At 46.4% G+C, this 72,089-nt stretch overlaps 1 protein-coding gene across 1 annotated transcript; it reads left to right on the top strand.

Annotated features, from left to right (window-relative positions):
* Positions 1-18,146: 18,146 nt before the first annotated feature.
* Positions 18,147-51,314, top strand: LOC133279434 (ubiquitin-associated protein 1-like; the record flags this gene model as incomplete). Its single annotated transcript, XM_061473141.1, has 6 exons — positions 18,147-18,271; positions 42,663-43,589; positions 47,706-47,741; positions 48,178-48,375; positions 49,063-49,164; positions 51,177-51,314. Coding segments are annotated over 6 exons (1,526 nt in total), but the record flags the coding sequence as incomplete, so codon positions are not given.
* Between the last annotated feature and the right edge of the window lie 20,775 nt (positions 51,315-72,089).

Here is a 72,089-nt window from a genome sequence, read left to right as displayed (position 1 = left end):
GGAACGGAAGCCACAAGCAAAAGGGAACAACCAGAGAGTCAGTACATCTGTTAAACAACGTTATTTCTATGTGTGCAGCTGCCACAGCTGAGGTGACTAACAGTGAAGATACACAAACACGCAAAGAATCCTCACCTTCTGAGAGGGAAACCAGAGTAGATTACTGGATGAGATGGCCCCACAACCATCCAACAATCATACCTACAGCTTTTCCCTCTTCAAACATCTATCAGACTGGCAACAACATGGGACTGCTAACAGTACAGATATCTATCTTAGTGGACCATCATTAATATGACGAAGCAGCAATTTTATTTTTTTTTTTTTTTAAAGATGTGGAAAGACTACGAGTTGACCATTCCTCAACTGAGGTATCAGATTTCCTCCTGTAACCTGAGAATCGGTCCCAGCCTGCCTCTTTTATAACCCATTTGTCCAATTCAATTCAGCTTACTTTAGTAAATAAATCCAGTGCTGCTTAACAACAGAAGAGGAGCATCACGTTTACATTCCTGCAGTAACATAAAGTTACAGGAGAACTATGCCTTGAAGAAGGATTGTAGTAAAATAGATACACAACTTCTCTCTTTCCCTTCAAGCTGGGAAAGACCACCTTTACATTACTCAGTAGAATCAATTTATCCAGAGTATAGCTAGATCCCTGCACTAAATACTGGTGTATTTCAAATGTTCATCTCCTTGGGAGAGGGGAGAGAAGGCAGTGAGGGAAAAGATAGAACTTCTTCATTAGTCCAGTATCATAACACATACAGAACATCCCAAGAGACAGGCAGACCTTCAGAACTGTATACTACTTGCGTACGCAATATGGAAGCTCAGGTATGAAAAGGATGACGTTATCATGTCACACAAACAGATGCAGCACAGCCATTCTGTCAACTAAATATGTCCATCCCCAGCTCCAAAAGCAGCTTAGACCACCTAGCCATTCATGCCACATCCAACTTCACCTTGGTCTACTCTCATTTATCTTGCATCTTACATGCTTGTGCATTCCTTAACCTGTGTTTCTTAAGGCTTTTCCAGTTGAAGACCTTCACATAGAAGAGATTACAGAACATAACAGCAACCTGATCTAGTCGAAGATCATAGAATGGTTTGGGTTGGAAAGGACCTCAAGATCATCTAGTTCCAAACCCTGCCATGGGCAGGGACACCTCACACTGGACCATGTTGCCCAAGGCTCTGTCCAACCTGGCCTTGAACACTGCCAGGGATGGAGCATTCACAACTTCCTTGGGCAACCCATTCCAGTGCCTCACCACCCTCACAGTAAAGAGCTTCCTCCTTATATCTAACCTAAACTTCCCCTGTTTAAGGCTGAACCCATTCCCCCTTGTCCTGTCGCTATAACCCCTGATGAAGAGTCCCTCTTCAGCATCCTTGTAGGCCTCCTTCAGATACTGGAAGGCTGCTATAAGGACTCCACACAGCCTTCTCTTCTCCAGGCTGAACAGCCCCAACTTTCTTAGCCTCTCTTCATACAGGAGGTGCTCCAGCCCCCTGATCATCCTCATGGCCCTCTTCTGGACTTGCTCCAACAGCTCCATGTCCTTCTTATGTTGAGGACACCAGAACTGTACACAGTACTCCAAGTGGGGTCTAATCTAATAATTTAAAAGACAGAAAACCCCCAGTGCTCAGTTCCTCTTAGGAGACCTCAACGCAAGACTACACTGACTGCAGAAGTTCACTAGGGACACAGAATATGAGCTTATTCAAACCAAGTCAGAGGGGCAAAGCATTAAGCAATGCACTTGCAGACCAGAGAGGATTACCTACCTAAGTAGGTAGGTAAAGTATAACCTGTGAGTTCAGGCTTGTATTGATCAACTGCAAGCCTAGTGATCAACTGTAGTGGTACATGCTGTGAGATCAACAGCGCTGCCTTCCTAGTTATCAGAGCAAGCAGACGCAATACAGGTAAGAGAAACTAACCTTCAATACACCCTAGAAGACCTACTTTTTCAAACAAACAAGGTTTTTATAATTTGTCAAGAACCTTTTTTTGTCTTTTCTTCAAACAGTAGTTTTCAAAAACATCTCCCGGAGCTTTTCAATTACAAACTCCACTAGACTTCCTTCACGCTGACATGGATCTGAACTACACTGATCAATTTAAATAGATAGTAATACCTTTAGGTAGAGATCCCTGTAAAATGACAGCTGAAGCTCTGGAATTTATCATTGAAAAGACTGGGAGTGTATGTTAGAAATAAAATGCCAGAGAATGCTGGATAGAAGTTCTGTCTAATAAGCAAAACTAAATTTCTTGCAGATCAATTTATCAAAATATTCAACCCAGCACCAACTGTAAAATACAGGAACAGACTGATGGCAAAGACTTATGAAATAGAGACTGGACAATGACAACAATATTGAATGTCCCAACTTATCAACACCTAAAGTTTGTGGAAGCAGCACAAAACCATAAGCTTATACAATTAAAAAGGAGGAGGACAAGAAAGGTGATGCCTTCTATGGCATTACAGCACTTTTGCCATCAGGATCAGCCAAAACAGCTCTAGCTGACAGTGTGACAAAATTAGATGAGGTGGTCTGCTAGATTGGTCCAGAAACCTGACTCCTATTCCGTTAGATATTTTTGTCTCTAGGATAAGCACTAGACACTACAGAACACCATGGGAACAATATAGATGCAGCTCTTCCATGTGGTTTTGATGATTTTTAATCATTAAGATTTTTCTGTCTACCAACATCAACCATAAAATAAGTCTCCCAGTTGATCAGTATATTCTCGATACTGACATCCTGGTTTACAGACTGGGGTTAAACCATGACAGCTGAGCGGTATACTCTTAAAATATTCTGAAAATTTAAGTTCAACTCATTAGAGAGAAACTAACATTTATTCATTCACCTATCTTATAACCTGGCATTTCCTTGATTTTCCCTTTGACGTTTCAGGTTATTGTGCTTTAAGCCCAGCCGGTAACTCAAAACCGTGCAGCCGCTCGCTTACTCCCCCCCTTATTCCCTACACTCTCCTGGTGGAGTGGGAAGGAGAATCTAAAAAACTGTTCTCAGACTAAAGCCAAAACACAGCACTGCACCAGCTACTAAGAAGGAAAAAAATAACTGTTACAGCTGAAACCAGGACACAGACACTTTAGTTTCAGCTTAACTTATGCAGAGGGATGTATCAACAAGAGACCAGTTCTTCCTGACAAATCATTATTGGTTTTAACACCATTCCCACAGATGCCCTTCCGCATAACTGTTCTGGAGTCTGGAAATCGTGCATGACATGCTGTGGCATGGAATACCCCTTTGGCTATTTTGAGTCAGGTGTCCTGTCTCTGATTCCCCCCCGGGCTTCTTGTGCCCCTCCTCACTGGCAGAGCATGAGACTGAAAAGCCCTTGATCAGGGTAAGTGCTACTAAGCAACAGCTAAAACAGCGGTGTGTTATCAGCGTTGTTCTCAGACTAAAGCCAAAAGCACAGCACTGCACCAGTTTCTAAGAGGAAGAAAAATAACTGTTACATCTGAACCCAGGACGGCATCCACCCCTTACTCCATACCATTCATGTCATGCTCAGGTCCCATATTTCTCAATACGCTATAGCTTTTTGTCTCTTTATATTTTTATATATACACCCATGTATGCACACACAGACAGGTGTCATTCCTTAGTCCATGGATGGACCATCCCTATAAAGTTTGCTGAGTTCATTCAGTCCATGATGTCAGGCTCCATCTGTTGTAGCAGTCTTTCAGGGCTGTGTGTAGTGCTCGATTGTTGCCTGCTTATGACAACACTGAATTGGTCTCATTTTATCAAGGTTCCTTCTTTGTTTGGGTGTTTACTGGAGCAAAGTCAGGTTCCGTCGATGGCGAGTTGACGACAGCTCTCGGAGACTCCCGCTGCTGCTGCCGGCTTTTCCCATGACTTAATTTTCTGCTGATATTCATGACAGCCCACATCTTCTTTTTCAAGTCCAGAATGGCTGAGATGGGCGTTTAGCTGATGAGCTGTAGAAATTTTCTATAGCAGGAGACAGTATATATTTGACTTCATTGGGTGTTTTCACCCAAAATTAAATCACCTTGAGGTACGCACTAGACTTCCCCAGTTTCCCGCATTACCCACCAGGTACACCCAGGTCCCTGAGCAAAAGTAATCTCACCATTGGGTTTGCCCTTACGTGAAGCAGGAATAACCCAGACTGTTTTCCCCAGCAAATTATTTATGTACACCACAGGAACTTTATCCCCTTCTACCGTATGTAAAAATTCTGGTTGGGCTGTGCCAGCCCTTTTGACGGATTCCCTAGTGTTGACCAACTAGGTGGCGTTTGCCTGAATGTGTATCCCAGTGGTTGAAAGTCGCACCACCCATTACTCTCAGTGTAGTTTTTAACAGCCCACTGTACTGTTTGATTTTCCCAGAGGCTTATGCATGATAGGGGATGTGGCATACCCACTCGATGCCGTGCTCTTTTGTCCAGGTGTCTATAAGGTTATTCTGGAAATTAGTCCCATTTTCTGATTCAAATCTGTCTGGGCTGCCGTGTTGCCACAAGACTTGTTTCGCAAGGCCCAGGACAGTGTTCCGGGCAGCGGCATGGGGCACAGCGTATGTTTCCAGTCAACCAGTGGCTGCTTCCAGCATTGTAAGACCATGGTGCTTGCCTTGGCAAGTTGGTGGGAGTGTGATATAGTCCATCTGCCAGGCCTCCCCATATTTGTACTTCAGCCATCGTCCTCCATACCAGTGAGGCTTTAACTGCTTGGCTTGCTTAACTGCAGCACGTTTAACACTCGTGAATAACCTGGGCAATAATGTCCACTGTTAAGTCCACTCCTCGATCACGAGCCCATCTATATGTTGCATCTCTGCCTTGATGGCCTGAAATGTTATGGGCCCGCCAAACTAAAAATAATTCACCCTTATGTTGCCAATCCGAATCCATTAGAGCCATTTCATTCTTATCAGCTTGATCTGTAGGCTTAATTATATGTTTAAAGTTACAATAGCGTGTGTGGCTTTAAACTAACATAGTAGAATAAAGTAAACTGTTCTAATTCGCTAACACAGAGAGAGAATGGAATGTCCGGCTGATGGGGGAAGGAACATCACGGGATTGATAAAAAATATGGAGACAGTAAAAAGGACCAAGGGTGCCTGTCTTCAAGATAACACAGTGGCGCCCATTGTGGAGAGAGAGATGGGACAGAAGCAAGGACATGCTAGTGCTGACTTAGCAATAGGACTTTGCAAGCATGCACAATCACTGAGGTAATTCAGTAAACACAGTGAGGAAGACTATTGAGGACCACCAGAGACTCCTGCTCAGCATGAAAGCGTATGCGTAATTAGAATGTAAATATTGTCATTGGTTCCTGCAAGTCTCATGATTATGTAAAATGTTTCCTGGAAAAGCTGTAAATGTGCAAGAGTATGCTAAATATATAGCTGCTGCTGGCAAGTAACAGGTGCACTCACTTTTGAGAAACAACTCGCGTGTGTGCCCAGCACTGCATTAAGGAATGCCTCCTTTCTAAAATTCCTACTTAAGTCTTAGGGAGCTTTTTATGCAGAGCGTCCAGTCTTAGAAGCAACTTCTTCCCCAGTTCATTTGTTCTGTAGTGCACGCAAAGGGGATAAATAAGTAGTATCAAACTTGCAGGCCAGATCCAGCTGGTGAGATCAGAAAGGTGGAAGCAAACCTCAAAGTGATTGCAATACTAAACCCACGAGCTTGCAAAAACTAGCTTTAAAGATTACGTGTTTTGTTTCCTCCCATCCACAGAATTAAAGTTTTGCCTAAAATTTTTAAGTCACGCAATTGCAGTGATTACCTACAGCATGACTGACACTTACAAATCACAGCTTTGAGCGTACAGAAAACTGAAGCCATTAAGTAGCAGTACTCGGGTTGTACTGCAACCTAATACCATCCTGCACATGGCCTTGAATAAATTGGTCCAACTTTGCTATGCTGCTACCACATACACCATCTCAGCCCCATTCTCTTCTGCATAGCTAGTAAAGTGGCTGTTATCAACTTTATCCTTTTAGGAATTAAAAGCATGTTGTAGAATTTCTCAGAATAGTCCTGGCAAAGATACCTGTCAGTCTCATCTCTGACACCATGTACTGTATGATATTCCTGGCCCAAGGATCTATGATGAGATTTCTCTGCACTTCAGCATAATGCAGAAATCACTGGCAAACTCCTAGAAAGTGTCCTCCAGTTTGGTAGCAAAATGGAAACATTTCAGATAACCCCAGTTACCAGTTATGTATGGGGAACAGTTTTGAAACAAAGTAGAACTTATTTGTTGACACGCAAGCCACACATAATTTTCAGAAATTGTAGTTAAGTTGTATATCTTTCAAGTTGTATAGTGACTGACAACACAAAAGCAATATTAATGTACTGTGCTTAGTATAATCTGCACTTTTTGTGCAGCAGATGAGAGCTGCATTTCTAGATGCCACTAATTACTACAGTTTCAGCTTGAACTGCCAATTATTCAAATGACAAGAGGGCATTTGAAGTTACATGTTTAGGCATAGTTATACGCATATGCTAAGAATACTTTTCAAGACAGGAAAGGAGTTCCTTCCTCTCCATCCATGCTTTATGTTCCCATTTTCATTGCCATCTGGACATGGTTCTGAGCAACCTGCTCTAGGTGGCTCTGCTTGAGCAGGGGGTTTGAACATGACTATCTCCAGAGGTCCCTTCCAAGCTTAAACATTCTGTGATTTCTGTCCTCTAACCTCCAACAAGCAGCTCAACAGGAAGTACAAGAGATGCATCAACTTTGTAGACTGATTTCATCAGCCCACAGGAGACACTGAGATGAAGGTAGCTCTTGGGCTAGATGCTTTACAGTAAGCCAAAATTTACTTGGTGGGATTAATTCCTAAAAGTCCTGGAGAAAGTGGAAAAAACTGCCCTGCTGATTTCTTAAAACATAAGCCAAGGAAGTTGCTCCACTCCTCAGAACCAGTACTGTGACAGTATGTCCTGGGTTCAGCTGCAGCAGTCGTTTTTCTCCTTCTTAGTAGCTGGTACAGTGCTGTGTTTTTGACTGTAGCCTGAGAACAACGCTGATAACACATTGATGTTTTTAGTGGTTGCTAAGTTATGTTTAATCTGATCAAGGACTTTTTCAGTCTCATGCTCTGCCAGTGAGGAGGGGCATGGGAAGCCGGGAGGAAACAGAGGCAGGACACCTGACCCAAACTAGCCAAAGGGGTATTCCATACCACAGAACGTCATGCCCAGTATAGAAACTGGGGGCAGTTACCTGGAAGGGTTAGATCTCTGCTCGGGTCGGGCTGGGTATCGGTCAGCGTGTGGTGAGCAGTTTTATTCTCTTCCCTTGTTATTTCCCTTATCACCATTATTATTGGTGGCAGCAATAGTGGTTTTGTGTTATACCTTAGTTACTGGACTGTTCTTATCTCAACCCATGGAAATTACATTCTTTCAGGTCTCCTCCCCATTCTTCCAGGTGAGGGGGAAGGAAAGGGGGGGGGGGGGTGTGAGTGAACAAGTGACTGCGTGGTTCTGAGTTACCATTTGGGCTTAAACCATGACAGTTCTTTGTGGCACCCAACATGGGGCACAAAGGGTTGAGATAACAACAGATCTGACCGGAGTGTGTCTAATCATATTTGTGATAAGCATTCATCGTTTTGGATTAATAGTCACTTGTCACAATGCTGATTTGTTGGATCTCAAAGTTGTTGCTCTTGATCTCGGAGCTTCAGCATGTCGTACCTTACTTACAGACGGTATTTGCTGTGTTAGTGTTTATCGGCTGGGGGGCTTGGACTAAGGTTCTTGTTTCCTTGTACTTTATAGGAATGACTTGTAATACAATAGACTCATTGAACATGAAACTGATGTGGCTTGCGTTCCTGGTGTGGTCATTACCTCTACATTTTGGGAGGTATATAACAGAAGTGTTTAGCAATTACACATCTTTTGTTTCCTCCTTGGGTGGTCAACCTTTGAAGGAGACACTCCCTTATGTTCACAGCTCCCTCACCAGACTATTTACAGCATCATTTGAGAGTTCTGAAAGTTGTGCATGGCCTTTGGATACCCTTGAGACCTGCCTGCTGATTGTTATGAGGATCACCATGTTGGCACACATACAGAGTGTGTTCTACCCACGACTGTTCTCAAAAGTTAAGCAGAGTCGGGTTTGGGTCTTGTCTAGGGTTAGATGACGATACAGAAGGACCAAGAGATTTTCCCCGAGGCTGGACAGTCATGAGTGGCAGGGTGTGTGGGATAGTATGGGCAAGTATCTAGGCCAATGAGCCCCTCCAGTGCTTTGGAACTTCAGCACTGAACAAGCGCAAAATCCAGAAAAATTAGTAAAACACTTAAACTAGGTGTGTTGCCATCCTGGTCATACCAGAGAGGGACAAATCATGGCAATGTGCTGGGGCTTAGCCTATGCTTACAGAGCCCTTTTCTACACTATCCAGCACCTGCAAGGGGAAAGAAATGTCTCTGGATCTGATGGCAAAGCAACAGGTAATGCAGCTAATCCAATTCCACTCACAGCAACTACACCAAGCCTAGCGACAAGTACAGCAGCTACTCAAACCCCGACTAATAAAAGACAGCACAGCTGCTGGTGCTAGTCAAACTGCAAGCACAGGAAATGCCTCGCTTAATTACATTGTTACAGTTTAATTAAAATACCTTACCAAAACTTAATTTTTAGATGGTCGTTTTTGCTGTGGCCCAGTGATCCTGCTGCTGGACTCATTTCTTTGTTAGATACCTGCTAGCACTTCAGCAGTTTTTATTGTATATCTATCACTGCATTAAGGAATGCCTCCTTTCTAAAATTCCTACTTAAGTCTTAGGGAGCTTCTTCAACCAACTTTTGTGGTAAGAGATCCACCTGTTGATGGCTCTCATGTTCCTCAGTTATCCGACTCTTGGATAATTTGTCTTTCATTTGGCATACCTTCACCACCAGGTTCTGCACCCGGGCAGCGATATCTTGCCACAGTGCAACAGCCCAGATGGGTTTACCTCTGCATTGCCAGTTTACCTCTGCATTGCCAGTTACTCTGCTTCCATTGCTACAACTGCCCCCACAGGGCATTTGCCACCATTCATGAGTCACTATAAAGTACTGGCTGTTTTTCTTGTCCATCAATATCCAAGGCCATCTGGATGGCTTTCACCTTGCAAACTGTCTTGATTCACCCTTTCCTTCAGCAGTTCCTGCAAGTTGTCGTAGGGCACTCCATGCATCTGTCTTTCCCACAATACGGAAGGACCCATCAGTAAGTGAGACATATTGCTTACTTTCGGACAGTTTATTGTACAGTGGGGTTTCCTCAGCATGTATCCTCTGATGATATTCCAAAATCTTTGCCCTCTGGCCAGTCCATAATGACTTTTACGTTTCCCAAACAACTGGGATTTCTTATTCGAGTTCATTGTCTGGCCCTCTTAGTCCATATAGCATTGGTTGCAAGATGCGTAGAGGAGACCCTGCCTTTGAACATCCAGCCCAGGACGGGCAATTGGGCTGCCAAGAGGACCAGTGTCAGTCAATTCTGAAGCAGTTTGAACTCCTTCATAGGCTGCCAGTATCTTTTTTTCAGTGGGAGCATAGTGGGCCTTGGATTCTCTGTATCCTCGACTCCAAAAGCCTGTGCAGGTCCCTTGACTTTAGTCTGTTTTATGGCATAATGGTTCTTCAAATGGATTTTGATTGTTTTTTTCCCTTTCTCAAAAACTTTTTCTACTGTATTTCCCCGCATAATGATGCCATCAATGTATTGCAGGTGTTCTATAGCTTGCCCCTGTTCCAGTGCAGTCTGCATGAGTCCACGGCAGATGGTAGGGCTGTGTTTCCACCCCTGGGGAGGTTGATTCCAAGTGTACTGGATGCCCCTCCAAGGAAAAGCGAACTGTGGCCTGCACTCTGTTGCCAAAGGAACTGAGAAAAATGCATTGGAAATATCAATTGTGGCATCCAATTTGGCTGCCTTTGACCCCAGTTCATATTGAAGTTCTAGCATGTCTGGTAGGGCAGCACTCAAGGGTGGTGTGACTTCATTAAGGCCACAAGAGTCTACTGTTAGTCTCCACTCTCCCTTACTTTTGCACCGGCCAAATGGGGCTATTAAAGGATGAGCGGGTCCTCCTGATCACTCTTTGGCTCTCCAGTCAATGGATCAGCTTATGGATGGGAATAAGGGAGTCTCAGTTGGTGTGATATTGCTGTTGGTGCACTGTTGTGGCCATGATTGGTGCTTGTTCTTTGACTTTGTCATGGTTTAAACACAGCCAGACAGCTAGTTCACTCACTCCCCCCCCCCCTTCCTCCCTCTTTCTCTTCTCCCCCCCCCCCCCCCTTCTCCCTCTTTCTCTTCTCCCCCCCCCCCCCTTCCCCACTCCTGGAGGGATGCGGAGGAGGATCGAAAGAATGTAACTCCCACGGGTTGAGATAAGAACAGTCCAGTAACTAATGTATAACACAAATCATTACTGCTACCACCAAGATAATAATGATAAGAGAGAATAACAAGGGAAGGGAATACGATACCACCCGCCGAAACGAGCCTGACCCAGAAGACCCCGTGCCCTTCCGGGTAACTCCCAGTAACCTCCCCGGGCATGACATCCTGTGGTATGGAATACCTCTTTGGCTAGCCTGGGTCAGGTGTCCTGTCTCTGCTTCCTCCCAGCTTCCCCTCCTCCCTGGCAGAGCATGAGACTCAGAAAGTCATTGGTCAGAGCAAACATTACCGAGCAGCAACTAAAAACATCGGTGTTATCAGCACTGTTCCCAGGCTGAAAGTCAAAACACAACGCTGCACCACCTACCAAGAAGGAGAAAAACTGACTGCTACTGCTAAACCCAGGACAACTACCCAACAACTGAAGGATCCTCTGAGAGGCCAGGCAAGGTGGACAGCTGCTTAATTTCCTCTGTCTCCATGGCATCTATCGCAAAAGCCCATCAGTTCCATTTTGTGTCTTTGAAGTACCCTCTTCTGAGTCCATAATCTATGATAGGGATTCATGAAGCCTCTGGACCAGTCACAATGGGGTGCTTTTGCCATTTCCTCCCAGTCAGGTTGATTTCAGCCTCCAGTATAGTCAACCCTTGGGGTCCTCTTGTCACTCCAGAAATGCAAAACCATTCTACCCCTTGACAGCTTAATGGCATCAGGGTACACTGTGCAGCAGTATCTACTAGAGTCTTATACTCCTGTGGAACTGATGTGCCAGGCCATCTGTTCTACACAGTCCAGTAAACCCGACTGTCCCTCTCCTCCACCTGGCTGGAGGCAGGGCCACTCTAACAGCAATAAGGTTCTCCACTTACTACTTGTGTAAAGGGATTAGAATTCCCTATCATAGGAGTTGGAGTAAAATCAGCTCTTCCACTCCATCTGGGAATCTGCTCACCAGAGACTGAAGCAGAAACTTTCTTTGGAGTATCATCGTTGACTGTTGTTTTCCTTTTCAATTCACCCACCTGTTCTTCCAGAAGTGAGGTTGGTTTTCAATTGCACTTTCTCATGTATTTTCTGTGTTCCCGCAGGTAAAACCATAGGGTGGCCCATGGTGCGTACCTCGTATATCTTCCTTCTCAGCAATAGGGCATTTTCTGTTAATAGCCGAGATGCAGGTCTGTACACGTGGGGAGCTGGATACTTTGTCTCTCAATTGCTTTACCTCCTGAGATATTCTTTCCACAGCTGAAATGATGGGTGGGGTGATATTTTCTTCCAACTCCTGGAGCTGATGGCTCACTTCATCCACTGACCATGCCACTGCTTCCCTCCAGCTCATCAATGCCAATGAGTTGGCATATGATGATGGCATACTCCATGTAAACTTCTACTACATGGGTTCACTGGGTCTACCTTATAAAAATGGTCTCAGGATTTTAGTCAGTAGCTGCAGAACCCCCACTGACTCCGCACAAGGCCGTTGAAATCAACGGGACATGTCTCCCTGTCCTTTGGTGGCGGAGGTCCCCTCAATAATGACTTGATCCTGGACAAATTGTGAGAAATGGTCTCTAGATAAAAACTTAAGCTTAGGGTAGACACAACAGTGAAGCAGCTATTTATTAGTGCTTTTGCAAAAACGGGTGTCCTAGCAAGTAGGCACAAACAGTAAAAGCAGAACTGTGATTAATATTTCCTACTCCTGTCCGTGAGTTCCCTCCCTTGTTTCCCCATTGGTTGGGTACTCCAAGGTTTACAGCCTATCGGACACGTATAATCTACATATGTCCTGGGTTCAGCAGTAGCACTCATGTTTTTCCTTTGTGTTAGCTGGTGCAGTGCTGTGTTTTGACTTCCAGCCTGGGAACAGTGTTGGTGAAGCCGATGTTTTTGGTTGTTGCTAAGTGATGTTTACCCTGACCAAGGACTTTGTGAGGTTCATGCTCTGCCAGGGAGGAGGGGAAGCTGTGAGGAAGCAGAGATGGGGCGCCTGACCCGGGCTAGCCAGGGAGGTATTCCATACCACAGCACGTCATGGCTGGGGTGGGGGGTAACTGGGAGTTACCCGGAAGGACACGGGCTTCCGGGTGGGACTCGTTTCTTGGCCGGTGGTATCGTATTCTCTTCCCTTGTTATTTTCCCTTATCATTGTTGTCGTTGGTAGTAGCGGTGGTGATTTGTGTTGTACATTGGTTGCTGGACTGTTCTTGTCTCAACCCATAGGAGTTGCACTCTTTCGATCCTCCTCCCCCTTCCTCCGGGAGCGGGGAAGGGGAGAGCCCCGGTGGGGGGGGGCGGCCCTCGATTGTTGTCAGCTCGGCACCACTCACTCGGAGTGAGTGAACAAGTTGCCTGACTGGGTTTAAACCACGACAACATACTAACTGTCCTGCCTCTGAATGCATCTCCCCTTACTCAGTTTTGTATGCCCATTCCTCTTATTTATTTATCTTCTTTTATGGATTGATTTCATAACTCTTTGGCAGACTAGTGGTACCCCAACTTGCTGTTTAACCAGCCTGCACCTGCTTAGTTTCGCAGGTTATACAAAGATAGTATTCTTTTTAACCAGAGAGTGTCTTTCATCTAAAAGATGATATTGTCTTTAACCACAGAGTGTGCCTTTTTGAGTTATATCTCAAACCCTGTTTTGTTTTCTTAGTAACTTAGCCACAGCCCCAGTATTGAAAAATCTTAATATCGCAAAGCCTTAATTTTGATCTTAAAGACCTAATATTGTAAAACCCTAGTATTACAGAGTCCAATCCCCAATTATGTGAAAACAACACTGTTTCTCTCACAAGGGATACACATTTAGGCAAACGCCACCTGGTTGGTCAACACTAGGGGATCTGCCAACAGGGCTGGCCCAACCAAATCAGAACTTTTACATACTGTGGAGAGGGATAAAGTTCCTGTGGTGTACATAAAGAATTTACTGGAGAAGACAGTCTGAGTTATTCCTGCTTCAGGTAAAGGCAAACCCAGTAGTGAGATTACTTTTGCTCAGGGACCTGGGTGTACTTGGTGGGTAAAGTGGGAAGATGGGGAAGTCCAGTGTGTACCTCAAGGGGATTTATTTTTGGGTGAAAACAGCCAGTGATCTCGATTATATGCTGTTGCCTGCTATATAACACTTCTATAGCCCATCAACTAAATGCCCATCTCTGCCACTCTGGGCTTTGAAAAGAAAATTTGTGCTGTCATGATCATAGCAGAGAATAAACTCATGGGAAAATCAGTTTCCCAGTACTGTCCTCGGGACACCATCTACTGAACCTGACTTCGATCATCACCCAAACAAAGAATGAACTTTGAAACCAGACGAGCTCAGCTGTGTCGTAAGCAGGCAACAGTCCAACACGACACACCATTTCTCCTGCCCTGAAAGATTGTTACAGCAGATGAAGCCCGGCATCATGGACTGAATGAACTCAGCGAACTTTATAGGGATGGTCCATGGACTAAGCAATGACCTGTGTGTGCGTGGAGAGAGGGAGAGAGAGAGAGAGAAAGCGAAAATGTCGTGGTTTAAACCCTGTCAGGTAACTCGTTAACTCACCCCCCCCCCCTTTCTTTCCCTCCCCCTACTCCCGGAGGGACGGAGAGGAGAATCGAAAAGAATGCAACTCCCATGGGTTGAGATAAGAACAGTTTAGTAACTAAGGTATAACAGAGATCACTACTGCTACCACCAATGATAATAATGCTAAAGGAAATAACAAGGGAAGAGAATACAACACCTCAGCACCAGCTGACCGATAACTCGCCCCCCTCAGCCCGACCAAGCACCGACCCATACCTCCTCCAACCCTGCAGTCTCCCAGCCCTTCCGGCTAACTCCCAGTTACATCCTGGGCATGACATGCTGTGGTATGGAATACCTCTTCGGTCAGTTTGGGTCAGGTGTCCTGTCTCTGCTTCCTCCTGGCTTCCCCTCCCCCCCTGGCAGAGCATGAGGCTCATAAAGTCCTTGGCCAAACCAAAACATCACTATCAGCTCTGTTCCCAGGCCTAAAGTCAAAACACAGCACTGCATCAGCTACCAAGAAGGGGAAAAATGACTGCTACTGCTGAACCTAGGACATTATCCACCCCTTATTCCATACCATTCACGTCATGCTCAGATCCCACATTTTCAATATACCATCACTCTTATCTAAGTGCATAGACCAGTAGCTATAAAGCTGCTGCGTCCATCTGGTCCATGATGTCAGGCTCCATCTCTTGTAACAGTCTTCCAGAGCAGGAGAGACTGTGTGCAGTGTTCACACTCGTGAATAACCTGGGCAATAGTGTCCATTGCTAAGTCCACCCCTTGATCATAAGTCCATCTCTATGTTGCATCTCTGCTCTGATGGCCTGAAGTGCCATGGGCCCACCAGGCTTAAAATAATTCACTGTCCCCTTTAGCAGTTTCTGCAGCTTGCTGCTGGGGACTTCATACAGCTGCCTTCCATCTCTGATGCTTCCAAAGCACTGGAGGGGCCCAATGGACTAGATACTTGCCCATGCTGTCCCACACACCCTGCCACTCATGACTGTCCAGCCTTGGGGAAAATCTCTTGGTCTCCCTATATTGTTGTCTAACCCCAGACAAGACCCAAACCTGACTCTGCTTAACTTTTGAGATCAGACAAAATGGTTGTGGGTAGAACACAGCCTGTGTGTGTGCCAACATGCTGATCCCCATCACAATCAGCAGGCAGGTCCCAAGGGTACCCAAAGGCCATTCAAAACCTTCAGAACTCTCAAACGATGCTCCTGTACTTGTCACTGGGGCTGGTGTAGCTGCTGTGCTTGCCAGCTCTCCCACCACCAGCTTCTCTTTTCCTGAGTCCAGCTCTTCCTCCTCTGCCTTGCTGGGAAATGCTGCGTGGTCTCCTGCGTCCTCCTGGGTCTCGGCAGGCGGCTTCCGGGGAATGCTCTCGGCCGTCGCGGGGCTCGGCTCGGCCGCGGGGCTCGGCTCCTCCGCGGGGCTCGGCTCCTCCGCCGCCTTCTCCCGCTGCTCGGCAGCCGCCCCCTTCCTCTCCTCGACCGCCCCGACCTCCTCCACCGGCAGCCGTCCCTTCGCGGCCTCCGGCCCCGCTCCCGCCGCCGCTTGGTCCCCGGGGCCGCTCTCCCGGGCCGCTTCAGCAGCCGCCGGCTCCCGGGACCGCTCCCCCTCAGTTCCCCGCAGCCTCACGAAGATGGAGAGTAGGGTGAGGGCCAGGACGGTGAAGAGCAGCCGGACGGCCAGGTACAAGTCCACGGCCACGTCCGTCCCGCCCTGCTGCTGGAGCCCCCCCGTATTACAAGTCATTGCCATAAAGCACAGTGAGAGAAGAACCTTAGCCCAAGCCCCACACTTGATAAACACTACCACAGCAAATACCGGCTCTACGTAAGTTACAACGGTCTGAAGCTGTGAGATCAAGAAGAACAACTCTGATACCCAATAAATCAGCATTGTGACGAATGACTATTAATCCAGTCAAATCTGTCGTTATCTCAACCCTTCGTGCCCCACGTTGGGCGCCAAAAAGAACTGTCGTGGTTTAAACCCAGTCAGGTAACTCGTTAACTCACACCCCCCCCCCTTTCTTTCCCTCCCCCTACTCCCGGAGGGACAGAGAGGAGAATCGAAAAGAATGCAACTCCCATGGGTTGAGATAAGAACAGTTTAGTAACTAAGGTATAACACAGATCACTACTGCTACCACCAATGATAATAATGCTAAAGGAAATAACAAGGGAAGAGAATACAACACCTCAGCACCAGCTGACCGATAACTCGCCCCCCTCAGCCCGACCAAGCACCGACCCATACCTCCTCCAACCCTGCAGTCTCCCAGCCCTTCCAGCTAACTCCCAGTTACATCCTGGGCATGACGTGCTGTGGTATGGAATACCTCTTTGGTCAGTTTGGGTCAGGTGTCCTGTCTCTGCTTCCTCCTGGCTTCCCCCTCCCCCCTGGCAGAGCATGAGGCTCACAAAGTCCTTGGCCAAACCAAAACATCACTATCAGCTCTGTTCCCAGGCCGAAAGTCAAAACACAGCACTGCATCAGCTACCAAGAAGGGGAAAAATGACTGCTACTGCTGAACCCAGGACAGAAAAGCAGTGGTATATTGAAATGACCAATTTGAGCATGTCATGAGTGGTTTGGAATAGGGGGTGGATGCTGTCCTGGTTTCAGCTGTAACAGTTATTTTTCTCCTTCCTAGTAGCTGGTACAGTGCTCTGTTTCAGCTTTAGTCTGAGAAGAATGCTGACACCACACCGGCATTTCAGTTGTTGCTAAGTAATGCTTACCCCAATCAAGGACTTCCTGGGCTCTCATGCTCTGCAGTGATAAGGGGCACGGGAAGCTGGGAGGGAGCAGAGACAAGACACCTGACCCAAACTAGCCAGAGGGGTATTCCATACCACAGCATGTCATGCCCAGAATATAAACTGACTGATTGATAATAGGGGATGGATCTGATGGCAAAGCAACAGTACTTAAACTTTCATCTGGGTGTGGAAATGAGTCAGATAAAAATGGCAGGTCAGATCGCACTGAGGAAGAGGTTAGTCTCTGAACACCGTCTTAATGTTGATACTACTGCGGGATTTTTTGATCCGTAACACTCAAAGTTACAAAGGAGTGCTAGAGGAATGCGAAACCTTGCCTGTTAATTCCAAAAGCTTAGACCAGTGATCCAAGAATCCCCTTTTAGTTAACTGAGAAATTGAGTGCAATTTATATTGTGTGTTTTCTAATGCTTCTTCATAGCAGCTCAAGGAAAACAAACCTATAGTCTGGCTTCTTGGAGGTGGTTGAGCTCTAAGTGATTCTGCCTCATGAGTTTGCAGGATGCTTGAAGAAAGACTTTTGTCCTAAAATACTTTTTAAATGCCGCGTGTAATTGTTAAATATAAAGGACAGATGGAGGGCCATGAAGCGGGTCTGTGATTTGTGACATAGAATCATAGAATAGTTAGGGTTGGAAAGGACCTTAAGATCATGACAGCTGATTTCCTGTGCTAAATAGTCTTGAGCTGTTTCACTATGTTTTGGTCAATGTGGAGCTTGGGACCACTCGTAAAGTGGTCTTTGGGTCACTTTGCCCTTGTGACCACTTTTGTCCAAATGTTACTTCCTTCTTGTGTGTCAAAACCTGGATTTTAGTTTGTCTTAGCTGCTCTAAAGCTGGGTTATTTTAAAGCCTGTTTTGTACATGACAAAAACAATGGATCTTTTTATAGAGTCATAACAGAATACAGTGTTAAGGAGAGCTTCAGCTTCCAGTTGTGTAGGCATAAAGACTATGCCTACACAAGGGAAGCTAAAACATTGTGTACATTGACTTCAAAATCTGTTCAGTTGTTTCACTGGAGTGTTGTGTGGTTTTAGTGTGTTGGGTTATTTTAAAATAGTTTTGAGCTAGAACATTAAGGGGAAAAAAGTGCCACCCACAAAATAACTGCAAAACTGGGGCAATGAAGTCCAAACAGATTCAATGTGTTTCTGATCAAGCAACTTTCTTTGTATTGAGTCATCTGGTGGTGTTGGGACAGTGGAGATAGAATAGCTCTCAAATAGAGAGATGTGAGTCTTTACTTGAACGCATTAAACTCATGAGAGTTTTTGATACAATTTCTGCTTTTGATCTTAGGGCCTTTCAGTTATCTCGATGATGTCCCATTTAAGATAGGAGACAAATTCAAAGCCCCAGCAAAGGTTGGATTACCCATTGGTTTCTGCCTGCCCGATTTGTCTCAGCTTGTCAGAGAAGCCCGGGTAAGTGATATATTGCCTTTCTGCTCCTTTCCCCCTCAACCCTGGCACCCAACATATGCTGCTGTAAATTGCAAGAGGAATCATAGAATAGTTAGGGTTGGAAAGGACTTTAAGATCATCTAGTTCCAACCCCGCTGCCATGGGCAGGGATACCTCACGCTAAACCATGTCACCCAAGGTTCCATCCAATCTGGCCTTGAACACCACCAGGGATGGAGCATTTACCACTTCTTTGGGTAACCTGTTCCAATGCCTCACCACCCTCACAGTAAAGAACATCTTCCTTATGTCTAATCTAAACTTCCCTGGTTTAAGTTTGAACCTATTACCCCTTGTCCTATCACTACAGTCCTTAACGAAGAGTCTCTCTCCAGCATCCTTGTGGGCCCTGTTCAGATATTGGAAGGCTGCTATGAGGTCTCCACACAGCCTTCTCTTCTCCAGGCTGAACAGCCCCAACTTTCTCAACCTATCTTCATACGGGAGATACTCCAGTCCCCTGATCATCCTCGTGGCCCTCCTCTGGACATGCTCCAACAGCTCCATGTCCTTTTTATGTTGAGGACACCAGATGTGCAGACAAGTACTCCAAGTGAGGTCTCACAAGAGCAGAGAAGAGGGGCAGGATCACATCCTTTGACCTGGTGGTCACCCTCCTTTTGATGCAGCCCAGGATACAGTTGGCTTTCTGGGCTGCAAGCGTGCACTGCTGGCTCATGTTCATTTTCTCATCAACCAACACCCACAAGTCCTTCTCTGCAGGACTGCTCTGAATCACATCTCTGCCCAACCTGTAGCTGTGCCTGGGATTGCCCCCACCCAGGTGTAGGACCTTGCACTTGGCTTGGTTAAACTTCATGAAGTTGGCATCTGCCCACCTCACAAGCGTGTCATGGTCCCTCTGGATGGCATCCCTTCTCTCCAGCGTGTCAGCCGAACCACACAGCTTGGTTTCTTTGGCAAACTTGCTAAGGGTGCATTCTATCCCACTGTCCATGTAGCCAACAATGCTGTTGAACAAGATTGGTCCCAGCACTGACCTTGAGAGACACCACTTGTTACTGGTCTCCAGCAGGACATTAAACCATTGACCACAGCTCTTTGCGTGAGGCCATCCAGCCAATTCTTTATCCACCAAGTGGTCCAACCATCAAATTTATGTCTCTTCAATTTAGAGGCAATGATACTGTGCGGGACAGTGTCGAACACATTGCACAAGTCCAGGAAGATGATGTGAATTGCTTTGCCCCTATCCATCAGTTCTGTAGCCCCATCATAGAAGGCCACCAAATTGGTCAGACAGGACCTTCCCCTTCATGAAGCCATGTTGGCTGTCCAAAGCACCTTGTTGTTTTTCATGTGCCTTAGCATGCTTTCCAGTAGAATCTGCTCCAAGATTTTGCCAGTCACAAAGGTGAGACTGACTAGTCTCTAGTTCCCTGGGTCTTCCATTTTAACCTTCTTGAAAATGAGTGTTATATTTTCCTCTTTACAGTTGTTGGGAACTTCACCTGACTGCCATGATTTTTCAAATATGATGGACAGTGGCTTAGCAACTTCATTCACCAGCTCCTTCAAGAGCTGTGGATGGATTTCATCAGGTCCCATGGACTTGTGCACATTCAGATTTTTAAGATGGTCTCAAACCAGTTCCTCTCCTACAGTGGGCCTAAGGTCTTCATTCCCACAGTCCCTGCATCTGCCTTCCAAGTCTTGAGTGGTGTGGTCAGAGCATTTGCCAGTGAGGACTGAGGCAAAGAAGCCATTAAGAACCTCAGTCTTCTCCAAATCCCGGGTAGCCAATTCTCCTGATAGCTTCTGGAGATGGCCCACATTGTCCCTAGTCTGTCTTTTGTTTGCAGTGTACCTACAGAATCCCTTCCAGTTATCTTTCACATCTCTAGCCAAGTTTAATTCTAACTGGGCCTTAGCTTTCCTAACCTGGTCCCTAGCTTCCTGGACAACATCACTGTATTCTTCCCAGGACACCTGTCCTCACTTCCACCATTTAAAAGCTTTTTTTTTCCCCTCTAAAGTTTCCTCAGGAGCTCCTTATCCATCCAAGGAGGTCTCCTGGCCCTCTTGCCGCGTTTCCTTCTAGTCGGGATGCAACACTCCTGAGCTTGTAGCAGGTGATCCTTGAATATCAGACAGCAGTCTTGAGCCTCCCTGCCCTCTAAGGCTTTATCCCATGGAACCTTGCTAAGAAGGTTCCCGAAGAGGCCAAAGACTGCTCTCTTGAAGTCCATGGCAGTGAGCTTGCTGCATGCCCTTCTCATTGTTCTGATGATCTTGAACTCGACCATCTCATGATTGCTACAGCCAAGGTTTCCCTGGAGCATCACATTCCCAAACAGCCCCTCCCTGTTGGCTAGCACAGGGTCAAGCATGGCACCTCTCCTTGTTGGCTTCTCTGTTACTTGCAGGAGGAAGTTGTCTTCCACACAATCAAGGAAACTCCTGGATTCCTTGTACTGGGTCATACTGTCCCTCCAACAGATATCAGGATGGTTGAAGTCCCCCCTGAGGGCAAGGGCCTGTGAGTGTGAGGCTGCTCTTATCTGTCTATAGAGCGCTTTATCCACAGAGTCCTCCTGATCCGGAGGTCTGTAACAGATCCCTACAGTTATTTCCCCTATCGCTGTTCTCCCTTTCACACTGACTCACAAACTCTCTGTTGACTGAACTCTTGTCCCCAGAGTTCCATACTCTCTAGCCTATCACTGACATAGATAGCTACTCCCCCTCCCCATCTGCCTTTCCTGTCTTTTCTAAAGAGACTATAACCTTCCACTCCAACACTCCAATCATCGGAGCCATCCCACCATGTTTCTGTGATGCCAATGATATCATATCCCTGTAGCCATGCATATATCTCTAATTCCTCTGTTTTCTTCCCTATACTACGGGCATTTGTATAGAGCCATCTTAGCCAAGTTCCAAATAAAGCTGACTCATGGGCTGGAGCAGCTGAAATGTCTCTTCATTGCTCCAAGCATTTATAGGTTCTGGCAAGTGACTGGGAGTGTTGGGATGAATCAATGCTCCCCTTCCCCAGCACATCTAGTTTAAAGCTGTCTTGACCAGCCTGGAAAGTCTCCTACCAAAGCAGTTCTTCCCCTTCTTTGCTGACCAGCTCCACTAGCCTCCAGTGGACCTCGCCTCCCAAATTGAGTCCCAGTAGTAGTAGTCACAGTAGTCGCAATTTGCACAAGTGTTCAAATGTTAGTCTTATTGGTCCTATTGTGTCATTTCATATGCAAGGCAGTAGTTGCAGAAGGTCTATTAGAACGTATAGAAAGATAATAAATGATAAGCTGTGCAAAAAAGTTTCTACTTGATAACACTTTTAAAAAGCCTAATAGCACTTATTTTAGTGGATCTTCAAAAAATGGTGGGTTTTTTTTGTGTAATAGGTCTAAATGTTACCCTGACTGAATTTAAGTAGCATTTTATGTCAAAAACAGTAAGAAATGATACACCTATGTTATCGCATACTTGCAGAATCTTGTTTGAGGGTAACAAGTATTTTTATGACCATATTTTATGTGTTCTTACAATAGTGGGATGAAGAAATAAATTTCCAGTTCTTGGATTCTGTGCAATTATGAGTGGGAATTCTTTTCCAACTGTAGGGCAAACAAGCTACAGCTTGGTACAGATGACTTCCAGGTCTTTGAGGAGCTTTTCTCTGTTACCATAAACTCTTGGTATCTTAAAATCAATTGCTGTAGGATAAATGTTGAAAATCCAATCTCCAAATGCAAGTTGTAATACAGGAAATGTAATTGAGCTTTTTTATCATTTGGATAAATGCTTTTCTTTGGTCAATCCAAACTAGTGATTGTTTTCATTTCAGCTGTGACAGATTGCTGTAGATGGTTCTACTTTGCCACACAGCCCCCTTTTTTTTTGGCCCTGAAACTCATCCACTGGAGAGAGCTTAATATCTCAGTTATCCTACATCACAGCTTTTTAATTATAACCATTAAATCACTACCTGATTTTCCTAATACAAATATTTCCACCCAGTTAAACTGGTGTGGGAGAGCTAAAGGAGACTCTAATGTCATATTGCTGTCTTCATTGTGTTATGTGTCTGTCCTGGTTTCTGCTGGGATAGAGTATTATTCTTCCTAGTAGCTGGTGCAGTGCTGTAGTTTTGGCTTTAGTCTGGAAACAATGCTGATACCACACCCATGTTTTAGTTGTTGCTAACTACCCCTTACTCTAATCAAGGTCTCAGTCTCTCATGCTCTGACAGCGAGGAGGGGCACAAGAAATCAGGACGAAGCAGAGACAGGACACCTGAACCAAACTAGCCAAAGGGGTATTCCACACCACAGAACATCATGGCCAGTATATATACAGGGGGGAGTTACCCAGAAGGGATGGATCTCTACTGGAGTTTGGTCCAAGGGCTATTGCATGAACAATCATTTATTTTGTTCAAAGGCTTGTTGTTCTGTAAGCGGCGAGGAGAAGCAGACAGGCCAACCCAATATGGGTGATAAGCAACTTCTACTTTATTTGTGACACAGTTCACACATATATAGGAGTGGTATTCAGCCACTCCTTCTTGGCACAACAGTATTGGTGAGCCCCCACAGCTTCCTCCACATTCTCCTCCCAGGTCCGGTCTCCGGCCACCTGTGGGGGCCACCCCCTGCCTTGCTTGCACAGTCCTCCAGAACTCTATGGTTCTGCTCTTAGAGTCATTCTGCAACAATTCCCCCCTTTTTCTTTGTGCAAGCAAGGCATTATGGGTTATTCTGTTCACCTGTTTTATCACACAACTATAAACAAGTCTAATAGCTACGATGATTAACCTAACAATGATACATAAGTGCAATACTTCAAACAACAGTGTTTGACTCAACCTGTAATGCCCCATGAAGACAACCATCTAGTTATTCTTAGGATATTGCTCATTTACTATTGCTGGGTAAGCTGAGCCAGGGTTCTCAGCTGTGCATGCATCAAATTAGCATAATCAGAGAGACTCATACAACACATTCCATCAAACTCTTCACAACCATGTCCCTGTTCCAACAACAAAAGGTTCTGCAGTGTTGCATGTCTTACAGAGTCAACATTAAAACAAATCAGGAATTGCCTTTGATGTAGAATTGTCTGCTTAGCAACTCAGCAACCCAGTCTGCTTAGTTGAGCCAAGGCCCCAGCTGAAGCACTTACAGTGATTTGGCATATTATGATTGGATACATGTTTTGAAGACCCTTAGTGACTAACATATAATTGGTTAAACACAGGTGTGAGAACTCAACCTTGAAAGCTTGCCAACAGTCCACAGTTCTCATTAACTTGGTGAATTCCAGCCTCTTATCTTGCTTGCTTAAGCTTCTTCAGACCTCTCATGGCCTTGCTGTATCTTTCAGGACTATTCAAAGCCTATGTACCACTTATGCATTCTCCTGTGAGAACACTGTCTCCACATCTTCCCCCTTTTGTTTTATCCAGTAACAAGTCGCTACTACAGCAAGGCACACACACATTTACATTAGCAGAGTAACTATTACAGGGTGCAGCAGCATGTTGAAGATGCTGATGGCAGTGAAGGACTAGCCAAAGAAATTTCTTACCAGTGGAATTCTCCCCCCCTCTTAATTTGTTCCATCACCTGCTTTATAACACTACCATTGTATTAAAATTTTTCTAGCTTTTGCCTTAGCATTTTCTAGCAGCTACTGCAAATTTCCATACTCTAACATCTCTTTTACAAGTGACAAATCTATACAATACAAGGTGCAGTTTCTTATTAGCAACTAGCTAGTAAATACAGGTGGTTTTATACACAAAATCACAACCTCTAATAATAGCTACTTTACAAGCACACATATTCAGGATATTACTTTTCAGTTGTCCCCAAGTGATGTTTTGCAGTTATTTGTTCTTTCTCTTCCTCTATCTCATTCTGCTTGGGGTATTCACAGTCAGCTCCTGTAGCTGAGGCATCAGGTTTATCCATTCACCTGTCCAGCTCATGGCAAGGCTTGACAAACTTTGCAGGCAGTCACCATGGACCTGTAGGCAGGAGGACACAAATATACCCCCTCCCCCAGGTTATCAGTTCTTCAGAAATAGACAGGTTAAAGTTAAATGTAACTTTATTACTCTCTCTCTTCCCCCCCCCCTTTTTTTTTCTTTTTTTTTTTTTTTAGTAGCTGCAAAAGCCATCATTACTCCCACTACAGACCCACGTACAGAACAATGACCCTGTGGAGACTAACAGCAAACCAGCTCTGAGAAGCATCACTGCAGTGAGAGGTGGCAGGCTCAACCTTAGCGGGCGACCCCGCAGAGGCTCTGCCTCCCCCACATCGCATGAGGCTTGGGCTTTTATACTGACCAAAATGCACACTCATTCCGACACAGGTGGCCAGCCTGTGCTGGAAGAAGTGGCCAGCAGTATCTACAGAGGTCTCCAAGGGTTGATAGAAACCTGGACATACTTATATTTACCAACTTCTAGTACATAAGTATCACAGAGAAACTGTATGGGCTTCCCCTGTCAATTGCAAGAAAAAATCATCACATATACAGCTTGAGTATAAGAGGATTTTAACGCATACGTGGTCACTGTTTGTCAGGCCTCCTTAACTATTTTGAGATCAAGAGCTTCCCACTCTTTAGCCCCCTGCTGTGTAGCAAACACAGGATATGCAAAGATGCCCATTGCAGAAAATTCCCCGGTAATGATCACATATTTGGTTACCCATTGTTACAACTGAGCGTCTCCAGGGCCAGTAAGTCTGAGCAGACCCACCCGGGAGACAAAGAGTCAGGGTCTGGAAGCAGAGGATATAAATCTGGATCGGATTCAGGGGATTGGGGGGCTGATTCTGCGCCGAACTCGGGGTCTCCGTTGCTTGCAGCTGTGTCTTTCTTATCAGATGTATCTCGTTCGGTATGTAGCCATCTGCAGACCTGGCTCCTCCGTGACTGAGTTAAAATTTTTTTCACTCTAGGGCGTAGTGGGTTGGAGAGGCTCGCGGTTCCTTTAAATCTCCCGCTAGCGCATGATCCTTATTTTCTACTGCGTGCTTCACAATGGCGCCGCAATCGATCCGGCGCCGAGGCACCGCTCTCTTTCTTTCGTATTCCTCGGCATTTATCATGCGTATACTTTCTAATATACTTTCTCTGTCCTTTTCAAAGTCCCTACTTTCGGAACTGGGGTGATGGGGGTGCAGGGGGTTACACCTCCTCCGCGGCACCTTCTGATTGGGGGGAGAAAAGGAAGGGGGGGGTGCGGGGTGGGGGGGGAAACCTTGTGCTCCCTCGAGTTGGGGGAAATGAGTTGTAATCTTCCCCCGGTTTCAACCGACCAGGGACGTCTGTTCCTAGTTTCTCCGTTGCTACCGCGGCAGTTTTCTTTTCTGCCTTGTATCTTTTTATACAGTTCATTACTTCCCTCCGTGGTTTACCGAGTTTCTTTGCCTTTTTATAACCATTAAGCACTGAGTCAAATAGTTCATCACCAAACTTTCGCCACTCACTCTTCTCAAATATTGTATTAGGATCTCTCGGTCCATTTTCATGGCGGCTTTTTCCGGATCGTCTTCTCCTGGATCGTCCTGTAACCTCGGTCTCCGGATCGGCCTCCCGATGCAGCAGTGTCTGGTTCACCCCAGCGGCGGATTCCTTTCGGTTAGTCCAAGCACCCGGGTCCGTCACGCCACCGCAGCAGCATTGCCCGCGCTTCCCGGCCGCTGCCGCGGGCGCCGCTCACTCGCCGTTCCGGGCCCCGCTAGTCGGGGCCCTGTATCCCGGTTCCCCGCTAGTCGGGGCCCTGTATCCGGGTCCCCGTCGACCGGGGCCCTGTATCCGGGTCCCCGTTAAACCGGGGCCCTGTATCCCGGGGCCCTGTATCCCGGGTCCCCGCTAGTTGGGGCCCTGTATCCGGGTCCCCGTCGCCCGGGGCCCTGTATCCCGGGTCCCCGCTAGTTGGGGCCCTGTATCCGGGTCCCCGTCGCCCGGGGCCCTGTATCCCGGGTCTCCGCTAGTCGGGGCCCTGTAATCCAGGTCCCCGCTAGTCGGGGCCCTGTATCCGGGTCCCCGTCGCCCAGGGCCCTGTAATCCGGGTCCCCGCTAGTCGGGGCCTTGTAATCCGGGTCCCCGCTAGTCGGGGCCCTGTATCCCGGGCCCCCGTCGGCCGGGGCTCTGTATCCGGGTCCCCGCTAGTTGGGGCCCTGTATCCGGGCCCCCGTCGCACGGGGCCCTGTATCCCGGGTCTCCGCTAGTCGGGGCCCTGTAATCCGGGTCCCCGCTAGTCGGGGCCCTGTAATCCGGGTCCCCGCTAGTCGGGGCCCTGTATCCGGGTCCCCGTCGCCCAGGGCCCTGTAATCCGGGTCCCCGCTAGTCGGGGCCTTGTAATCCGGGTCCCCTCTAGTCGGGGCCCTGTATCCCGGGCCCCCGTCGGCCGGGGCTCTGTATCTGGGTCCCCACTAGTCGGGTCCTGTATTCCGGGTCCCCACTAGTCGGAGCCCTGTAATCCGGGTCCCAAGCGACCAGGGCCCTGTAGTCCGCGTCCCTGTTCGGGCGCCATTTGTAAGCGGCGAGGAGAAGCAGACAGGCCAACCCAGTATGGGTGATAAGCAACTTCTACTTTATTTGTGACGCAGTTCACACATATATAGGAGTGGTATTCAGCCACTCCTTGTCATAACAGTATTGGTTAGCCCCCACAGCTTCCTCCACATTCTCCTCCCAGGTCCGGTCTCCGGCTACCTGTGGGGGCCACCCCCTGCCTTGCTTGCACAGTCCTCCAGAACTCTATGGTTCTGCTCTTAGAGTCAATCTGCAACATTGTTGCTCAGGACCCTATTAGAAATCATTCTTCTTCCAGGTCACATGATAGAGAGGGCTTACAATCCAACTGTAATTTGGGATGTGCATTCTCCAGAACCCCACAACACCTAAGAAAGTTTGTGTTTCTTTCTTCTTAGTTGGTGGAGACATTGCTGTTATCTTGTTGATCACATCTGTGGGGTTCTGGAGACGTCCATCTTGCCATTTTATTCCCCAAAATTGAAACTCCTGTGCAGGTCCCTTTGTTAGCGTCGAGACAAACACATAACCACCGGGATGGTTATATGAGGTCCTTTTATTGAGGCGCCGGGAACCAGGGGTACGCACCCAAATCTGGTTCCGACTCCCGTCACATCGCATTCGCAATTTATACACTAAAAATTTCGTAACTAATACATATTCAACACAGATTACATCATTGACTAATACATATGCATCAAGGATTGCTACATCAATCTATTACGACATCAGCCTCTTCTGCGCTTGCGCAGCCCCCTCTGGTGGTCGCCCTGATGAAGTAAGGAGTCTTCCTCAGATGAAGTAAGAAGTCTTCCTCAGGTTGTCCTTTTCACCTTTTCTCTACTTGGCTAGGTCCCAGTCGTCTTGTGGACATTAGCATTCTCTTATCTTCACCAGGATGCTTCTGGTATGCCCTTTTCGGCTGTCTTAAATTTAGGTTCTGCTTGGGTAGAGTTTTACAATACATACTTCTCTAAATACACCCATACTCCCCTCACCATATATAGTTATGTTAGCTCTTGCTACCAAGACTACCATTGTAACATTTAGTTATAGAGTAACTATGATACAAAACGGCAAAGTTACAGCGTCTTCTAATATGCAAAGCCTCACTACTGATTTATAAATTTCTCAAATATAATCATTTTACTATTTTATATGATTATTTTATTGTAAAAACTTCACCATTTTCTAACACCTTGACCTTACTACATTTTATGGCAAATCCAGCCTTCAGAGGTTTTAGATTATTGTTGTGGTTTAAACCCAGTCAGGTAACTTGTTCACTCACTCCCAGTGAGTGGTGCCGAGCTGACAACAATCGAGGTCTGTGTGTCCCCCCCCGCACCGGGGTTCTCCCCTTCCCCACTCCCGGAGGAACAGGGAGGAGGATCGAAAAAAGTGCAACTCCTACGGGTTCAGACAAGAACAGTCCAGCAATCAAGGTACACAAATCACCACCGCTACTATCAACTACAACAATGATAAGGGAAAATAACAAGGGAAGAGAATACGATACCACTGGCCAAGAAAACGAGTTCCACCCGGAAGCCCGTGTCCTTCCAGGTAACTCCCAGTCACCCCCCACCCCGGCCATGACGTGCTGTGGTATGCAATACCTCCCTGGCTAGCCCAGGCCAGGCGCCCCGTCTCTGCTTCCTCCCGGCTTCCCCTCCTCCCTGGCAGAGCATGAGCCTCACAAACTCCTTAGTCAGGGTAAACATCACTTAGCAACAACTGAAAACATCGACTTCACCAACACTGTTCTCAAGCTGGAAGTCAAAACACAGCACTGTACCAGCTAACACAAAGGAAAAAAAAACAAAAAAAACATGACTGCTACTGCTGAACCCAGGACATTATCCACCCCTTATTCCATACCATTCACGTCGTGCTCACATCCCACATTTTCTATACACCATCACTCTCCCATATATATACATCCATATACATACAGACCAAGAGGAAAAGATCATTTTCTTAGTGCATGGACCAATCCCTATAATGCTGCCTAGTCCATTTGGTCCATGATGTTCAAAGTTCATTCTTGTTGGGATGATGGCTGGAGGGAAGTCAGGGCCAGTTGCTAGTGACCTGGAGACATCTAGTTGATGGGCTATAAAATCATTACACAGCAGGCAGCAGCATACAGTTGAGTTCACTGGCTGTTTTCCCCTAAAATCAAATCCCCTTGAGGTATACATCGGACTTCCCCATCTTCCCGCATTACCCACCAAGTATATCCAGGTCCCTGAGCAAAAGCAATCCCACGAGTGGGTTTGCCTTTACCTGAAGCAGGAATAACCCAGACTGTCTTCCCCAGCAAATTCTTCATATGCACCACAGGAACTTTGTCACCCTCTACAATATGTAAAAGTTCTGACTGGGCTGGGCCAGCCCTGTTGGCAGATCCTCTGGTGTTGACCAACCAGGTGGCCTTTGGTAAGTGTGTATCCCAATGCTTGAAAGTTTCCCCACCCATTGCTCTCAGTGTGCTTTTTGACACCCCATTGTACCGTTCGATTTTCCCAGAGGCTGGTGCATGGTAGGGGATGTGATATACCCACTCAATGCCATGCTCTTTGGCCCAAATATCTATAAGGTTATTCAGGAAATGAGTCCCATTGTCTGACTCAATTCTCTCTGGGGTGCCGTGTCGCCACAAAATCTGTTTCTCAAGGCCCAGGATAGTGTTCCGGGCAGTGGCATGGGGCACAGCGTATGTTTCCAGCCACCCGGTGGTTGCTTCCACCATGGTAAGCACATGGCGCTTGCCTTGGCAGGTTGGTGGCAGTGTGATATAGTCAATCTGCCAGGCCTCCCCATATTTATACTTCAACCATCGTCCTCCATACCAAAGAGGCTTTAACTGCTTGGCTTGTTTAATTGCAGCACATGTTTCACACTCATGAGTAACCTGGGCAATAGTGTCCATTGTTAAGTCCACCCCTCGGTCACGGGCCCATCTATATGTTGCATCTCTGCCCTGATGGCCTGAAGTGTCATGGGCCCACCGGGCAAAAAATAATTCACCTTTATTTTGCCAATCTAAGTCCATCTGAGCCACTTCAATCTTAGCCGCTTTATCCACTTGTTGGTTGTTCTGGTGTTCCTCAGTGGCCCGACTCTTGGGTACATGGGCATCTACATGACGTACCTTCACCACCAGGTTCTGCACCCTGGCAGCAATATCTTTCCACAGTGCAGCAGCCCAGATGGGTTTACCTCTGCGTTGCCAGTTGCTCTGCTTCCATTGCTTCAACCACCCCCACAGGGCATTTGCCACCATCCATGAGTCAGTATAGAGATAAAGTACTGGCCACTTTTCGCGTTCAGCAATGTCCAGGGCCAGCTGGATGGCTTTCACCTTGGCAAACTGACTCGATTCACCCTCTCCTTCAGCAGTTTCTGCAACTTGTCGTCCAGGATTCCATACAGCTGCCTTCCATCTCCGATGCTTTCCCACAATACGGCAAGAGCCATCAGTAAACAAGGCATACTGCTTTTCACTTTCTGACAGTTTATTATATGGTGGGGCCTCTTCAGCGCGCACCACCTCCTCCTCTGGTGACATTCCAAAATCTTTGCCCTCTGGCCAATCCATGATGACTTCTAGAATGCCTGGACGACTGAGATTTCCTATTCGAGTTCGCTGTGTAATTAGTGCAGCCCATTTACTCCATGTAGCATCAGTTGCATGATGTGTAGAGGAGACCCTGCCTTTGAACATCCAGCCCAGCAGGGGCAGCCGGGGTGCCAGAAGGAGCTGTGCTTCAGTGCTAATCACTTCCGAAGCAGCTCGAACCCCTTCATAGGCTGCCAGTATCTCTTTCTCAGTTGGGGTATAGCTGGCCTCAGATCCTTTATATCCCCGACTCCAAAAGCCGAGGGGTTGACCTTGAGTCTCCCCTGGAGCTTTCTGCCAGAGGCTCCAGGTAGGACCGTTCTCCCCAGCTGCCGTGTACAGTACATTTTTTACATCTGGCCCGGTCCGGACTGGTCCAAGGGCTACTGCATGAACTATCTCGCGTTTAATTTGCTCAAAGGCTTGTTGCTGCTCAGGGCCCCATTTAAAATCATTCTTCTTCTGGGTCACATGATAGAGAGGGCTTACAATCAAACTGTAATTTGGGATGTGCATTCTCCAGAACCCCACTGCACCCAAGAAAGCTTGCGTTTCTTTCTTATTAGTTGGTGGAGACATTGCTGTTATCTTGTTGATCACATCTGTGGGGATCTGTCTACGTCCATCTTGCCATTTTATTCCCAAAAATTGAATCTCCTGTGCAGGTCTCTTGTCCTTACTCCGTTTTATGGCAAAACCAGCTTTCAGCAGGATTTGGATTATTTTCCTCCCTTTCTCAAAGACTTCTTCCGCTGTATCGCCCCACACAATAATGACATCAATGTATTGCAGGTGTTCTGGAGCTTGCCCCTGTTCCAGTGCAGTCTGGATCAGTCCATGGCAAATGGTAGGGCTGTGTTTCCACCCCTGGGGCAGTCGGTTCCAAGTGAACTGGAAACCCCTCCAAGTAAAAGCAAACTGTGGCCTGCACTCTGCTGCCAAAGGAATTGAGAAAAATGCATTGGCAATATCAATCGTGGCATACCACTTGGCTGCCTTTGACTCTAGTTCATACTGAAGTTCTAGCATGTCCGGTACGGCAGCACTCAATGGTGGTGTGACTTCATTCAGGCCACGATAGTCTAATGTTAGTTTCCATTCTCCATTAGACTTTCGCACTGGCCATATGGGGCTATTAAAGGGTGAGCGGGTCCTGCTGATCACCCCCTGACTCTCCAGCCTACGGATCAGCTGATGGATGGTAATCAGGGAGTCTCGGTTGGTGCGATATTGCCGCCGGTGCACTGTTGTGGTCGCAATTGGCACTTGTTGTTCTTCAACTTTCAGCAACCCCACAGCAGAGGGATCTTCTGAGAGACCAGGCAAGGTGGACAGCTGCTCAATTTCCTCACTCTCCAAAGCAGCAATACCAAAAGCCCACCGGTACCCTTTTGGGTCTTTGAAGTACCCTCTCTTGAGGTAGTCTATGCCAAGGATGCATGGAGCCTCTGGACCAGTCACACTAGGGTGCTTTTGCCACTCCCTCCCAGTCAGGCTGATTTCAGCCTCCAGCACAGTCAACTCTTGGGATCCTCCTGTTACTCCAGAAATATAGATGGGTTCCACTCCTTGACAGCTTGATGGCATCAGGGTACACTGTGCACCGGTATCTACTAGAGCCTTATACTTCTGTGGGACTGATGTGCCAGGCCATCTGATCCACACAGTCCAGTAAATCTGATTGTCCCCTACCTCCACCTGGCTGGAGGCAGGGCCCCTCTAATGGTCGTCACAGTGTTGGACACTTAAATCGTGGTGAAAGGGATTATTCTTCGTTATCACAGGAGCTGGAGTAAAATCAGCTCTTCTGTTCCATCTGGGAACCTGCTCACCAGAGACTGAAGCCGTAGCTCTCATGGGACGATCAGTCTTGGCCCTTGCTCCCCTCTTCAGTTCACTCACCCGTTCCTCCAAAGCTGAAGTAGGTTTTCCATCCCACTTTGTCATGTCTTCTCCGTGATCCAGCAGGTAAAACCATAGGGTACCCCGTGGTGTATACCTCCTGTATCTCCTCTCTTGAACAATAGGACGCCTTTTGTTAATAGCTGAGACGTGTGTTGGTACACGTGAGGAGCTGGATAAATCAGATAGATCGTCCCTCAATTGTTTGAGGTCCTGGGACAGTTTTTTCACAGCTGAGATGATGGAAGGGGTGAGGTTGTCTTCGAACTCTCAGAGTTTATGAACCATTTCATCCACTGTTAGCGGTACTATGTCATTCCAGGTTACTGTTGCCAATGAATGGGCATATGATGACGGTGCATTCCGTGTAAGTTTTCGCCACATGGGTCGTGTACATTCGACTTCATCTGGATCTATAGGTGTATCCCCATTATTCGGCTTGATGTGATAGAGCATCTCTACGATAGCCGATTCCCTCAGAGACTGGATGCCTTTGTCTATAGTAGTCCACTTGGCCAAACGACTCGTAACATCGTCCTTGTACGGAAACCTTTCTTTCACAGCTGCCAAGAGCCGCCTCCAAAGGCTGAGGGACTTTTTCTCTCTTGCAATTGCTTTGTCAATTCCCCCTTCTCTAGCAAGTGATCCCAGCTGCTTGGCTTCTGTACCTTCTAGTTCATGACCATCGGCCCCATTGTCCCAGCATCGGAGTAACCAGGTGATGATGTGCTCCCCTGGTTGACGGGTAAAATCTTTTTGCATATTCCGCAGCTCGGTTGAGGTCCGAGGTCGAGAAGTTACCTCTTCTTCTTCTTCTTCTTCGTCATGTGATGATGACTCCTGATCAGATTCTGGACTGGGTGGTGAATTCATTGTTTCTTCATCTCGCTTCACCCTTTTTGCCTCCTTTTTGCTTGTTGTCTTGTGCACAAGGGCAACCGATATTGGTACGAAGTAGTCCTCTGGTTTGGCTGCAGTGATTATCACTGTGGTTTGAGTAGCAACTGTACTTGTTGCTGGGGGTGGTGTAGCTGCTGTGCTTGGAGCTGGGGTAACCGCGCTGTCTGTTACAGTTGAAGTTTGAGAAGCTGCTGTACTTGCCACTGGGGTAGCTGCACAGTTCATTGCAGCCAAAGTTTGAGTAGCGACTGTGCTTGTCGCTGGGGTTGGTGCAGCTGCTGTGCTTGGAGCTGGGGTAACCGCGCTGTCTGTTACAGTTGAAGTTTGAGCAGCTGCTGTACTTGCCACTGGGGTAGCTGCGCAGTTCATTGCAGACAAAGTTTGAGTAGTGACTGTTGCTTTGCCCTCAGATCCGCCGACATTCTTTTCCTTTTGAAGGTGCTGGATAGTGTTGAACAAGGCCCTGTAAGCATAGGCCAAGCCCCAGCCCGTTGCCATGATTTGTCCATCTCTGGTATGGCCAGAATGACCACACACCTCATTTAAGTGTTTTACTAATTCTTCTGGATTTTGCAGTTGTTCGGTTGTGAAATTCCAAAGTACTGGAGGGGCCCACTGACATAGATACTTGCCCATACTATCCCACACACCCTGCCACTCATGGCTGTCCAGCCTCAGGGAAAATCTCTCGGTCCTCCTACATTGTTGTTTGACCCCAGACAAGACCCAAACCTGACTCTGCTTAACTCTTGAAATTAGTATTGGGCAAAACACACTCTGTATGCGTGTTAGCGTGGTGATTCCCATCACCATCAGCAAACAAGTCTCAACAGCATTAAAATGCCATTCAAAAAATTCCAATACTCTCAAATGTAAATGGTCTGGGGGGACGACTGGGAGGGTAAAAGGATGTCTCCTTCACAGGTTGAGCACCTGAGAAGGAGGAAAAAGATGTGTAATTGCTAAGCACCTCCATCATATACCTCCCAAAGTATAAAGGTGGTGACCACACTGGGAACATAAGCCAGATCAGTTTCATGATCAATGATTCTATTGTATTACAAGTCATTACCATAAAGTACAATGGGACAAAAACCTTAGCCCAAGCCCCACACTTGAAAAACACTAATACAGCAAATACCGGATGGGCGTAAGATACGATATACTGAAACTGTGAGATCAAGAGGAACAACCTTGAGAGCCAATAAATCAGCATTGTGACGAGTGACTATCAATCCAGTCAGATCTGTTCTTATCTCAACCCCTCGTGCCCCACGTTGGGCGCCAAAAAGAACTGTCGTGGTTTAAACCCAGTCAGGTAACTTGTTCACTCCCAGTGAGTGGTGCCGAGCTGCCGAGCTGCCAACAATCGAGGTCTGTGTCCCCCGTCCCCCCCCCCCCCCCAGGGTTCTCCCCTTCCCCACTCCCGGAGGAACAGGGAGGAGGATCGAAAAAAAGTGCAACTCCCACGGGTTGAGACAAGAACAGTCCAGCAACCAATGTACACAAATCACCACCGCTACTATCAACTACAACAATGATAAGGGAAAATAACAAGGGAAGAGAATACGATACCACTGGCCAAGAAAACGAGTCCCACCCGGAAGCCCGTGTCCTTCCGGGTAACTCCCAGTTACCCCCCACCCCGGCCATGACGTGCTGTGGTATGCAATACCTCCCTGGCTAGCCCTGGTCAGGCGCCCCGTCTCTGCTTCCTCCCGGCTTCCCCTCCTCCCTGGCAGACCATGAGCCTCACAAAGTCCTTGGTCGGGGTAAACATCACTTAGCAACAACTGAAAACATCGACTTCACCAACACTGTTCTCAAGCTGGAAGTCAAAACACAGCACTGCACCAGCTACCACAAAGGGAAAAAAAACATGACTGCTACTGCTGAACCCAGGACAATTATTTTTTTTCCTTTTCGCAAAAGCTTCTTTTGCTGTATCACCCCACACGATAATGTTATCAATGTATTGGAGGTGTTCTGGAGCTTGCCCCTGTTCCAGTTCAGTCTGGATCAGTCCATGGCAGATGGTTGGGCTGTGTTTCTACCCACTCCTGGGGCAGTCGGTTCCAATTGTACCGGATGCCCCTTCAAGGAAAAGCGAATTGTGGCCTGCGCTCTGCTGCCAAAGGGGTTGAGAAAAGCACATTGGATTATCAGTTGTGGCATACCGCTTGGCTAACTTTGACTCCAGTTCATATTGAAGTTCCAGCATGTCTGGTAGGGCAGCACTCAAGGGTGGTGTGACTTCATTCAGGCCACGATTGTCTCCCCTTAGTCTTCACATTGTGACCAGTGACTATTAGTCTAAAGCAATGAATGCTTTTAAGAAATTTGTTTTGACACACCCTGATCAAATCTTGTTATCTCAACCCTTTGTGCCCCCCATTGGCCACTACAAGGGACTGACATGGTTTAAACCCAGTTGGTAACTCATTACTACACAGACACTTGCTCACCCCCCCATCTTCCTCTCCTCCCTCTGGGCGCGATGGAGAACTGAAAGAATGTAAACGCCAGGGGCTGAGATAAAAACAGCTTAATGACTGAAGTACAGTATAATATAGTTATGATAGAATGAATATCAACAACAATAATAATGGGAACCATCAAGAGAAGAAATGAAAGCTCAGAAAACACAAGTGATGCACAGCACAGTTGCTCACCACATGCTGACAGATACACAAACCAGCATTAGTGTTTTATCAGCATTGTTCTAGGACTAAAGTTAAAACCACTGCACCACACCAGTTACTAAGAAGGAGAAAACTAACTGTTACAGCTGAACCCAGGACAGCTCTGAAATTGATCATGGGATGATCAGTAGCTGTAAAGCAAGACTAAATGTAGGAAAGAGGCAAAATATAATATTCTAATCGAGACTATAACCAGGTTTTCTTGCTAGAGGCAAACGAAACTGCTTCTCGTCTCTTCTAGCTTTGCCAGTCTGTAGATATCCTGGGTTCAGCAGCAGCAGTCATTTTTCCCCTTCTTAGTAGCTGATGCAGTGCTGTGTTTTTGACTTTCAGCCTGAAAACAATGCTCATAACATCAATGTTTTTAGTTGTTGCTAAGTCATGTTTACACCGACCAATGACTTTCTGAGTCTCATGCTCTGCCAGGGAGGAGGGGAAGTCGGGAGGAAGCAGCGACAGGACACCTGCCCAAACAAACCAAAGGGGTATTCCATACCACAGCTTATCATGCCCAATATAGAAACTGGGGGCAGTTACCCGGAAGGGTGAGATCACTGCCGGGGTTGGGCTGGGTATCGGTCAGTGGGTGGTGAGCAGTTGTATTCTCTTCCCTTGTTATTTCCCTTATCATTATTATTATTGGTGGTAGCAGTAGTGGGTTTGTGTTATACCTTAGTTACTGCACTGTTCTTATGTCAACCCGTGAGAGTTACATTCTTTTGATTCTCCTCCCCATCCTTCTGGGAGCTGGGGGAGGAAGGGTGGTGGAGTGAGAGAGGGGCTGCATGGTTCTGGGTTGCTGGCTGGGCTTAAACCACGACAGCTCTTTATGGCGCCCAGCGTGGGGGCTGAAGTGTTGAGATAACAACAGATCTGATCAGGGTGTGTCTAATCGTATTTGTGATAAGCGTTCATCATTTTGGATTAATAGTCACTTGTCTCAATGCTGGTTTATTGGATCTCAAAGTTGTTGCTCTTGATCTCGGAGTTTCAGCATATCGTACCTTACTTACAGCTGGTATTTGCTGTTTTAGTGTTTATCAGCTGAGGGGCTTGGGCTAAGTTTCTTGTTTCACTGTACTTTATGGTAATTACTTGTATTACAATAGACTTATTGATCATGAAACTGATGTGGCTTATGTTCCCAGCGTGGTCATCACCTCTGCTGGTGCTACTCAGACCCCAAGCACCGTGGCTGCACCAACCCTGACAACAGATACTGCAGCCACTCCAACCACAGTGATAATCACTGCAGCTAAACCAGAGGATCAATTCGTGCCAATATCAGTTGCCCCTGTACACAAGGGGAAAAGCAAAGAAGAGGATCCCATGCAGTGAATAAAGATGAAGAACCAATGCACTTATTACTAGGGACAGTATCAGAACAAGAGTTATTATTACTTGAATCAGAGGAAGACGAGGAAGAAGAAGAGCTGACTTCTCCACCCCAGACCTCAGCCAAGCTACAGAATATGTGAAAACATTTTACCCGACAACCAGGGGATCGCATCATCGCCTGATTGCTCCAATGCAGGGACAAAGGGTCCGACAGTCATGAACTAGAAGGGGAACCTGAAAAAGCAATTGCAAAAGAGAAACAGTCTCTCAGCCTTTGGAGACAGCTCTTGGCAGCTGTGAAAGAATGGTTTCCTTAAGAAGACGATGTTATGAGTTGTCCAGCCAACTGGACCACGCTAGAGAAAGGCATCCAGTCTCTGAGGGAATCAGCCATTGTAGAGTTGATCTGTCGCAGGCCAGATGCCAGAAATGCACCTTTAGTTCCAGATGAAGTCAAATGTACATGACCCATTTGGCGGAAATTTATCTGGAGTGCACCATCATCATATGCCCACTCCTTGGTAGCAATAACCTGGAATGACGTACAACTACCAGCAGTGGATGAACTGATTTGTCAACTCCGAGAGTTCGAAGACAATCTCACCCCTTCCATCACATCAGCTGTGGAAAAACTGTCCCAGGACCTTAAACGAGAGACGATATATCCAATCTATCCAGCTCCCCATGTGTACCAACCCATGTCTCAGCTATTAACAAAAGGCATCGTACTGCTTGAGAGAGAAGATATAGGAGGTACACGCCACGGGCCATACCATTGTTTTTACCTGCAGGATCACGGTGAAGACATGATGAAGTGGGATGGAAAACCTACTTCAGCTCTGGAGGAAGGGGTGCGTGAATTGAAGAGGAGAACAAAGGTCAAGGTTGATCATCCCATGAAATCTGCAGGTTCAGTCTCTGGTGGGCAGGTTCCCAGATGGAGAGGAAGAGCTGATTTTACTCCAGCTTCTGTGATAAAGACTAATCCCTGTCAACAAGATGTAAGTGACCAATGTTATGATCAGTATTAGTGGGGTCCTGCCTCCAGCAGGCAGAGGGGAGGGACAGTCGGGTTTACTGGACTGTGTGGATCAGATGGCCTGCACATCAGTCCCACAGGAGTATAAGGCTCTAGTAGATAGCACTTCACAGTGTACCCTGACGCCATGAAGCTGTCAAGGGGTAGAATGGTTTTGCATTTCTGGAGTGACAAGAGGACCCCAAGGGTTGACTATACTGGAGGCTGAAATCAGCCTGACTGGGAGGAAGTGCCAAAAGCACCCCATTATGACTGGTCCAGAGGCTCCATGCATCCTTGGCATATACTACCTCAAGAGAGGGTACTTCAAAAACCCAAAAGGGTACTGATGGGCTTTTGGTATTGCTGCTTTGGAGACAGAGGAAATTGAGCTGCTGTCCACCTTGCCTGGTATCTCAGAGGATCCTTCTGTTGTGGGGTTGCTGAAGGTTGAAGAGCAAGAAGTGCCAATCGTGTCCACAAGAGTGCACCAGCAACAATATTGCACCAACCTAGACTCCCTGATTCCCATCCATCAGCTGATCCATAGGCTGGAGAGTCAGGGGGTGATCAGCAGGACCCGCTCGCCCTTTAATAGCCCCATATGGCCAGTGTGAAAATGTAAGGGAGAGTGGAGACTAACAGTAGACTATCGTGGCCTGAATGAAGTCACACCACCACCCTTGAGTGCTGCCCTACCAGACATGCTAGAACTTCAGTATGAATTGGTGTCCGAGGCAGCCAAGTGGTATGCCACAACTGGTATTGCCAATGCATTTCAGCACAGGAGTGTAGGCCACAGTTCGCTTTTCCTTGAAGGGGCATCCAGTACACTTGGAACCGACTGCCCCAGGAGTGGGTAGAAACACAGACCTACCATTTGCCATGGACTGATGCAGACTGCACTGCAACAGGGGCAAGCTCCAGAACACCTGCAATACATTGATGACATTATCGTGTGGGGTGTTACAGCAAAAGAAGCTTTTGAGAAAGGGAAGAAAATAATCTAAAACCTTTTCTGAAGGTTGGATTTGCCATAAAAGAGAGCAATGTCAAGGGACCTTCACAGGAGTTTCAGTTTTGGGGAATAAAATGGCAAGATGGATGTCTCCAGATCCCCACAGATGTGATCAACAAGATAACAGCAATGTCTCCACCAACTAATAAGAAAAAAACACAAGCTTTCTTAGGTGTTGTGGGGTTCTGGAGAATGCACATCCCAAATTACAGTCTGATTGTAAGCCTTCTCTATCATGTGACCCGGAAGACGAATGATTTCTAATAGGGTCCTGAGCAACAACAAACCTTTGAACAAATTAATCGAGAGATAGTTCATGCAGTAGCCCTTGTACCTGTCTGGACAAGGCTGGATGTAAAAAATGTACTCTACACTGAGATGGGCAAAATGGTCCTACCTGGAGCCTCTGGCAGAAAGCTTCAGGGGAGGCTTGAGGTCAACCCATTGGCTTTTGGTTTTGGGGATACTATAAATCTAAGGCCAGCTATACCCTAACAGAAAAAGAGCTACTGGCAGTCTATGAAAGGGGTTCGAGCTGCTTCGGAAGTGATTGGCACTGAAGCACAGCTCCTCCTGGCACCCCGATTGCCTGTGCTGGGCTGGATGTTCAAAGGCAGGGTCTCCTCTACACATCATGCAACTGATGCTACATGGAGTAAATGGGCTGCACTAATTACACAATGAGCTCAAATAGGAAATCCCAGTTGTCCAGGAATTCTAGAAGTCGTCACGGACTGGCTAGAGGGCACAGATTTTGGAATTTCACCAGAGGAGGAGGTGGTGCATGTTGAAGAGGCCCCAGCATATAATAAACTGTCAGAAAGTGAGAAGCAATACGCCTTGTTTACTGATGAATCCTTCTGTATTGTTGGAAAGCATCGGAGATGGAAGGCAGCTGTATGGAGTCCTGGACGACAAGTTGCAGAAACTGCCTAAGGAGAGGGTGAATCGAGTCAGTTTGCCCAGGTGAAAGCCATCCAGCTGGCCCTGGACATTGCTGAATGAGAAAAGGGACCAGTATTTTATCTCTATACTGACTCATGGATGGTGGCCAATGCCCTGGGGGGGTGGTTGCAGCAATGGAAGCAGAGCAACTGGCAATTCAGAGGTAAACCCATCTTGGCTGCTGCACTGTGGGAATATATTGCTGCCAGGGTGCAGAACCTGGTGTTGAAGGTACGCCATGTAGATTCTTTTGTGCCTTTGTGTTGGGCCACTGAGGAACACCGGTACAACCAACGGGTGGGTAAAGCGGCTAAGATTGAAGTGGCTCAGATGGATTTAGATTGGCAACATAAGGGTGAATTATTTTCAGCCCGGTGGGCCCATGATGCTTCAGGCCATCAAGGCAGAGATGCAGCATATAGATGGGCTCGTTATTGACGGGTGGACTTAACAGTGGACACTATTTCTGAGGTTATTCAAGACTGTGAAACATGTGCTGCAATTAAGCAAGCCATGTGGTTAAAGCCTCTTTGGTATGGAGGACTATGGCTGAAGCATAAATATGGGGAGGCCTGGCAGATTGACTATATCACACTGCCACCAACCCACCAAGGCAAGTGCCATGTGCTTACCATGGTGGAAGCAACCACTGGATGGCTGGAAACATACACGGTGCCCCACGCTGCTGCCCGGAACACTATCCTGGGCCTTGAGAAACAAATTTTGTGGTGACACAGCACCCCCGAGAGAATTGAATCAGACAATGGGACTCATTTCTGGAACAACCTCATAGACACTTGGGCCAGAGGGCATGGTATTGAGTGGGTATATCACATGCCCTACCATGCACCAGCCTATGAGAAAATCAACGGTACAATTGGCTGTTAAAAACCACACTGAGAGCAATGGGTGGTGGGACTTTCAAACATTGGGATACGCGTTTACCAAGAGTCACCTGGTTGGTCAACACCAGAGGATTTGCCAACAGGGCTGGCCCAGCCCAGTCAGAACATTTACTTACCGTAGAGGGGGATTAAGTTCCTGTGGTGCACATAAAGAACTTGCTGGGGAAGACATTCTGTGTTTTTCCCACTTCCGGTAAAGACATACCCACTCGTGGGATTGCTTTTGATCAGGGACCTTGATATACTTGTTGGGTAATGCCGGAAGATGGGGAAGTCCAATGTGTACCTCAAGGGGATTTGATTTTAGGGGAAAACAGCCAGTGAACTCAATTATGTGCTGTTGCCTGCTATGTAGCACTTTTATAGCCCACCAGCTAGATATCTTCAGGTCACCAGTGACTGGCCTTGACTTCCCTCCAACCATCTTCTCAACAAAGAATGAACTTTGGCAAAACCAGATGAGCTCAGCAGTGGCAAGACGAGTTCTGTGTTGTCATCAGCAGGCAACATTCCAACACTGCGCACAGTCTCCCTTTCTCTGAAAGACTGTTGCAAGAGACAGAGCGTGACATCATGGACCAGATGAACTCAGAAGCTTTATAGGGATTGGTCCATGAACTGAGGAATGATATCTCTCTCTTTGTGTGTGTGTGTATGTATATATATATATATGAGACAAGAGCAATGGTATATTTTAAAATATGGGATCTGAGCATAATGTGAATGGTATGTAATGAAGTGTGTATACTGTCCTGGATTCAGTTATATCAGTCATTTTTCTTGGTTTTAGTAGTTGGTGCAATGCTGGTTTCTGACTTTCAGCCTGAGATCAATGTTGATAACACCGATGTTTTTAGTTGTTGCTAAGTAATGTTTACTCTGACCAAGGCCTTTCTGAGTCTCATGTTCTGCCAGGTAGGAGGGGAAGTCAGGAGGAAGCAGAGACAGGACACCTGACCCAAACTAACCAAAGGGGTATTCCATACCACAGCACGTCATGCCCAGTATATAAACTGGGGGCAGTTATCTGGAAGGGCTAGATTGCTGCTCAGGTCGGGCTGGGTATTGATCGGCATGTGGTGAGCAGTTTTATTCTCTTCCCTTGTTATTTCCCCTATCATTATTATTATTGGTGGTAGCAGTAGTGATTCTGTGTTTTACCTTAGTTCCTGGACTGTTCTTATCTCAACCCATGGGAGTTACATTCTTTTGATTCTCCTCCCCATCCCTCCAGTAGCTGGGGGAGGAAGGAGGGTGGTGGAGTGAGCAAGTGGCTGCATGGTTCTGAGTTACCAGCTGGGCTTAAACCACAACTGTAGGTTAGAAGAGATGCTGGGAAAAAGTTGTTGTTTGTCCATGGTATTTCATGTATCTCTTATTCTGTGTTACTTAGCTACTACTTCTAACAGCAACATATGATCCTTATAATTTTCTTTTTTCTCCTCTCCTTTCCTCTCCACCTTTATCAGTATGACTTCTCACTGGAAAAGGAAACAATCAAGTGGGCTGAAGATACCAAAAAAATCCAAGCTGCCCAGAAGGAAGCCGAATGCAAGGCAGAAGAAGTGCTAGCAAACTCAAAATCAGCTTCAGAGGCCAGCAACATAGTAGGGTTCTCAGAGGGACCTCACCCTGAGGCCATGCTTCCTCCTATTAATCCCATCCTTACTAGCCTTCAGCACAATAATATTCTTACTCCCACACCAGCTAACAGCAGCATTGTGAAGCAAAAGGTTCTCAGTCCACCTTGTCCAAAAGCAGACTTCAACCCAGCTGATTTTGAATGTGAAGAAGACCCATTTGACAAGTTGGAATTAAAAACTCTTGATGATAAGGAGGAATTAAAAAATATTCTTGAAATTCATGTTGGTACTACTGGGCCAATTGTTGCCCAGCTGTTAGATAATACTTTGCCCAAAGGAGGGTCTGAGTCTGTGCTGCAAGATGAGGAAGTTCTGGCATCCGTCGAAAGGGCCATGATGGACTTCAAGCCCCTTCACAAACCCAATGGCTTTATCACTTTACCGCAGTTGGGAAACTGTGAAAAGATGTCCTTGTCTTCCAAGGTATCCCTGTCCCCTATCACTTCAGCAAACAATATAAAATCCTTGTCCTTTCCTAAACTTGACTCCAATGAGAGTGATCAAAAATCATCAAAGCTCACAAGCACTTTCCAGAGCACTACCTGTCTTCACGATGGCACTTTTCTCAGCTCTTTGCAGACCTGTGCTCACAGTAAAGCTAATGAACTGAATGAACACCACATGGTTGGTCTTTCCTCTCTAAGTGAGGATAGTGGCATGGAGACATCAACATTATCCTCTTTCTCCCGGCTGCCTTCCCTGGCTGTGTCAACAGTTTGTATAGAAGAATCATCTCAAAGTACAGTGACTATGGTAAACATGCAGTGGATTAGAATTGTGGCTGCTGGGGAGATGTAGAGGTGCAGAGGCAAATGTTTCTAAAATGTCCTGTAATTTTAGGTTCATTTAATGGGAATAATGTATAGATCATGGGTGGTAGTTCCTCTTCATTTACGTGGCAAATTGATCATCAGACAGGTCTTCATGCTGGCAGTTCTGAACCTCAGATTATTATTCTGCAGGTTCCCCCACATCTGCTATTTTTAGACCAGTTCTGGTGACTTTCAGCTCTTGTTGTTCATAGTTGTACACCTTTGAGGTAAGCATATGACATCTTTGTACGGTCCTGCATACTGTCTTATCTATCTGAGATACATCAGATTCTGAAATGCTCTTAGTTTTTGAGTTAAATCTCTGGTAGATTTGTTCCTCAGCTTGTTTATTTTCTGGGAAGTACAGGCTTTTCAGGGAATAGAAGCAATAACATATTAAAAAGGGCTTGCAGTTGACCTGCAGTGAAAGAATTGTCTGTCTGTTGGGTTTGTTTGGTTTTGTTTTTGTTTTGGGGGGTTGTGTTTTTATTTTGGTTGTTTTTTTTTATTTTATTTCTTTTGTTTTCCTGAGACCCTTTCAAAATCTAAACTTTAAAAGGATGAAAATGATGGTGGTCTGAAATCTGGTATTTACCCTCTTCCTTGTAAAGGAGGGTAGAAGGATTGCTTTGTGGATAGCAAAAGCAGTCTTGAGGATCATCTGAGATTGCTAATGTTACAGTTGGTTGCTGTACAGCTCTGAGATAGGAGTTTGACTCTTCATTTCCTCACATTTGTAGCAAGTTCTAAAATGACTTTGGGGACACTTCATACCAGCTGTTGTCTTTGTTTGTGACTAAGAGCAGAGATTTGAGTAAGCTTATGGACTTTTTGTGGAACCTAAGATCTGGACGCCAATACTTACGAAGCCTAGTGGAAACTGTGTAGTCAAATCCTCTAGTGGCACTAAAATAATCTGGCTTCTTCTGTCCAATATAAGCAGTGCTTCTTTGGCCTTACTTTTGCATACTCTAAGGGTTTTTTGTATGACATCATGTGCTCTGAAACAAGTGACATTGCTTCTCTCCTCTTCTTTCTCCTCTTTTCAGGCTTAGGTAAATGTGTTATCAATTGTAAAATACAGTATTCTGACAGCTCGTGTATTTTTCAGAGCACAGTAGAACAGCTGTTTATTGATCACTAGAAGAAATTTAATACAGTAAACTGCTAGAAGCAGCAGTGCTGAGCAATTGCAAACTGCTACAGGTCACAGGTTTGAAAGGCAATTGTATGACTGTATGTAGCTCAGAGGTGAAACCTTGAACTATGACACATTCCCAGGGATTAGCATGAATGATCATTTACAACTATGGCATTCAGATGGCCAAATTTTCACTCTAATTATTCAAACCTCTATTCTGGATTAAAACTTATTAAAGACTGAGGGGGAAGGTATATTCTCAAGAATGCTGTAAGGGAAGATACAAACTAATAAACAAACAAAAAATAGTCTTACTAGGAGAAGTAATAAAGATTTTAATTTAAAACTATTTCTGCTTTGGAAGTAGCAAACCAAGAAATAGGTATGCTGATAGAACTAGTTCTTTCTGTTTCAGTTCCAAGACTTCAGAGCACACTTGTTTCGTATTTCCAAAATATGGTCCCAGTGGCTGGAAAATGACAGCTGAGCTGCAAGAAATTGAAGTAAATGTAACAAAAATCCTCAGAGTATGAAAATGATAGAAGGAAGTCAGACATCACTATGGCTGGGAGCAGAAGTGTTGTGTATCCCTTAAAGGTTACACAAGAATAAGCCTGGGTTTTTTTTAGAAAGCCTCAGGACATATCGGATCATAGAACCATAGAATAGTTAGGGTTGGAAAGAACCTTAAGATCACCTAGTTCCAACCCCCCCTACCATGGGAAGGGACACCTCGCACTAAACCATGTCACCCAAGGCTCTCTCCAGCCTGGTCTTGAACACTGCCAGGGATGGAGCATTCACAACCTCCCTGGGCAACCTATGCCAGTGTCTCACCACCCTAACAGGAAAGAATTTCCTCCTTATGTCCAATCTAAACTTCCCCTGTTTAAGTTTTAACCTGTTACCCCTTGTCCTGTCGCTACAGTCCCTAATGAAGAGTCCCTCCCCAGCATCCCTATAGGCCCCCTTCAGATACTGGAAGGCTGCTATGAGGTCTCCACACAGCCTTCTCTTCTCCAGGCTGAACAGCCCCAACTTTCTCAGCCTGTCTTCATACGGGAGGTGCTCCAGTCCCCTGATCATCCTCGTGGCCCTTCTCTGGACTTGTTCCAACAGTTCCATGTTCTTCTTATGTTGAGGACACGAGAACTGCACACAATACTCCAGGTGATGTCTCACAAGAGCAGAGTAGAGGGGCAGGATCACCTCCTGAAATATATATGCCCTAGTGTATTCCAGTGATTCAATTTTTTTTTTTTTTTCTCCCAAAACTAGAAATTGTAGCTTTGGATTTGGAGTTACCTCTGGAGTTTATGCTTTACCAGTGAATTGAATCTTGACTTTTTTAAATGGACATGAACATGTCATTTTTCTGAGGCTGCACCGATTCTTTCCTGGGTGGTCCCCTCTCCTCTGAGTATATTTCCTTGAAGCTCACTGGTTTGCTTTTTGCAGTGTGGGCAGAGGGAGAAATGACTAGTGAAGACAACAGGTTGGAATTAAACAAAACTGATCAGAGACCTGATTAGTTTGCTGAATTTTATTTACAGTAAATTCTGGTTCTGATAGGATGGGACACTCCTGTTAGACCATTCAGATTACTTACCGCTGCACTAGTGTGATGTGTGTGGGCACACCAGCTGTAGGCAGGGCTCCTGGCCTCTGTATGAAGTCCCTAAAAGTAGGCACAGGGTGCAAGGGCATACTGGAAGCACTGCACGTCTGCTTCTTGAAGAGCACTGAAATGCAAGTTTGAGATGTAAAGGAGCATGGCTGCTGAGTGACCAGTCCTGGCTTTGTCCCCTGCAATTTCTTTAGGTGTTTCCCTCCTCTACTGGAATTGATTTCTCAGGTTTTGTCTCCTAGAAAATAAATTTTTATCCTGGAGATGAAAATGGGTGGAAATGCAGTACAGAGCCCTTCTCCCCCCCCCCAGTGGCATTTACCAAAATGCTAATATATATTTTCAGAATTGTTTTTTTTTGTGTTGTTGGGTTTTGTTTTTTTGTGGGGTTTTTGGGGGGATGGGGTGTGTGTGAGTTTAATTTTGGCCCAGAAAAGGCTTTTCTGAAACAAGTGGGCAAACTTTCAAGCAATCTATATTGGCTTAATAAGGTATTAAGGAAAGGCAATAAATTGAGGCTCTTGGTCCAAAGCAGTTTCTTGCAGTCTTTTCTAGTTTGATTTAAAATGCAGGAAGACTTTTAAATGGATGAATGGAAATGTGCAGATTTGATGGGGCAAAGTATTACAAAGCAGTGGGTTGGTTCTGCCCTCTGGCAGCCTTGTTCTGCAGAAACAGAGCATGTGTGCAACAAGGAACACTATCCCGCCTTGTTGGTGTACTGGGTATGGGACCAAGTGCCAGGTGTTGGTAGAAAAATCATGTACTCTTTTTAGCCAGTGTGTCACATGACTTATATATGGTGTATGAAATGCAGTGCTTTGCAAGTAGAAAAGGGGTATATGTTTCTCTTACCCCTTCTCATGGTCAGAAAAAATCAAGGGAAGTCTCTAGGCAATGACTTTAAAATTATCACTGTCATTCAGGCAGCATAGCACTGGGTCAAGCTGAACAGGAACCAGCATGTTACGCTGAGCTGTATGAACAAGTAGCAGTCACAGTGACAAAATAAACAAGCTTACAGTTATTATGAGGGGGGGACACAACCTTCTTGGAGTATAATCTGTTTTTGTAGAGTGCTGAGAGAAGAAACAGTCCTTATGAAGACTATATCTACATGCAACTGTGTAACATCTGCATCTCACATGTGGAAGCCTGATTAGCCCACAAGTCTCCCTAGTATAGTCAACTTATTCCCAGATATCTCTCATAAAACCCTTTTCTCCCTCAGCTTTCTGCTCACTGGTGCATAATGTTTATAGTTATCTTATTCTTGTGTTGTCCAGCAGGTGCACCCAGACTGCAAGGAAACAGAAATCCCTGTGGTAAGTTCCCAAGTACCTGCGTGCACTGGATAGTGTTACTGAAAATCTCCAGAAGTAGTGTTCCTATGACTTTCTGTACTCAAAGCTGACAAGTAAACTTGGGGTGAAGGAAACAACCTCCATGTTTCCTCTGAGGTGCAAGGCTTGACTATATCATAAGGTTTGGTATTAAAAGGTTTACCTCCGCTGATAGGAGAGGGTATATTGTGAAGAATCTGTTGTTGATAGTTGTTTTAAGGGTAAAAAGAGTATAGTGGGAGTCAGACTGTGTGCACTGCTTGGTTTCATTCTAAAAGTGAATAACTTCCCAAGGACAGTATAGAAAGGCTCTCAGATTAATTACATATTGCAGTATCCTGGTGCTGCGCTAGCCAGAAACAGGATGTGGGGATGCAGAAGATGACCGTTACCTTAGCCTCTGGGTTTTCCCCTTTAGGTAACACACCAAAATTTCCCAGTGTCTAAAGTGCCCAATAACACCAGCCGTGCAAAATGGTCAGGTGTCCCTGCTTCAGAGCTACAGCAGGCCCTCTCTGCTAGTGAGAGGCAGTGCATAGAGACAGTCATCAGCATGGGGTACTCGCCTGAGAATGTCCTGAAAGCCATGAAGAAGAAGGGACAGAACGTAGACCAGGTAAGAGCTTGTGCAACAGGAAATAAACCCTTGATTGGATGCTGATTCTGCTGAGAAACAACCTTGGGTTTGCAAAATGGATGGGGAGAATACTTTTATTCTAACAAGGGGTTGCAGCCTGTAGCTGCTGTAATATTAACCACTAGAGAAGCTGTCACCTGGCAGTAAAGGCTCCTAAAACCATATAAAAGAGTGTCTGTGTATGTTTCTGATGAGAGACTGCTTGAGTCAGCCATACCTGTGGGATGCTAGGTTGGAGCTGCTCTGAGCTTGGGATGGGCCCTTAACCAGTATGCTGAGTTGATCTTAAAAGGTTGACTGCTTTCAGATTGCATCAGCTCTTGCGGTTGTCTGAAGCTAAAAGCTGACACATCTTGACTGCTGCACCTACAGTTTCATTTAAAAAACTTGTAGTATAAAAAGCATGGTTAAACTTTTGGCTACAGTGGAAGATGACATTCAGAGCTGGTGAGAGAGCACAGGAGGACAGAAGGGATCATCTGTTTTCTCTCAACAAGCTCTTGCATAAAGAGCATCCCAACTCTACTAGGAAGGACTTTATCTCAGTCCCTGGTGAAGCCTGGGGTAGAGTCATGCTCAGCCTCTCTGTGTGTACAGAGATGGTATTCAACCGCACGCTGCAAATGCCACTCTGCAAACTTAGTTTCTTTTCTTCATTCCCCCCAGGTTTTGGATTACCTGTTTGCACATGGACAGCTTTGTGAGAAGGGCTTTGATCCACTTCTTGTTGAAGCAGCTTTGGAAATGCATCAGTGTTCAGAGGAGAAGGTGAGGGTTCAATGTGCTAATCCATAGAGAGAATGTGCAGTGATGGGGAATTCCAGCAGCAGTTCCTCTGGCTGATGTAATTCTGGCTTTCATGGTAATGCTGACTTGCTTCCAAAACTGACTGCTGAAGGACATCCTTGCAGTGATAAAGTGAATATGTGCTTAAAGCATTAGAATTTTTCTGTGTTGTTTTATCACTCACTTGGATGTATATTTATGGGGACAAGATTTTTTTAAAGACACTGCTTATTCTGTTTGTAATGCTCTGAACCCAGAGTTCTCTTGTGGGCAAGGTACTTGGTACAGAGACAGTTAATTTCAGAAGCAACAAATTATAGGATCATAGAATAGTTAGAGTTGGAAAGGACCTTAAGATCATCTAGTTCCAACCCCCCCTACCATGGGAAGGGACACCTCGCACTAAACCATGTCACCCAAGGCTCTGTCCAGCCTGGCCTTGAACACTGCCAGGGATGGAGCATTCACAGCTTCCTTGGGCAACCCATTCCAGTGCCTCACTACCCTCACAGTAAAGAACTTCCTCCTTATATCTAACCTGAACTTCCCCTGTTTGAGCCCATTCCCCCTTGTCCTATCACTACAGTCCCTAATGAAGAGTTCCTCCCCAGCATCCTTGTAGGCCCCCTTCAGATATTGGATACTATGAGGTCTCCACACAGCCTTCTCTTCTCCAGGCTGAACAGCTTTCTCAACCTATCTTTCTCAGCCTATCTTCATACGGGAGGTGCTCCAGTCCCCTGTTCATCCTCGTGGCCCTCTTCTGGACTTGCTCCAACAGTTCCATGTCCTTCTTATGTTGAGGACACGAGAACTGTACACAATACTCCAAGTGAGGTCTCATGAGAGCAGAGTAGAGGAGCAGGATCACCTTTATCACCAATTATCTTTCATACCCTGCCAGCCCTCCCTCACTGTGAATTTTCTCTTGTACAAATGTGTCTACCAGGCTGCACAGCAATTTGGGTTAGGGCTTGCTCTGGAAGAAGCTGGAAAATCTGGTGTTTGGGGTCTGGTTTATTGTCTGGCTGTTTTACCAGCATCAGAAATACAGAGGCAGGAGTGGGTAGCCAGGGCAGAGGACAGCAGGATCTTTTAAAAAGTTTGCCATCCTGTTGTGCCAAGTCGTTATATGAAATCTTTAGAGATTTCATATGAAATCTTTAGAGATGGTGAACCCTAACCCACCCCCCCCCCCCTTCTTGTACTTAGTGATGAGCTCACAAACAGAGGAACGGTTTGAAGATGGGAGAAGTGACTGAGTTTAGGAAATGTATAACCTGTTGTTTGTGTTTTTTTGAGAGGGATGTTCTTTTTTGGGGGGTGGTGTGTTGGGTTTTTTGGTTTTGTTTGTTCCCTTCCCCCCCTCAAGTAGAATGAAGGCCCTGTAATTGGCAGAGAGTTCATAAAAGTCTGATCAGTTGATTTGCTTCTTGTTACTTTACTCTTTTTTTTTTTCCTCCAGATCTCATGGAGGATTCATGGTCGATGTTGATTAGTATGGTACATAGCGTGTCCAATAGGATTTCTGCTAATCCCCCAAGTTTGCCCTAGATCTGAAGAGCCATTTGATAGCAAGGACTACTGTACTGTTCCCAAAGTCAAAGTAACTTAAAAAAAAAAAAAATCAGGTGCAGCGGTAGCTACTAGATGGGGGAGCAGGGTGACATAAATCAGAGTCCAAATTAGGCCAGGATGATAGATAAATTTGCTACTGGGAGAGACACTCCTACAGACTGAGCTTTGGTGCCCTAGATGAAGAGGACTTTAGAAATGCAGGAATGCAAACACAGGTTAGATTCCCTGGGCTACTGCACCCAGAGCTCTGCTGGCTTTGGTGTGAGTGGACTTTATCCAAATGGAGCTGGAATGGGCTGTACTTGGGGAGTAGGAAACCACCCCATTGGGTGTCTAGTTGCTGAAGACTGGCTCTGTGGTAAACCTCCACCAAGCACTGATCCTCTTTTGTGAATAATGGGCTGTGTGTCTTTCAGATCACAGAACTTCTTCAACAAATGAGTCAATTTAAAGAAATGGGCTTTGAACTAAAAGACATTAAGGAGGTCTTATTACATAACAACAACCAACACAATGCTTTGGAAGATCTAATGGCCCGTGCAGGAGCCAGCTGAAAACACATTCCTGGATTCCTGGCATGCAATGGAGCAGGACCAGCCCTGCCACCTCCACATCCAGTGTGACTTGCTCTTGGCTGGAAAGAGTCCGGCTTTTCACATACAAGGGAGAATGACTGAGCAAGCCCACCTGCATGCATCACTCTAGCATTTCTCTTTCCACTTAAAGTCAACTTTCTTTCTTAAATTAAATTTTTTAAGTGTCCCTTACTAAGTTTCCTTTTTCCAGCTTGGCCACAGAGTTTAGACTGCTCAGCCTCTACTGGAATTGTACATAGGTAGAGATGGGAATGGTTGAACTGTTGAACTGGAGTTGGACAGAAGATACTGTGTTGGTTCTGAAACTAGGATGCTTTGGTTCTTTGAAACTGCTTTCATGGTGTTGTGTCTGCTTGTACCAAATTACTTATGGAGGGTTTTTTTTAGTTGAAAGTTAGTTTGTAACTTAGTAAAACACTGGTTCAGAAACTGTCGTTATGCATAAAGAAAGAGGCTGTTTCGGGGGGGTGGGGGGGGTGGGGTGTTCCTTGTTTGGTTTGTTTTTTTACCCATGCATCAAACACTCCTGCCAGACATGAGTGTCCAATGCTGAGTGATGTGTAAGTTCTCTTGAAACAAGTAAGCTGTGAACTCTACCTGGACAACCTGTAAGCTGTCTTGGTTCTTGAACCTGAAGGCAGAGAGCTGGAGCTCGGTATTCTTAATCCCCCAGGTTTGTAGGATATTTCCCCGATAGGAAATCAGTTATCTTTTTATTTTAAATAATAACCATTGTGATGCAGGAGCTTTCTTTCAAGCACTTCCTTTAAAACAAATATACTGCATTAGTTCCATTTCTCACACTCCTATAGAATTGCATAATAAGATCTAGTACTAGAAATCAGGTTTTAAGTTGTTTTAAATAGTTCAAAGTATTACTTTGTACATTGTTCAAGTTCTAAATATATACAATATCAGCAGTCTTGAGGAATCTTTGAAGTAATTTGCTAAATATTTTGATTCTGCAGAAGAACAACTAATAAAACCATCAAATATAACTCCCAGTGTCATGGCTCCTATCTCTCATGCTCTTTGGCTTCTGCAGATGAAGAACTTGATGAATCTTGCCTGCCCAGGTGCTGCCTGCTCTTGTAGGCACGCATGAACACTGTGTTGGGAGGAACAACTGAGATCTCTTGACAGTCAGCTGCAGTGGTGGAATGCGCTGCTTTTTTCTGTGGTTTATTTTTGTTTTGTTGCAACAACTAAGCCTGGGGATCCAAACTCATGTTACAGCATAGAGCTGGGAGCATTGGACTTCAGGAGGGGAAAATGACTTGGCTCATTGCCTCAGTTAAGTTTTTTCAGTAGGAGTTTTTAGGACTCTGAAGGAGATGGCATTTGTCTCCATTATGTTGTTAACTGTATATGACCAAAACATCTAATTTGGGTTCAGTGTTAACTCCTGGAATTCTCTGTGAAGTGCTCAACTATGTTAATTACATACCTTTAAAAAAAATAATTAAAAAAAAGGAAAAAAGTGAGGAGAGATGTAGCTGGCAGGTGGAGATGGATGATGAGTAGGATCAGGGCAGATGGTCTTGCATCATATCCTGTAGCACTGAGCTTCACCAGATTATAGTGGTGGGGGCTGAAATCAAAATTTGTCTAAGAAGGGCATTCAGCAGCTGGTGGATCAGCAGCTGCTGCCTCTGTGGGTGCAGGTAAAACAGTGGCCCAGCTTTTCCTTCCCAGGTGAGAAATGTGACAGTTTGAAACAAGGAAATGGGGTTCCTGATTAATCAGAAAAGCTGGAAAACAAAACTCAAAGTGCTTTGCTGTCACTTCTGGGAGCATTCTGTTGCATTGCTTGCTCCAAGATGGACCCATTGCCGGCCAAAGCTGAGCCAATTTGCAATAGTGGTAGTGCCTCTGTGATAACATATTTAAGAAGGGGAAAAAACTGCTGTGCAACAGTAACTGGAAAAGATGAGTGAGAATATGTGAGAGACAACTATGCAGATACCCAGGTCAGTGAAGAAGGAGAGGAAGGAGGTGCTCCAGGTGCCAGAGCAGAGATTCCCATGCAGCCTGTGGAGAAGACCATGGTGAGGCAGGCTGTCCCTCTGCAGCCCATGGAGGTCCACAGTGGAACAGATATTCACCCTGCAGCCCATGGAGGACCCCATGCTAGAGCAGGTGGGATGTGCCCCTAAGGAAGCTGTGACCCTGTGGGAAGCCCACACTGGAGCAGGCTCCTGGCAGGACTTGTGGCCCCATGGAGAGAGGAGCCCATGCTGCAGCAGGTTTTCTGGCAGAACTTGTGACCCTGTGGGGTCCCCATGCTGGAGCAGTCTGTTCCTGAAGGGCTGCACCCCATGGAAGGGACCCACAAATAACTCAATGTGTTGATTGGCTTTTGCACACTGGGTAAAAGAACCCAGCTTTAGGAACAACAGTGAGGCTTGCTCTGCTCTCCAGCTGAGAGCAGAGTTTGGTGCCTTTATTCACAGGTCAGTGTCTAAGAAGCTGGGAAGTGTCAGCATCTTGTCAGCATCTTCAGGGAGAGGGACTTCAACTGCTACTGTATGAAAATCAGTCATTCAAAATCTTGGTAAGACTTCAGCTATCTTGTGCACTCTGTCTTGCAGGGACCTCAGGACTGTAATGAAAACCAGCCCAGGTGCTGTGGCATATTCTTCTTAATCACTTTAAATACTGCTTAGTTCAGTATGTGGCTGGTCTTGGCAGGAGTCTCTCCTGTGGCCAAACTTTTAAGGTTTCAGTTGCAACCATCTGAAAGTGTGTCCTGGGTTCAGCTGTAACAGTTATTTTTCTCCTTCCTAGTAGCTGGTGCAGTGCTGTGTTTTGGCTTTAGTCTGAGAACAATGCTGATAACACACCAATGTTTTAGTTCTTGCTCAGTAGCACTTACGCTCATCAAGGGCATTTCAGTGTCTCATGCTCTGCCAGTAAGGAGGAGCAGAAGAAGCTGGGAGGCAACAGAGACAGGACATCTGACCTGAACTAGTGTCGTGGTTTAAACCCAGTCAGGTAATTCGTTCGCTCACTTCCCCCCCCTTTCTTGCCCTCCCCCTGCTCCCGGAGGGACAGAGAGGAGAATCGAAAAGAATGCAACTCCCACGGGTTGAGATAAGAACAGTTTAGTAACTAAGGTATAACACAAATCACTACTGCTACCACCAATGATAATAATGATAAAGGAAATAACAAGGGAAGAGAATACAACACCTCACCACCAGCCGACCGATAACTCGCCCCCCAAGCCCGACCAAGCTCTGACCGATACCTCCTCCAACCCTGCAGTCTCCCAGCCCTTCCGGCTAATTCCCAGTTACCTCCTGGGCATGACGTGCTGTGGTATGGAATACCTCTTTGGTCAGTTTGGGTCAGGTGTCCTGTCTCTGCTTCCTCCTGCCTTCCCCTCCTCCCTGGCAGAGCATGAGCCTCACAAAGTCCTTGGCCATCATTGTTATCAGCTCTGTTCCCGAGCTGAAAGTCAAAACACTGCACTGCACCAGCTACCAAGGAGGAGAAACATGACTGCTGCTGCTGAACCCAGGACAACTAGCCAAAGGGGTATTCCATACCACAGCATGTCATGCCCAGTATATAAACTGGGGGGAGTTACCCAGAAGGGACCAATCACTGCTCGGTTCAGGCTGGGTATTGGTTGTGTTGCATCACTTGGGTTTAGTGTGGGGTTTATTCCTTTCCCCTTTTAGTTTTATATTCTCTCCCCTTGTTATTTTCCTTATCATTATTATTATTGGTGGTAGTAGTAGCAGTTTTGTATTATACTTTAGTTATTGTACTGTTCTTATCTCAACCCATGGGGTTTACATTCTTTCAATTCTCCTCCCCATCCTGCCCGGGAAGGGGGGAAGGTGAAGTGTGAGCAAACAGCCGCATGGTCCTGAGTTACCGGCTGGGCTTACACCACGACATTAGCTCAGAATTTATGAAAAATTAAGCTGTTACCCTGAATTTCCTGTAAATTAGCAATGTGTACAGAGGCAGTCTAACATGAGTCAGGTGATGCACGGTTACCATCTCTGAAAAAAAATTTAGTCCTCCTCTGTCAATATGTCTTACAATTCTTTGTTTACAATTTATAATTAATATGAATGTTGATTAGGGCTTTGGGTGCCCATTTGTTTTGAGGAATAAAGTATATGTTACAGCTGAAGTAAAGACATGTTGATCAAAACTTACATGACTGTTAATGCATCGAAGATGCAAGAATGGTTGCAGACTGGGTGGAGATGGATGGTAACTCTGAATGAGCCTGGAAGGTAGTATTTGGGATTTTTTTTAGTGTTAGGTTTTGGTTTATTTATTTTTTTACCATGCCAGTCCCCAGGATTGATTGGGGGAGCTGGCAGTTGGCCTTAATTCTGTTATAGTCTTTAATGTTTGGAAAAGTGATGGAAAGTTTGGAAAAGTGATGAGGAAAAACTCTCTTTTCTTCAAGAGTTTAATAGCAGATTTTGAATTGTTCCTTTTTGATTTTTAAATTTTGTCATCAAGGAAATTGAGTTAATTTGCTTTGCCTGAAAAAAGTATGTGCATGTTCTTGATCCAATGCCCAAATGCACTCCTTTAGCTACCTGTCCTGGGTTCAGCAGTAGCAGTCATGTTTTTTCCTTTGTGTTAACTGGTGCAGTGCTGTGTTTTGACTTCTAGTTTTGAGAACAGCGTTGGTGAAGCCGATGTTTTCGGTTGTTGCTAAGTGATGTTTACCCTGACCAAAGACTCTGTGAGGCTCATGCTCTGCCAGGGAGGAGGGGAGGCTGTGAGGAAGCAGAGACGGGGCGCCTGACCCGGGCTAGCCGGGGAGGTATTCCATACCACAGCACGTCATGCCCGGGGTGGGGGGTAACTGGGAGTTGCCCGGAAGGACAGGGGCTTCCGGGTGGAACTCGTTTTCTTGGCCGGTGGTATCGTATTCTCTTCCCTTGTTATTTTCCCTTATCATTGTTTTAGCTGATAGTAGCGGTGGTGATTTGTTGCTGGACTGTTCTTGTCTCAACCCGTAGGAGTTGCACTCTCTCGATCCTCCTCCCCGTTCCTCCGGGAGCGGGGAAGGGGAGAGCCCCGGTGCAGGGAGGGGGGGGGAAACGAACACGGACCTTGATTGTTGTCAGCTTGGCACCACTCACTGGGAGTGAGTGAACAAGTTACCTGACTGGGTTTAAACCACGACACTACCAAAGGAAAAAAATTCCAAACCAGCCAACCAGCCACAAAACCACAAGAGATGGGGGGGGGGAGGGGACGACAGGTGGGGGGGGGTGTGTGAGAACAACATATCAATCACCCAGTGGCATAGCAAAGAACTGAATTGCCTCAAACCTAACCTACACATTTATCATTTCCCTCATGCACCTTTGACTCTTACTATGTAATGTCCCTTGCAAGGGAACTTTGTTTCTGCCACAGCCAGGAAGAATGGCCAGCTTCAGCTAGTTCAGCTATCAGCAGCAGGTTAGCCGCACTCCAAGAGAAAGCAAAGATGCAGTAAAGAGCGCAAGTAGCCTGCCTCACAGTTCTGCAGGCTATACAAGTCCCAAGAAGATGAGTAAATATATGTTTAGCCCACACAGAGCTCCACACTAGTGTGGACCTGCTGCTGCCTGCACCATAGCTAACTAGTTTGAAGCCAGATTGGGTGTACACCAGACTATGCTGTGGCTTGCAGGGCAGGTGTACCCCAGATCCATATACTGTAACATCATAAAACCAGAGTTTTTTTGTGCTCCATCTATTATAAATTTCTTTCTTCTAAAAGAAGTTATTCCTTTTCTGAAAAAACAAGCACAAAACACTTTGGATAACAGTATAGTCTGACAAATTAGGGTCCGTTACCTGGTGTGCAATAAGCCGATCACATATACACAGAGCTGAGATATTGTTTTAATTTGAATTTGTGCAAAGTCAGTCTGGTGCGAGGTGGTAAACCACAAAGCTAGCACACCCTCAGTCTGCCACTTTTATACATTTCAAACAGTGAAAATCAGTGTTTCTCATATATGTAACAGTCTGTATCTACAATCATTAGCTCTTACATTCTCTCGTCTCCGCTTAAAGACAGAGTACATATTTATTTACCTATGTACTCACTATGGGGAAGGGGCTTAGGCTGCTAGCAGACCTTTTAGTCTATGGGAGGGTTTTTTACTATGTTAATGACTAAAGGCCAACACAAAGTTCAAAACAAAATTCCTCTTTTGCTTTATCAGCAGTTTTGTTTCTTTCTCCAGGATGATTTCTGTTTCAAGGACAGAAATTCCTGATTAGAAGTTCCTTACTAAATCATGTCTTGTTAATTAAATGCCAGATCGACCTAGTGCTGACCTGTCATGTGCATGTTTTATGTTATGCACAATCTTTCAATTTGTAACTGCTACAACAGCAGTGCAAATTTTTTTATGCCACTTTGGCAATATTTTCATACCTTAGTCAGAGATAGCACGAGCTAATATTTGCATATTCCTCCCCATACTGACTGCAGTATAGATGTCCCATCTATGCATGGGTACACCAGAATGTGTTAGAAGGCAGCTGATCTCAAGCCATTTCCTCTTCACACCAGTGCAATTCACCAAACCCAACCAGAGGGGAGAGCATGGACCAGCACCAAATTAGCTGTGGGGGAAGCTGGGTTCAAGCCCTGACTCAGAAGGTAGCACAGATGCATCTTGTCTGTCTAAACAAGCTGATGCTTTGTCTCTTAGTCATCCTTTGTTATGTAAAAGAATATTAAGTGATGTTAAGAGTGTGACTGGAGGCCTCCAGCAGCTCTGGCCCAGGAACCCTGCTGCTCAGCTTCTGGAACCCAGCCCAGTGCCCTGGGGACCTGAAGATTTTTGCCCAGGCTGAGGGATGCAGCTGCTGCTTTCCTGTTTGCAGGTTCAACCAGAAGTGAAGCTAAGCATGTATTCCAGAGAAATACATACAGGGACACGGACACATACAGTACACTGACACAGCCCATCACACATATTTCCTCAGATGAGGTGCTGCCCTCAACAGCATTTAGATACAGGACTCTCATAAAATATAAAAATAGGAATCCACATCACCTTCCTCATATTTAGCTGACAGAGATAGAAGGTCAGTAGTGAAGGTACACACATTCAATGATCCTGGTCCCTCTATCTGCCCAACACCCCTGCCTGGAACTTGGGCTCCCTTACTTGCTTCACAGGTCCCCTTCTTGGCAGCTAATACAATGCTCACTAGGAAATGAAGAATGGGGTTGATTGAAGAATAGGGTTGTAAATGAGTAACCTCAAGGATGTTAGGCTTTGTTAGCAACTACAGAGGAAAGTACTAAGATAAGCTTTGCCAGAACTGCCTGGTGGTTACTGATATGACAAGGATCCTAAAACAAAGTGATGAAAAAATAACCACCAGGGGTCCGAAAGCCCACTACCACATTTTTGTGTGCATACAGGAGGCATTCTCTAAAAGTATGATGTAACGTATGTAATCTAATGAATATGTATGTTTAAGGACAATATAATCACAGCCTGGTTGATGTTTGGAGGAGACACGCTTGGAGGACTGGTCCCCGGTGTCTCCTGGCACTGCAATAAAGAATACCTGCTTGTCAACTTAAAACTTTGTTGGCGAGTTCCTGGAGATTTCTCCAAATCAGAAACATGCATAAACTCACACACTTGTCCCACAGGAACTCCACTGGGCATACCAACATAGACCCAGCCCCCATCAGCAGCCATCACCAGAAACTTGGGTTGTGACCCATGGTCCTGATGCAAAGGGTTAACCAATGTATGGGGGGAGGGGGTAGGTCAAGCTGCTTGCTTAAGTGTTACTGCTTATTGTACTTGCAATGTACAAGGGGGTAGATCAAGCTGCTTACTTAACAATGCTACTACTCATTCATGCTTATTGTACTCACCGTATATGCTAGAACAAGATGTAAGAACGTGGCTATTGTTAAGAGGTAGGGACTGTGACTTGATTCCCGTCCTTTGGATGCCTAGGCCGGCTGAAATTGACTTTGCGCTTTGGAAGATAACCAAGCCTCCAGGGAGCATGCTTAACGACTAGAGGTGAAAAGTTCAGGCTCGAGGAAGACTCGTTTACTTCATCTTGAGACCCTTACCCACAACCACTAGGAGGCACTGCACAGGCGCAAAGGACTACTTAGCTCATTCTAATAGGAAGAAGGGATAGGACATGAATATGTATAAGGCATGTTGTGCAACCTCATGCATATGTATAACTTTAGAGGATAAATGCAAAGGAGAAGCGATGCTGAGGTGCGCATGCCTTTCGAGGAGCTATCCCCCATGTGCCTCAGCGCTGAATAAAAGCATACTGATACGGAGAAAACTCCAGGAACAAACTTGCCAACAGAGTTTTCAAGCTGACAAGCAGGTATTCTTTATTGCAGTGCCGGGAGACATGGGGGATAGCTCCTCCTAACGTGTGTCTCCCCATTGCCACACAAGCCATCCTTTAATAGCCACTGGGCATACATACGTATTCATAAGGCTACGTATGGATTACATAATTTTCCAGAAAGTTCCCCACATGCGTACAGAATTGTGGTGGTGGTCTCTGAGGGTCAGTTACTTCTTCCAACAATCTTCATCACTTCTGGCAGCCTTTGAAGCATGCACTGTAGATGCTCATACCAGTTTAATTGGTTCGTTAGCACCAGAGACATAATAATCCTCCTATCCTCCTACTTATCAGTTAGTTTAACTGTAGCCCATCCTGGACACCTGCCAGTTCCCAGATACTCCTTATCCCTGTGTCCTGTTCTTCTAGACTGTTTTTCTTAACCTATGTCACAACTATAATGATTTATCTTGTGAGAATTCTCAGTATGTTCTCTAGCTGTACTCTATTTTTTTTCTATATGTATCATGCACCTCAGTAATTTTCCATTGCTACTGTTACAAAGCCATCAAACTTAACATTACTTAAAACTAATTATAAAGGTTTCTATATTCCATTTTGTGATTTTGTGCCCCCTTGTTTCAAATTCCCCCCTTTTTCTGTCCTTTTGCAAATTCTTTTGCAACATTTTGTATATTACCATTACCATCAAAATTATTTTTGAAATAATTTCCCATTTCTACATGGTGCTTAATTTCATTCCTTTTCCAATCATAGACCACTTACAACACCAGAGGGAACATTGTATCATACCACAAGTGTCGTGGTTTAAACCCAGTCAGGTAATTCGTTCGCTCACTTCCCCCCCTTTCTTGCCCTCCCCCTGCTCCCGGAGGGACAGAGAGGAGAATCGAAAAGAATGCAACTCCCACGGGTTAAGAACAGTTTAGTAACTAAGGTATAACACAAATCACTACTGCTACCACCAATGATAATAATGATAAAGGAAAGAACAAGGGAAGAGAATACAACACCTCAGCACCAGCCAACCGATAACTTGCCCCCCTCAGCCCGACCAAGCACCGACCGATACCTCCTCCAACCCTGCAGTCTCCCAGCCCTTCCGGCTAACTCCCAGTTACATCCTGGGCATGACGTGCTGTGGTATGGAATACCTCTTTGGTCAGTTTGGGACAGGTGTCCTGTCTCTGCTTCCTCCTGGCTTCCCCTCCTCTCTGGCAGAGCATGAGGCTCACAAAGTCTTTGGCCAAACCAAAACATCACTATCAGCTCTGTTCCCAGGCCGAAAGTCAAAACACTGCACTGCACCAGCTACCAAGAAGGAGAAACATGACGGCTACTGCTGAACCCACGACACACTGTTGCAGAATGACTCTAAGAGCAGAACCATAGAGTTCTGGAGGACTGTGCAAGCAAGGCAGGGGGTGGCCCCCACAGGTGGCCAGAGACCGGACCTGGGAGGAGAATGTGGAGGAAGCTGTGGGGGGCTAACCAATACTGTTGTGCCAAGAAGGTGTGGCTGAATATCACTCCTATATATGTGTGAACTGCGTCACAAATAAAGTAGAAGTTGCTTATCACCCATATTGGGTTGGCCTGTCTGCTTCTCCTCGCCGCTTACAAATGGCGCCTGAACAGGGACACGGACTACAGGGCCCTGGTCGCTGGGGACCCGGATTACAGGGCCTCGACTAGCGGGGACCCGGATTACAGGGCCCCGGCTAGTGGGGACCCGGATACAGGGCCCCGGTCACTGGGGACCCGGATTACAGGGCTCCAAGTAGCGGGGACCCGGGATACAGGGCCCCGGTTAGCGGGGACCCGGATACAGGGCCCCGGGCGATGGGGATCCGGATACAGGGCCCCAGGCGACAGGGACCTGGATACAGGGCCCCGACTAGCGGGGACCCGGGATACAGGGCCCTGACTAGCGGGGACCCGGGATACAGGGCCCCGACTAGCGGGGACCCGGATACAGGGCCCCGGTTTAACGGGGACCCGGATACAGGGCCCCGGCCGACGGGGACCCGGATACAGGGCCCCGGCTAACGGGGACCCGGAACGGCGAGTGAGCGGCGCCGGCGGCAGCGGCCAGGGAGCGTGGGCAATGCTGCTGCGGTGGCGTGACAGACCCGGGTGCTTGGACTAACCGAAAGGAGTCCGCCGCTGGGGCGAGCCAGACACTGCTGCATCGGGAGGCCGATCCGGAGACCGAGGTTACATGACGACCCAGAAGAAGACGATCCGGAAAAGGCTGGCCATGAAAATGGACCGAGAGGTAGCCCTGGACTTATTACAGTGCTTTTTATAAAAGCAGGGAACTGAGCCCTGAACTTTTTACATTGCTTTTTATAAAAGCGGGGAATTGAGCCTGAGACTCTAAAGCAGCTAGCAGGTCTAGTGGCTGTAGGGAAGGCTAAGGGATTTTTTTTGCAGATCCTAATACAATATTTGAGGAGAGTGAGTGGCGAAAGTTTGCTGATGAACTATTTGACTCAGTGCTTAATGATTATAAAAAGGCAAAGAAACTCGGTAAACCACGGAGGGAAGTACTGAACTGTATAAAAAGATACAAGGCAGAAAAGAAAACTGCCGCGGTAGCAACGGAGAAACTAGGAACAGACGTCCCCGGTCGGTTGAAACCGGGGGAAGATTACAACTCATTTCCCCCAACTCGAGGGAGCACAGGGTTTCCCACACCCCCCCCTTCCTTTTCTCCCCCTCCATCAGAAGGTGCCGCGGAGGAGGTGTAACCCCCTGCTCCCCCACCACCCCAGTTCCGAAAGTAGGGACTTTGAAAAGGACAGAGAAAGTATATTAGAAGGTATACGCATGATAAATGTCGAGGAATCCGAAAGAAAGAGGGCGGTGCCTCTGTGGCAGATCGATTGCGGCGCCATTTTGAAGCACGCAGTAGAAAATAGGGATCATGCGCGAGCAGGAGATTTAAAGGAACCGCGAGCCTCTCCAACCCACTATGCCCTAGAGTGAAAAAAATTTTAACTCAGTCACGGAGGAGCCAGGTCTGCAGATGGCTACATACCGAACGGGAGACATCTGATAAGAAAGACACAGCTGCGAGCAACGGAGACCCCGAGTTCGGCGCAGGATCAGCCCCCGAATCCCCTGAATCCGAGCCAGATTTATATCCTCTGCTTCCAGACCCTGACTCTTCGTCTCCCGGGTCGGTCTGCTCAGACTTACTGGCCCTGGAGACGCTCAGTTGTAACAGTGGGTAACCAAGGATGCTATCATTACTGGGGAATTTTCTGCAATGGGCATCTTCTTTGCATATCCTGTGTTTGCTACACAGCAGGGGGCTAAAGAGTGGGAAGCTCTTGATCTCAAAATAGTTAAAGAGGCCTGACAAACCGTGACCACGTATGCGTTAAAATCCTCTTATACTCAAGCTGTATGTTATGATTTTTTCTTGCAATTGACAGGGGGAGCCCATACAGTTTCTCTGTGATACTCATGTACTAGAAGTTGGTAAATATAAGTATGTCCAGGTTTCTATCAACCCTTGGAGACCTCTGTAGATACTGCTGGCCACTTCTTCCAGCACAGGCTGGCCACCTGTGTTGGAATGAGTGTGCATTTTGGTCAGTATAAAAGCCCAAGCCTCATGCGATGTGGGGGAGGCAGAGCCTCTGCGGGGTCGCCCGCTAAGGTTGAGCCTGCCACCTCGCAGGGTCTCCAAGGGTCCTTGTGCCACGTTCTGTACGTGGGACTGTAGTGGGAGTAATGATGGCTTTTGCAGGGACTAACCTGTCTAACCTGTCTCCTTCTCAAGAACTGAAGAACTGATAACCTGGGGGAGGGGGTATATTTGTGTCCTCCTGCCTATAGGTCCATGGTGACTGCCTGCAAAGTTTGTCAAGCCTTGCCATGAGCTGAACAGATGAATGGATAAACCTGATGCCTCAGCTACAGGAGCTGACCGTGATTACCCCAAGCAGAATGAGATAGAGGAAGAGAAAGAACAAATAACTGCAAAACATCACTTGGGGGCAACTGAAAAGTAACATCCTGAATATGTGTGCTTGTAAAGTAGCTATTATTAGAGGTTGTGATTTTGTGTATAAAACCACTTGTATTTACTAGCTAGTTGCTAATAAGAAACTGCACCTTGTATTGTATAGATTTGTCACTTGTAAAAGAGATGTTAGAGTATGCAAATTTGCAGTAGCTGCAAGGAAATGCTAAGGCAAAAGCTAGAAAGATTTTAATACAATGGTAGTGTTATAAAGTAGGTAATGGAACAAATTAAGAGGGGGGGAGAATTCCACTGGTAAGAAATTTCTTTGGCTAGTCCCTCACTACCATCAGCATCTTCAACATGCTGCTGCACCCTGTAATAGTTACTCTGCTAATGTAAATGTGTGTGTGCCTTGCTGTAGTAGTGACTTGTTACTGGATAAAACAAAAGGGGGGAGATGTGGAGACAGTGTTCTCACGGGAGAATGCATAATTGGTACAGAAACTTTGAATAGTCCTGAAAGATACAGCAAGGCCATGAGAGTCCAAAAGAAGCTTAAGCAAGCAAGATAAGAGGCTGGAATTCACCAATTTAATGAGAACTGTGGACTGTTCTCACACCTGTGTTTAACCAATTATATGCTAGTCTCTAAGGGTCTTCAAGCCATGTATCCAATCATAATATGCCAAATCACTGTATGTGCTTCAGCTGGGTCTTGACTCAGTTAAACAAGCTGGTTTGCTAACTTGCTAAGCAGACAAATGCTACATTGGAGGCGATTTCTGATTTGTTGTTTAATGTTGACTCTGTAAGACATGCAACACTGCAGAACCTTTTGTTGTTGGAACAGGGACATGGATGTGAAGAGTTTGCTGGAATGTGTTGTATGAATCTTTCTGGTCATTCTAATTCAATACACGCACAGCTGAAAACCCTGGCTCAGCTTCCCCAGCAATTGCAAGTGAGCAATGTCCTAGGGATAACTAAATGGTTGTCCTCATGGGGCATTACAGGTTGACTTAAAACACTGCTATTTGAAGGATTGCGCTTATGTATCATTGTTATTTCAATCATTGTGGCTGTTAGACTTGTTTATAGTTGCGTGGTGAAAACATGTGAACAGAATGACCCACAATGTTTTGCTCAAACAAAAGAAAAAGGGGGGAATTGTTGGAGAATGGCTCCAAGGCCATGGGTCCTTAGAGGCCTTGTGCGAGCAAAGCAGGGTGTAGGCCTCACAGGTAACCGTATACCAGATGTGGGAGGAGAATGTGAAGGAAGCTGTGCGGAACTAGCCAATACTGTTCTGACTAGTAGCCGTGGCTAAACATCCCGCGGATATAAGCGAAGTGCGCCACAAATAAAGGAGAAGTTTGCTTATCACCCATATTGGGTTGGCGTGTCTTGCTTCTCCTCGCCGCTTACACCTAGCTTCCCGGACAACATCGCTGTACTCTTCCCGTGCCACCTGTCCTTACTTCCACTTATTATAAGCCTCTTTTTTTCATTTGAATTTTCCTCAGGAGCTCCTTATCCATCCAAGGAGGGCTCCTGGCCCTCCTGCTGCATTTCCTTCTGGTTGGGATGCAACACTCCTGAGCTTGTAGCAGGTGATCCTTAAATATCAACCAACAGTCTTGGGCCCCTCTGCCCTCTAGGGCTGTATCCCATGGAACCTTCCGAAGCAGGTTCCTGAAGAGGCCAAAGTCTGCTCTTTTGAAGTCCAGGGCAGTGAGCTTGCTGCACGCTCTTCTCACTGCTCTGAGGATCTCAAATTAAAGCATCTCATGATTGCTGCATCCAAGGCTGCCCTGGAGAGTCACATTTCCAACCAGCCCCTCCATGTTGGTGAGCACGAGGTCAAGCATGGCACCTCTCCTTGTCGACTCCTCTATTACTTGCAGAAGGAAGTTGTCTTCTACGCAATCAAGGAACCTCCTGGATTGCTTGTGCTGGGCCATACTGTCCTTCCAACAGATGTCAGGGTGGTTGAAGTCACCCATGAGAACAAGGGCCTGTGAGCGTGAGGCTTTTCCTATCTGTCTATGGAGTGCTTCATCCGCAGGTCCTCCTTGATCAGGCGGTATGTAGCAGATCCCCAGAGTAATGTCTCCCATAGCTATATTCCCTTTAACCCTGACCCACAAACTCTCTGTTGACTGCTCACCTGTCCCCAGAGTTCCATACTCTCCAGCCTATCCCTAACATAAAGGGCAACTCCCCCTCCCCACCTGCCAGGCCTGTCTTTTCTAAAGATCCTGTAACCTTCCATTCCAACACTCCAGTCATAGGAGCCATCCCACCATGTTTCTGTGATGCCTATTTTATCATACCCCTGTAGACGTGCTCACATCTCTAATTCCTCTTGTTTGTTCCCCATGCTACGGGCATTTGTATAGAGGCATTTGAGCCGAGCTCCAACTGAAGCCGGCTCATTGGCTAGAGCAGCTGGGATATCTCTACAGTGCTCCAAGCATTTATTATAGGTTCTGGCAACTGACTGGGTGTGTTGGAATGGAATGATGTCCCCCTCACCCAACACATGTAGTTTAAAACCTTCTTGACCAGTCTGGCAAGCCTCCTACCAAAACTGCTCTTTCCCTTCTTTATCATCAGACCAGCTCCAGCCCCCACTGGACATGGCCTACAAGCTTGGGTCCCGTGTTCAAGACACCCAAACCCCTGACTATGACACCACCCTTTTAACCAGTTATTAACCTGGCTAATTTTCCTAGCTTTTTTTATGTCCTCCCCTGTATCCTGGAGAATTGATGAAAAGACTATCTGAGCTCCAGAGCCCCTAACCACCTCCCCCAGGGCTCTGTAGTCCTCCTTTATGTTCCCCAGGCTATTACAATCTATATCCCTAGCACCCACATGTATCACCAGGAGTGGGTAATAGTCCGTGGGACTTACTAGAGCAGGCAGCCTCTCTGCCACATCCCTTATCCGTGCCCCCGGTAGGCAACGCACCACCCTTGAGACGGGGTCTGGATGGCAGACGAGTGCTACTGTCCCTTTCAGTGTAGAGTCCCCTACTACTACGACCCGCCGCTTTTTCCTAGAATCTATATTTTAAAATTTATCAATTTTTTTTTCATTCCCTTTGATCTTCTGATTTTAAGGGATACTGTTTTATTCTAATCGGGCAGGCCCCCCTTTTTTATTTTCACTTTAACAGGCAAAGTATTTTTTGCCTTACCTGGAACTTCAGATGCTTGTGCTCCCACATATACCTGATTAAGGATTTATTCTATTTCAGGGAGGTCCTCCTTTTTGCTTTTCTGTTGAATTAAAGATAAACTCAAAACTGCAATTAATTGATTGTTTTTAATTCTAAATTCCATTTTGCCTTCTTTAAATGTTGCTTCTCACCCTAATGAAGATTTTAGAGAATTTGGCGTGCATAAAAATTTATTCATTCCTGTTTGTTTTCCCAGTTTGTACTTTAAAGGTTTCCGAAAGAATGCCTTTCTTTTTTCTTCTTTTTTTTTTTTCCCCGCTTTTTCTTGGTGGACAGTAGCTCCCACATCTGTAACGAATTCTTTTCTCTCTGAGTTAACACCAAATAAGTTGCTCCTGTATCCACTAAAATTCCTAAAATTCCACTTTATTTCCTCTAGTCCGTAGTTTTAATTTAACCAGTGGATCTGCTAGGGTAGATTCCCCAGGTCCCTCTCAGTCTAGTTCCAATTCAGTCACCGGAGCCACCCCATGGCACTGCCCCCCCCCCCCCCCAGGGCGGTCTCACTTCCAACGTCCAAACTCCCCATAGCACGCACAACGATCCATTGCCACAGAAGAGCCCACTCCCCCAACCTCTGGCCGTCGTCACTCCTCCAAGCTCAAACACAGGAGCTACCCAAGCTCCCCCCCTTTCCCCCTTGGTTTTCCCTTTTTTTTTTTCACAGCTGCTCACCCTGCTCTGCAGGGGATGCAGATGCCTGCCTCTGCAACAGCACTTCTAGTTTAACCCCTTCTTAACTCTGAATGTGAATGTGCCGCTTGTTGCCAGTGACAGAAATCTCTTCCTCCTTATCAATATCAAATAGGACGGATACAGAGGCTGCTTCTCTCGGAGGTACCTGTGATACATAATTTTCAACCTATATTCCTGTCCTGGGTTCAGCAGTAGCAGTCATGTTTTTTCCTTTGTGGTAGCTGGTGCAGTGCTGTGTTTTGACTTCCAGCCTGAGAACAGTGTTGGTGAAGCCGATATTTTCAGTTGTTGCTAAGTGATGTTTACCCTGACCAAGGACTTTGTGAGGCTCATGCTCTGCCAGGGATGAGGGGAAGCTGTGAGGAAGCAGACATGGGGCGCCTGACCCGGGCTAGCCAGGGAGGTATTCCATACCACAGCACGTCATGGCCGGGGTGGGGGGTAACTGGGAGTTATCGTGGTATCGTACTCTCTTCCCTTGTTATTTTCCCTTATCATTGTTGTAGTTGGTAGTAGCGGTGGTGATTTGTGTTGTACATTGGTTGCTGGACTGTTCTTGTCTCAACCCGTAGGAGTTGCACTCTTTCGATCCTCCTCCCCGTTCCTCCGGGAGCGGGGAAAGAGGAGAGCCCCGGTGAGGGGGGGGACACGGACCTCGATTGTTGTCAGCTTGGCACCACTCACTGGGAGTGAGTGAACAAGTTACCTGACTGGGTTTAAACCACGACAGTTCTTTTTTGCGCCCAACGTGGGGCACGAGGGGTTGAGATAAGAACAGATCTGACTGGATTGATAGTCACTCGTCACAATGCTGATTTATTGGCTCTCAAGGTTGTTCCTCTTGATCTCACAGTTTCAGTATATTGTATCTTACGTCCATCCGGTATTTGCTGTATTAGTGTTTTTCAAGTGTGGGGCTTGGGCTAAGGTTTTTGTCCCATTGTACTTTATGGTAATGACTTGTAATACAATAGAATCATTGATCATGAAACTGATCTGGCTTATGTTCCCAGTGTGGTCACCACCTTTATACTTTGGGAGGTATATGATGGAGGTGCTTAGCAATTACACATCTTTTTTCTCCTTCTCAGGTGCTCAACTTGTGAAGGAGACATCCTTTTACCCTCCCAGTTGTCCCCCCAGACCATTTACATTTGAGAGTATTGAATTTTTTGAATGGCATTTTAATGCTGTTGAGACTTGTTTGCTGATGGTGATGGGAATCACCATGCTAACACGCATACAGAGTGTGTTTTGCCCACTACTGATTTCAAGAGTTAAGCAGAGTCAGGTTTGGGTCTTGTCTGGGGTCAAACGACGATGTAGGAGGACCGAGAGATTTTCCCTGAGGCTGGACAGCCATGAGTGGCAGGGTGTGTGGGAGAGTATGGGCAAGTATCTAGGTCAGTGGGCCCCTCCAGTACTTTGGAATTTCACTTCCGAACAACTGCAAAATCCAGAAGAATTAGTAAAACACTTAAATGAGGTGTGTGGTCATTCTGGCCATACCAGAGATGGACAAATCACGGCAACGTGCTGGGGCTTGGCCTATGCTTACAGGGCCTTGTTCAACACTATCCAGCACCTTCAAAAGGAAAAGAATGTCGGGGGAACTGAGGGCAAAGCAACAGTCGCTACTCAAACTTTGGCTGCAATGAACTGCGCAGCTACCCCAGCAGCAAGGACAGCAGCTGCTCAAACTTCAACCGCAACAGACAGCGCGGTTACCCCAGCTCCAAGCACAGCAGCTGCACCAACCCCAGCGACAAGTACAGTCGCTACTCAAACTTTGGCCTCAATGAACAGAGCAGCTACCCCAGTGGCAAGTACAGCAGCTGCTCAAACTTCAACCGCAACAGACAGCGCGGTTACCGCAGCTCCAAGCACAGCAGCTACACCACCCCCAGCAACAAGTACAGTTGCTACTCAAACCACAGTGATAATCACTGCAGCCAAACCAGAGGACCAATTCGTACCAATATCGGTTGCCCTGTACACAAGAGAACAAGCCAAAAGGAGGCAAAAAGGGTGAAGCGAGATGAAGAAACAATAAATTCACCACCCAGTCCAGAATCTGATCAGGAGTCATCATCACATGACGAAGAAGAAGAAGAAGAGGTAACTTCTCGACCTCGGACCTCAACCGAGCTGCGGAATATGCGAAAAGATTTTACCCGTCAACCAGGGGAGCACATCATCACCTGGTTACTCCGATGCTGGGACAATGGGGCCGATGGTCACGAACTAGAAGGTACAGAAGCCAAGCAGCTGGGATCACTTGCTAGAGAAGGGGTAATTGACAAAGCAATTGCAAGAGAGAAAAAGTCCCTCAGCCTTTGTAGGAGGCTCTTGGCAGCTGTGAAAGAAAGGTTACGAGTCGTTCGGCCAAGTGGACTACTATAGACAAAGGCATCCAGTCTCTGAGGGAATCCGCCATCGTAGAGATGCTCTATCACATCAAGCCGAATAACGGGGATACACCTATAGATCCAGATGAAGTTGAATGTACACGACCCATGTGGCGAAAACTTACACGGAATGCACCGTCATCATATGCCCATTCATTGGCAACAGTAACCTGGAATGACATAGTACCGCTAACAGTGGATGAAATGGTTCATAAACTCCGAGAGTTCGAAGACAATCTCACCCCTTCCATCATCTCAGCTGTGAAAAACTGTCCCAGAACCTCGAACAATTGAGGGACGATCTATCTGATTTATCCAGCTCCTCACGTGTACCAACACACGTCTCAGCTATTAACAAAAGGCGTCCTATTGTTCAAGAGAGGAGATACAGGAGGTATACGCCACGGGGTACCCTATGGTTTTACCTGCTGGATCATGGAGAAGATGTGGCAAAGTGGGATGGAAAACCTACTTCAGCTTTGGAGGAACGGGTGAGTGAACTGAAGAGGGGAGCAAGGGCCAAGACTGATCGTCCCATGAGAGCTACGGCTTCAGTCTCTGGTGAGCAGTTTCCCAGATGGAACGGAAGAGCTGATTTTACTCCAGCTCCTGTGATAATGAAGAATAATCCCTTTCACCACGATTTAAGTGTCCAATGCTGTGACGACCATTAGAGGGGCCCTGCCTCCAGCCAGGTGGAGGTAGGGGACAATCGGATTTACTGGACTGTGTGGATCAGATGGCCTGGCACATCAGTCCCACAGAAGTATAAGGCTCTAGTAGATACCGGTGCACAGTGTACCCTGATGCCATCAAGCTGTCAAGGGGTGGAACCCATCTATATTTCTGGAGTAACAGGAGGATCCCAAGAGTTGACTGTGCTGGAGGCTGAAATCAGCCTGACTGGGAGGGAATGGCAAAAGCACCCTATTGTGACTGGTCCAGAGGCTCCATGCATCCTCGGCATAGACTACCTCAAGAGAGGGTACTTCAAAGACCCAAAAGGGTACCGGTGGGCTTTTGGTATTGCTGCTTTGGAGACTGAGGAAATTGAGCAGCTGTCCACCTTGCCTGGTCTCTCAGAAGATCCCTCTGCTGTGGGGTTGCTGAAGGTTGAAGAACAACAAGTGCCAATTGCGACCACAAAAGTGCACTGGCGGCAATATCGCACCAACTGAGACTCCCTGATTCCCATCCATCAACTGATCCGTAGACTGGAGAGTCAGGGGGTGATCAGCAGGACCCGCTCACCCTTTAATAGCCCCATATGGCCAGTGCGAAAGTCTAATGGAGAATGGAGACTAACAGTAGACTATCATGGCCTGAATGAAGTCACACCACCATTGAGTGCTGCCGTACCGGACATGCTTGAACTTCAGTATGAACTAGAGTCAAAGGCAGCCAAGTGGTATGCCACGATTGATATTGCCAATGCATTTTTCTCCATTCCTTTGGCATCAGAGTGCAGGCCACAGTTTGCTTTTACTTGGAGGGGTGTCCAGTTCACTTGGAACCGACTGCCCCAGGGGTGGAAACACAGCCCTACCATTTGCCATGGACTGATCCAGACTGCACTGGAACAGGGGCAAGCTCCAGAACACCTGCAATACATTGATGACATTATTGTGTGGGGCGATAGAGTGGAACAAGTCTTTGAGAAAGGGAGGAAAATAATCCAAATCCTGCTGAAAGCTGGTTTTGCCATAAAACGGAGTAAGGTCAAGGGACCTGCACAGGAGATTCAATTTTTGGGAATAAAATGGCAAGATGGACGTAGACAGATCCCCACAGATGTGATCAACAAGATAACAGCAATGTCTCCACCAACTAATAAGAAAGAAACGCAAGCTTTCTTGGGTGCTGTGGGGTTCTGGAGAATGCACATCCCAAATTACAGTTCGATTGTAAGCCCTCTCTATCATGTGACCCGGAAGAAGAATGATTTTAAATGGGGCCCTGAGCAGCAACAAGCCTTTGAGCAAATTAAACGTAAGATAGTTCATGCAGTAGCCCTTGGACCAGTCCGGACCGGGCCAGATGTAAAAAAT

This window comes from Pezoporus flaviventris, unplaced genomic scaffold, assembly GCF_033815535.1.
Source record: "Pezoporus flaviventris isolate CSIRO_AGI_PZ_B2104156 unplaced genomic scaffold, CSIRO_AGI_Pfla_v1 ptg000077l, whole genome shotgun sequence".
NCBI classification, from domain to species: Eukaryota; Metazoa; Chordata; class Aves; order Psittaciformes; family Psittacidae; genus Pezoporus; species Pezoporus flaviventris.
This window is presented reverse-complemented; position numbering and strand designations above follow the sequence as displayed.